This window comes from Ceratotherium simum, chromosome 7, assembly GCF_057802395.1.
Source record: "Ceratotherium simum simum isolate JZ-2026a chromosome 7, ASM5780239v1, whole genome shotgun sequence".
NCBI classification, from domain to species: domain Eukaryota; kingdom Metazoa; phylum Chordata; class Mammalia; order Perissodactyla; family Rhinocerotidae; genus Ceratotherium; species Ceratotherium simum.
Genome location: NC_141906.1, coordinates 73,930,495 through 74,002,583, shown reverse-complemented (window position 1 = coordinate 74,002,583; position 72,089 = coordinate 73,930,495). Strand labels below are relative to the sequence as shown.

At 35.9% G+C, this 72,089-nt stretch overlaps 4 protein-coding genes across 4 annotated transcripts; 3 read left to right on the top strand and 1 right to left on the bottom strand.

Annotated features, from left to right (window-relative positions):
* The first annotated feature begins 9,713 nt into the window (after positions 1-9,713).
* On the top strand, positions 9,714-10,683 carry LOC101400605 (olfactory receptor 10G9). Its single transcript, XM_004427177.2, has one exon. It carries the CDS (start codon positions 9,748-9,750, stop codon positions 10,681-10,683), a length of 936 nt encoding a protein of 311 aa, XP_004427234.2. The 5' UTR covers positions 9,714-9,747.
* Positions 10,684-29,537: 18,854 nt separating this feature from the next.
* Positions 29,538-30,485, bottom strand: LOC101400869 (olfactory receptor 10G9). The gene has a single exon (XM_004427178.2). It carries the CDS (start codon positions 30,471-30,473, stop codon positions 29,538-29,540), a length of 936 nt encoding a protein of 311 aa, XP_004427235.2. The 5' UTR covers positions 30,474-30,485.
* A 13,712-nt stretch (positions 30,486-44,197) lies between these two features.
* OR10G6 (olfactory receptor family 10 subfamily G member 6) lies at positions 44,198-45,178 on the top strand. Its single transcript, XM_004427461.1, has one exon. It carries the CDS (start codon positions 44,228-44,230, stop codon positions 45,176-45,178), a length of 951 nt encoding a protein of 316 aa, XP_004427518.1. The 5' UTR covers positions 44,198-44,227.
* A 16,037-nt stretch (positions 45,179-61,215) lies between these two features.
* On the top strand, positions 61,216-62,205 carry OR10S1 (olfactory receptor family 10 subfamily S member 1). The gene has a single exon (XM_004427179.3). The coding sequence runs from the start codon at positions 61,237-61,239 to the stop codon at positions 62,203-62,205; it is 969 nt and encodes a 322-aa protein (XP_004427236.2). The 5' UTR covers positions 61,216-61,236.
* The last annotated feature ends 9,884 nt before the right edge of the window (positions 62,206-72,089 follow it).

Sequence of the window (72,089 nt, the reverse complement as noted above, 5' to 3'; positions counted from 1 at the left end):
GAAGTATGAAAAAATGCTATAGTTCCTCTACCTTAACATTACCAATGTTAACATTTTAATATTTTCTTTCCAATCACCGTACCACATGGTTATGATTATATTTTTAACTAGTTACAATCATACTATATATGTAGTTTTGCATATTTTCCTTTTAATTTTAAATTTTTAATTAACAATTATATTTTCTAAAATAAACAAACACAGGTAGGTAAGTGGAAAGATATACATATAAATGCACTATGATGAACGTCTTAATTCATAGTTATTCATATTCTCTTTATTAAAGATAAGCTAACCTAAATAGAAATACTATAAGAATTACAAATATTACAATTTTTAAGATTATTGTCAAATTATTTACTCTGCTAGCAGGAGTGCTTATGAAGGCTGATTTTACCAGCATTATGCATTAAAATACTTAAAAGTTGAAAGGTTATTTCACAAGCAATTGACTACCAATTATGTTTCAATATGCATTTTTGGTTAATCCTAAGGCTAAATATATTTACAAATGTCTATTTATTATTTTTATAGCAATTAAAACACTGTGATGTTGATGTAGGGTTAGAGAAATAAACAAATGCAATAGAAGAGAGAGCATCAAGACACTCCCCTGAATATATGGGATAACTGATATAAATCAAAGGTGGCATGAAAATCATTTGGAAAATCCTTTCAATAAATTATGCTAGGACAACTGGATCAACAAGAAAAAATAAAATTAATATTTTACTACATATCATACACAAAGTCAATTCCAGGACTACCATAAACTCAAATCTGTAAGGCAAACAACAGGTTTTATAATTGTGGAAAGCATTTTTAACCCAGATATAGAAACTAGTAACAATAAGGGAAATATTGATAATTTTGGTTGCTATAAAATTGAGAATAACATTAAAAGAGCAAAAAAGAAAAGGAAAAAGTGAAAGTCAGAGATGTTATTTATAGTCCATATTAATAATAAGGACTCATATTCAAAATATGTAAAGGACTCCTAAAATGTGTATGAAAAAACAAGCAATCCAATATGAAAGTAGGCAAATGACTTGACCAGGCTTCACAAAAGAAGATGTACAAACGACCAATAAACAACAACAAAAAAATCTGCTCAGTCACTTTAATAATGAGGAAATCAATAAATTTTATTGCAATAAAATTTTGCCTAAAGTAAAGGTCAAAAGTCATCAATTACTAGAACTTTCACATTGCCAAAGAAGTATAAATTTATAGAACCACCTTACAAATTAGTTCATCACTTTCAAATAATTTTGGAAATACTTTCTTCATAATACAGAAATTTCTCTGTAGAAACCCCTGCACACATGTATCAAGATAATGTATGAGTATTCATGGCAGAATTTTTGTTATTGCTGAAATGGGAACACCTAAATGTCTACCAGTCAAAAGTGAAAGTCCTTGTTGAACACTAGGACATTCAATAAAGACCCCCAGAAATGTTACACCTTAGTAATATGGGTAAAGTGTCCTTTGGGTAAACGCTACTATAGTCCCACCCTAACAAAACTTAAAAACAATCCTCAAAAAGGTCAGATAGATCCACAAGGAATTTAATACCTGCCAAAATAGAGCCCAACACTCTTTAAAGAAAAAGAGCAAAACCAGATATTAACAACGTAAAATCCAGCATAAAAAAAGTACTAGAAATGCAGAGAAGCAGATAAATAAGACTTAAAACCAAAAGAAAAGATAGCAGTAAAAGACACAGGAGTAACAGATATGATGAGATTAAGAGACAATGTATTTAAAACTGCTGTTGTATGTATGTTCAAAATACTCAATGATTTAAAGGAAAAATGAATATAATGAAGAGTTAAATGGAAGATATACAAAAGAACACTTAGAACTTCTAGATGAGAAAAATGTAATACCTGATATAAAAATTGCAGGAAGGGACTGCTAGCAAATTAGGCACTGGAGAAGAAAATATCAGTGAATCTGAAATCATAACAAGAGAAACTATCCAAAGTGAAGAACATAATAAAAAGAAAGGGAAAAAAAGAAAAAAAAAACACAGAGTCTCAATGACTTGTGCGACAATGTCGAGAAGTCTATCATAAGTTACTGGCACCTAAGAAGGAAGAGAAAAGTAGGAAAAGTGTTTAAAAAAGTAATCAATTAAAATTTTCAAATTTTGATGACAAAGATAAACCAAGAGATCCAAGGAGCTGAATACACCTCAGAAAAAATAAACAAAGAAAATTGTCCAAGTTTCTATTATAATAAAATTAATGAAAACCGGTGACAGAGAAAACTATTTCAAAAGCAGCCAGATTAAAAAAAATACATACTGAATACAGAACAAAGATAATAATGAAGGCATAATTATTATCAAAACTATGCAAGACAGAAAGCAAAGGAGCAACATGTTTAAAATGTTGAAATTTAAAAATGTCAACTTAGATTTCTATATCTAGCAAAAATATGCTTCCAAAATGAGGAGAAAATAAAGATCTATTTAGGAAAACAAAAGGTTTTTTACAAAAGAAAAATTTTGTAAACAGTAGACCTGGACTACAGGAAATGTTATAGGAAGGTCCTCACGCAGAAGGAACATGAAACCAAATGGAAAATTGAATCTATAGAAATGAATAGGAGTGCCAGAAAAGGTAAATTCACTGTTTAAAGCAAAAATAATAGCAATGTATCATGGGATTTATCACATATATAAAAGTAAAGTGTATAACAACAATAACACACAGGATGGAAACTATGCTGCTTTAAGATTCAGCCATTACACCATGTCTGACCGGACAAGAGAAACAATAGAAAAAATAAACAAATGGTACTACATCAAACTAAAAAGCTTCTGCACAGCAAAGGAAACCATCAACAAAACGAAAAGACAACCTAACAATTGGGAGAAGATATTTGCAAACCTTAAATCTGATGAGAGGTTAATCTCCAAAATATATAAAGAACTCATGCATCTCAACAACAAAAAAACTAACAACCCAATTAAAAAATGGGCAAAAGACCTGAACAGACATTTCTCCAAAGAAGATACACAGATGGCCAACAGACACATAAAAAGATGTTCAAAATCATTAACTATCAGGGAAATGCAAATCAAAACTACAATAAGATATCACCTCACGCCCGTCAGAATGGCTGAAATTAACAAGACAGGAAACAACGTATGTTGGAGAGGATGTGGAGAGAAGGGAACTCTCATACACTGCTGGTGGGAGTGCAAACTGGTGCAACCACTATGGAAAACAGTATGGAGAATCCTCACATATTTAAGGATAGAACTACCATACGATCCAGGTATTCCACTGCTGGGTATTTATCCAAAGAACTTGAAAACACCAATGCGTAAAGATACATGCACCCCTGTCGTCATTGCAGCGTTATTCCCAATAGCCAAGACTTGGAAGCAACCTAAGTGCCCATCAAGGGAGGAATGAATAAAGAACATGTGGTATATATACACAATGGAATACTACTCAGCCATAAGAAACGATGAAATCCAGCCATTTGTGACAAAATGGATGGACATTGAGGGTATTATGCAAAGTGAAATAAGTCAGAGGGAGAAGGTCAAATACCATATCATCTCACTCATTAAGTAGTAGATAATAACAACAACAAACAAACACATAGAGACAGAGATTGGATTGGTGGTTACCAGAGGGGAAGGGGGGAGGGAGGAGGGCAAAAGGGATAATTAGGCACATGTGTGTGGTGATGGATTGTAATTAGTATTTGGGTGGTGAACATGAGAACATGATGTAACCTGTGCAGAAATAGAAGTATAATGATGTACACCTGAAATTTATACAATGTTATAAACCAATGTTACTGCAATAAACAAAAAATGTTTTTAAAAAAATAAATAAATACGTAAAAATTGTTCAATAAAAAAAAAAATTTCAGCCATTATTGGTAAAATTTGAATGTAAAAGGTAATCATTTAAACATGGATGTTGTGAACCCTAGAGCAACAACTTAAAAAAAATAAGGTATGGGAATAAGCAAGTAATGAAAACAAATTAAAACACCAAAACATAGATAAAGAAAGATACTTCATCAATATGAAATTAGAAAAAGACAAGGAAAAAACAAAGAAAACATTTGGAAAATAGTAGTAAACAAAATAGCCAGATAGTAAAGCTAAATCAGCTTTATTAATGATTATGTTATATGGCAATGGTTTAAATATTCCATTTAAGTGTCAGATATATTGAGGCCGGCCTGGTGGCACAGCGGTTAAGTGTGCGCGCTCCGCTTTGGCGGCCCAGGGTTCGCAGGTTCGGATCCCGGGCACGCACTGACGCACCGCTTGTCAAGCCTTGCTGTGGCGGTGTCCCATATAAAGTAGAGGAAGATGGGCATGGATGTTAGCTCAGGGCCAAACTACCTCAGCAAAAAAGAGGAGGATTGGCACCAGATGTTAGCTCAGGGCTGATCTTCCTCAAAAAAAAAAAAAGTCAGATATTGTCAAACTATATTTAAAAAAAGATACTCAATGATATGTAGCCTAAACCCACTTTACATGCTACTTTAAAATGCAGGTAGGTTTTAAGTAAAAAGGTGGTATAAGACACGCATATCCTGTGAACACAGATTATAAGAAAGTTTTAGGGACTGTATTAATATCAGATAAAGTAGACTTCAGAACAAGGAATATTACCAGTAATAAGGAGGAAAATTTCATAATCAAATGGGGTCTATTCACGAAGAGGATGTCAAAATTCTAAATGTGCACGCACACAATAATAAAATTTCAAATATATGAAGCAAAAATTGATAGAATAGAAAGGAGAAATGGACAAATTCCCAATTGTAGTTGGAGAATTTAATACTCCTCTCTCAGTAATTGATAGAACATAGAGAAAAAACCAGTAAGGATACAGAACAATACTATGAACCGAGGTGACTAAATTGACCTTTATAACATACTCCATGATCTTGCATGAACAGAATACACATTTTAATCAAGTGCATATGGAACATTCAGAAATATCAATCTTTTCCTGGGCCATAAAACAAATCTCAATTAGCTTAAAGTGATGAGTATGTTTTCTGTCACAAAGGGGCTTTGGGGAGAAAAAAGAAAAACGAAAAAAAGAGGAAGATTGGCAACAGATGTTAGCGCAGGACCAATCTTCCTCAAAAAGTAAGAGAGAGAGAGAGAGGGAGGGTGGGAGAGAGAGAGAGAGAGAGGAAGAGAGAGGGAGAGACGAAAGAAAGAAAGAAAGAGAGAAAGAGAGAGAGAGGAAGGGAGGGAGGAAGGAAGGAAGGAGGGAGGGAGGGAGGGAGGGAGAGAGAGAGAGAAAGAAAGAGAAAAGAAATCAAGCCCATAGGGCTTTACAGGTGAATTCTACCACACACTTAACAAAGAAATAATGTCAGATTTATACAAACTTTTTCAGAAAATTGAATAAGTAAGAAATGTTCCTACTCATTTTATGATTCCAGCATTACCTTGATACAAAAATTATTCAAAGACATTATCAGAAAAGAACTACCAAGTAACAGCCTTTAAAACATAGACACAAAAATTCTTAACAAAATTCTACCAGATCAAGTCCAATATATATGAAAAATGATTTTACATCATAGTAAAGTGGAGTTGATTCTAGAAATATATGTGGTTTAATATTCAAAACTCAATCAATATAATTCACCATACTAACAAACTGAAAAAAGAAAACTCCATGATCATCTCCAAGGATGCAGAAAACGCATTTGACAAATTCCAAATATCCATCCCTTGTAAAAACTCTCAGCTGACTAGGAATAGAAGGGATCATTTTCAACTTATTAAAGAGAAAAAAACAAAAAACTATGCAAACTCACGCCTAACGTCATTCCTAATGGTAAAAAACTGAATGTGCCCCCCCGCCAAAGATCATGAAAAGACAAGGATGTCTACTCTCACCACCTCTATTCAACATTATACTAGAGTTTCTAGACAGATCAATTAGGTAACAAAAAGAAATAAAAGTCAACTAGATTATAATGGAGAAGTAAACTATTTACATTTGTAGACAACATGATCATCTATGTAGAAAATCTGATGGAATATCTAAAAAAGTTATAAGAACTAATAAGTGAGCTTAGCCAAGTTGTAGGATGTAACTGACATAAAAAATCAATTGTGTTTCTATTTATTAGCAATGAATAATTAGAAATTGAAAATTTTAAAACTACCATATAAAATTGCATTGAAATGGAAAATAATGATAAATCTGACAAAAGATGGGCTAGACCTGAACACTGAAACTACACAACATTGTTGAGAGAAATGAAAGAGATACATGATGTTGATGGGTCAAACACAATATAGTTAAAATGTCAATTCTCCCAAACTGATCTGTAGATTCAATGCAATTCTAATGAAAATCCCAGCAGGTTTTTCGGTACAAAATGACAAGATGATTCTAAAATTCATACAGAAGTGCAAAAGACCTTGAATGCCAAAAACAGTTTTGAGAAAAAGATAATGTTAGAGGAATTGTTACTGGCAGAGCAGGCCCAGTGATGAACAAGGCTGGCAGATACAAGTACCTGGGGTTCTACCCCTCTCTAGCCATGTTAGAGTATCACAGAAATAACAAAAATGTGTGGGTGGACTCAGCTGTGCCTCTTTCCATGTGCAAACAACTATCAGTGCAGAATTCTTGATGTTAGAAGTTCTGACTCATTCATCACCTAAAACACCGTTGAGTTTTAGTGAAATAGAGCCTAAAAAGCTGAATCATTCCTTTTTTGTTCCAGAAGAAGGTAAAAGTCAGCAAATGTCATTATTATCTTGAAGAGCAAAGGGACTGAACAAGTTGTTCAGCAGTCTTAAAAGATTTAAGTAACCCATGAACAATAATAGTTGGGCAACAATAGTGGTTTTGGTCAATGCAGTAAGATAGGAAAGAAAATTAATGGGTATTTACTTTGGGAAAGCAAAAGACAAAGTATTTTATACAGATAATATGATTTTACACCTATGTAATCAAAGAGAATAAAATAGAAGTTAATAACATGTTATGTAAAAGAAGTTGGATAGAAGTTTAAGCTAAATTATTAGTATGTATTTTATAAAGAGATTTTGAAATATATTAACTGGAGCTAAATTGCAAATAATTCTTGAAGTAGCCTTTCAAGATAGCTTTGTGATTTTACACTGATTATATATGTCTTGAATGAAATGGATAGCCAATAAGAGAAAATGGGGTAATATGATAGATTAATTAAGAGAAATACTAATTCAAGGGCTTCAGTTCCTCAAAATCTATCCTATGGAAAGTGATATTCTCCATATACAAGTGAGAGCATTTCTATCAGCACAAAAAGCTTGTGAAGTGGCAATTTTCTTTCTCCAAAACTAACAGTGCTTTGATCTTCTACTGTGTTAGAACAGGTTTCTCCTCATTTTCATAAAGACCTTTTCCTGATAACTAAGGCATAATCTAATTCTAGAAGAAAAGCGTATTTTCCCTCTCTTTAGTTATATTAATTCAAGCTTAAAAAATCAATTTTCACAGAAAGTCAAATTATATTCCAGTTTAGAAGATAGAAGTTACAAAGGCAGAAGTCCTTGAAAAGAGAGAAAATCTCTGAATCACACAAGGTGAGGTAGCATCCATTCATGACTAGGAACTTGCACAGTCTCCAGGTCTCAGAAGGAGAAAGTCTAATGAGTAGGATGTTTGTCTGGGAGGAGTGACACTCAGACCATCCCTGGAGCAAAGAAGCTCCAGAGCTCCTTGTTGCGACTGGCCAAAAGCACCAGAGAGTAAAACATTCGTCAGAGACGGTGAACCTCCCCAGAGAATTGTCCCTTTTGGGATGAAAGCCTATATTTTCTACATTTCAATTTAAAGGAGAAATCAGAGAAAATAAAACACAACAAAACACAGCACAACTAAATCATTCCCAGCACAAGGAATTTTGAAACCCAGAATATCGTGGTTATTTACATTGGTAATTGATTTTTGGCTAAATAAAATGTCTTAAGGAATGATGGCCCATCAAATGCAAAACCAACTTAAAGGCATTTGGAAAAAATTCTGAGTATTTATCATAATGTGGAAACATTATCCTCATCCATGAGGACTCAAGGGCCAAGGTAATGTCTCCAGGGATACGAAATCAATTTTAAACTCTATTATTTAAAATGAGTTTCTTTCTATAGCTTGTTGTTCTTGTGATTTCATCTACGCAAGAAAAAAGAAGCATCCTACTCATCAAAGGCAGTTTCTTTAAACCTTGATTTTTGTTGTAAAATTGGTAAGTAGCAAAAATTGGCAAAACCTTAGCATTTTTCGTTGTTGGGAATGTGGGGGTGATTATGATGTATTTATGGTCATAGTTTTGTTCTTCTTTAGCTTTGGCTTATATTGCCTTAGTCATGGCTACAGGGTTAACTTTGCATAGTTTTATAAAATATAAAAATTGTATAAAACCACAGTCAATAAAGTACTTTCTCTATAAATCTTAGCATTGTTACTCTGAACTGAAACAATAGAAAACGACTCTTTTTATTAGATACTCCAAAATGGAAATGTATTGTTGATATTACTCTATATGGCAGAGGCACCTTAGAGTTATTGAAGAAATGCTCTTTTTCTATCAGAGACGTCTAGATGTTCAACTAGATTTATCTTCAATTCTTCATATCTTTTTATTTCTTTTCTCTTTGAATATATAAATTTGGGGAACTTGAGATGACTCAAAAAAAAAAAAAGAGAGAGAAAAAGCTTAACAGTCTGAGCCCTGGAATAGTAGAAGTCCTAGAAACAATAAAAATCACTTCAAACTACATAGTTTTTTCTTTATTTTTAAAAGCACGTTTGTGTCTGTTTTACCACAAATATAAATGTTCAGTCCTAGAACTCAAACCCCAGAGATACAGTTTAGTCCTCTTCACTATTTAAGCAGACCGAATTCCTCGCAGGCATTTAAATATATTATGATATGATTTAATCACACTCTAGAGGGAGGGTGATTTATTGCTTAAAATCCTGGAGGGAGAAATAATAAAAATTTATAAATAGAAATAAACAGAGCATAAGAGGAGTTTGATGATAAACTGATGGTACTGTGACTTATTGCATTAATTTGATGTCAAATTTCTCAGATGATCAGGGGAGTATGATCTAGGGTAGGACAGAGGAACCTGGCTCTAAGTAATCCTAGGCCATTGCTGGGGTCCCATCTTGACACATCTGCTGCTGACCAGGGTGCTTTAGGAAGGCAATTTTCTCTCAGCCTTCAAGGATGATGATTTCTTTAGAGATTTATATGTATAGTAGATATTCTCTGATGATCAGAGACTGAATCTGTATATTTGGCAGTATATGTGTGTGTGTGTATGTTTATATGTGTGTGTGTTGGAAAAAGAGAGAGAGATACCTGAATAAATGCTTATCCCCGGGAGAGTGTGCCAATTCTGGAAAGTTGATAGTTTGGGTATAACTTTTTTAATTATACAGAAACCAGAATACAAAATGTATTTGTATTTGGTGGATTTTATATGAATTTGCTCCTCTTTATTTTATTTGACTAATTCTTTTCTACTTGGCTGATTTTGGTACTGAAATATTGAAGTGATCATTCCTCTTCAAAGTCCCATATTGAAGAAAAAGTGCTATGAAAATGATTGATGACAATTTACCTCTTGTGTCCGCCATCAGTGAAAATGTAGTTGCCATATATCATATAAAATATGTTCTCAGTTGGAATCACCTTCCTATAGGGACGGAGCACCATATATGAGAAGAAATGACAAACATGAGCCTTGTGACAACGTTTGTCCTCATAGGCCTTCCTCATGCACCAGCACTGGACACATCCCTCTTTGGAATCTTCTTGGTGATTTATGTACTCACTGTGGTGGGGAACCTCCTCATCCTGCTGGTGATCACAGTGGATTCCCACCTCCACACCCCCATGTACTACTTCCTGACCAACCTGTCCTTCATTGACATGTGGTTCTCCACGGTCACTGTGCCCAAAATGCTGATGATCTTGGTCTCCCCAGGAGGCAGGGCTATCTCCTTTCACAGCTGTGTGGCCCAGCTCTACTCCTTCCACTTCCTGGGGAGCACAGAGTGTTTCCTCTACACAGTCATGTCCTATGACCGCTACCTGGCCATCAGTTACCCGCTCAGATACACCAGCATGATGAGTGTGAGAATGTGTACCGTCCTGGCCACAAGCACATGGCTCAGTGGCTCTCTGCACTCTGCTGTCCAGACCACACTGACGTTCCGTTTGCCCTTCTGTGGGCCCAACCAGATCCAGCATTACTTCTGTGATGTGCCGCCCATCCTCAAACTGGCCTGTGCAGACACCTCCGCCAATGAGATGGTCATCTTTGTCAACATCGGGGTAGTGGCCTCGGGCTGCTTTCTCCTGATAGTGCTGTCCTATGTGTCCATTGTCTGTTCCATCCTGAAGATCCACACCTCAGAGGGGAGGTGCAGAGCCTTTCAGACCTGCGCCTCTCACGGCATTGTTGTCCTTTGTTTCTTTGTTCCCTGTGTCTTCATATACCTGAGGCCAGGCTCCAGGGATGCTGTGGATGGGGTTGTGGCAGTTTTCTACACTGTGCTGACGCCCCTTCTAAACCCTGTAGTGTACACCCTGAGGAACAAGGAAGTGAGGAAAGCTCTGCTCAAGCTGAAAAGTAAGTCAATATTCACTCAGAGCAAATAATCAAGAAAGGCCAGATATGACTAGCTTCTTTTTTTATTTATAATTAAATTAAACCACCAACATTAGCATTATAGTTTTAAGGAACATTCCAACTACTCAATCATAATTTTTTAATGAAAGTTTAATGAATTTTTAATTTTTTCCCCTTTGCAATACTTGTCAGAATCCCAGATTGAGCAACTATTCAATGGTGATAATCTAAGAGGAAGGATTATGGGCTATTCATATTTTTGTGTTCTATCAAGTAAATCATCAGAGAAGTGGTTTACTTCTATCCTGTATATAAATATTTTCCAGAATTTCAATCCAGTATAATACTCTTAAATTTTATTTTGTGAAGGTTAAATCAAAGCTTTTTACAAAACTCTTTCTTTCCATTTGTAAACTTCCTATATTGAAAAAATCACTTATAATATTCAAAATCCATTGTATAATATAGTGCCTATATGATGACATTTTTACCTTAGAAAACATCAGACCAAAAATGCTTGATTTTCAAGAAGAATTGGTTTATTCACATATATGAGCTAATGAAAACTGTGTAACTCTTGAATTTTTTTCACTATTACCTCCAAGATTTTTGAAAATAAATATTTGTCTACTTATGCACTGTGTGCACTCTTTGTACTCTATTGGTCACTGATACAACTATCTAGATTTTCCTTCTGCATTTACAGAGATCCTGCCTTTATCCTAAGTGCAAAGCTTTTATTTTTAGCAATCTTAAAATTGTTTTTGTAGGTAAACAGTGGACAAATAATAAATAACTATGAAAGCATGACCTATATAAACCATGAAACAGTGACCTATATAAGAAGTTAATTATTAATCTTCACTCCAATAATCTACACTGACATGGTGCATTTTATAACCCTACTTATTTTGCAAAGGAGAAAACTGAGATCAAGTTAGACCAAAATTATTTAGCTGTTGAGTTTACTTGGATTCCTCTGTTCCTTCTAACATCATGCTATTGTATTTAACTTACAATAACGCAAAATGTTATGGGACATTTACTGAGTGTTAAGACACATGATAAACAATAGGTACACAAAAAGAACAGACAAGTTCTCTGGCTTCATGGAGGTCATAGTCTGCCAAAGGAGAAAAGCAAGCATAGCATCATCTATGGTACATTTTGATAAGTGTAATGGTGAGCAAGGAGAGACTCATTACTACTTTTAACTTAAAAATGTACTGTAAGATTCAAAATACAACACTAATATGCATTAAATAAAACCACGTAGAAAGTCATTTAGATTTTTAATTATGACGTATAAGGTAAATATCAGTGTCTTTTTTAATTGAAATTTTTATTGAATTAATTGTAGAATGACATAAAGTTGTAAGAAATAATACAGAGAGATCCCTTGTATACCTCCCCAGTGGTAACAATTTGCAAAACTATAGCGTAATATCACAACCAGGATATTGACAGTGATATAGTCCACAGATCTTATTCAGATTTCCCCAGTTTTATTTGTACGTGTGTGTGTGAGTTAAGTAGTACACAATTTTAACACCTATGTAGATTTGGATAGTCATGACCACAGTGAAGATATTGAACAGTTCCAAGACCATAAAGATCTCTTGTGTGATGATTTTCTATCAAATATGAATATTGACCACTGAATAAAACTATCCAATATTAGTATTTTAATTATTAGAGGGTTAGATAAAATAACTTTGAGTTATATTTGATTTTTTTTTGTTTAAATTGTCTTGTTCTGTTTTTTCTCTTTCCTTCCTGTATCCACCTATTTATTCATTCGTTATACAAATATGAATCAAGCAATTGTATGCTGGGCACTACGAGTATAAAGATTGAACAGACATAGACTCCTTTTCAAGGAGCTTATAGTCTCAATATAAAAGAAACATAGGATGCATAAGAAGAGCAGTCAGACAAATTAGAGGAATCATAAAGAAACTTACAACACTAGAAAGAATAATTTTTATCTAGCAAATTTTGGAGTTATTGTAATGCAGCAGATGTAACAGTAATATGATGGCATTTATATTTAGAGATATAATTAATAGGAACATGGAAGACAGATTGGAGGAAGATAAGCCTCAGGGCAGAAAGATCGACTAAAGAGCTTTTTCAACAGCATGTCAGAAAACATGAAACTCCAGCTTCAGGCTGTAGCAGTAGGACTTGACAGCTGTGAAAGGGATGGCAAATAGTAGCCAATTGTGTGAGGAGGTAAAGTGATGTAGAAGTGTAGCATGCTTTGGCAGTTGTGACATAACTCAACAAAATAGAAAAAGTAATAAGGTAAGTTCTTAGGGTAGAATGAAGAATCTAACTTTGGAAATGTTTTGGTTAAGTACCTGTGAAAGTTTCAGTACAATTATCTGGTTGACAGTGTAGCTTCAAGAAAAGGCAGGTAAAGCTAAAGTGAGGAAGAGGACTGGTCACTAGATTCTCTGGTTTGCCTGGCTGTCAAACACTCATTTACTAAGCATGGAGAAGGAAATTCTCCTAATGAGTAGCATAGAGGGGCCAGATCAGTAAAGGGTAACCACCACCCATCCTACATTTCCAAAGTAAGCCCAAGAAAGACAGTCTTTGGGAGATTTATGAAAATCCATTATCGAACCTTACAGAATTATTTCTCACAATGCATCCAAAGACTTTTACAGAGATTGTAAACTGAAAGATGCCCAGAGACAGCATTTATAAAAGCAGCTACTTCTCGATGGCACGGTCCCGGTAGACACCAAGGGATGAAAGCACCAAAACTGTTGCCCTTTCAGTTCCCTAGTGCTATTGAACCATCCCCCACAGAGATCACATACGAATAGCATCAAGGGAGTATTAGAAGAATATTAGAAGGAAATGAATGTCAAATGCACTAATTTGAATAATGAAGGGCAGCTGAAGGGTTTGTGGGGTGACGATGCACATAGGAAGCACATAGTGCACATAGCAGCCACAGAAACATACAACTTCTGTGTTTCAAGATAGTGATAAGTATTGCAATCATAGTAATTGAGAGTGTGCACAGTTGTCATAAGTATTGACATGTAGATCAACGGAGAAGAATACGGAGTCCAGACCCACACATATCACTCAGTTGATTCTTTAAAATTATTTTATTGACGTCATATTTGCTTACGACATTGTGTAAATTTCAAGTGCACATCACTATATTTCAGTTTTTGTATAGACTGCATCCTGTTCACTATGAACAATCCAGTTTTTATTAATTACCATACATATGTAACCCTTTACCCCTTTCACCCTCTCTCCACCCCCTTTTCCTCTGGTAACCGCTAATCTGTTCTCTTTATCCACATGCTTGTTTGTTTAACTTCCACATATGAGTGAAATCATATGGATTTGTTCTTCTCTATCTGACTTATTCACTTAGTATAGTGCCCTCAAGGTGCATCCATGTTGTCACAAATGGCATGATCTTGTCTTTTTTCATGGGTGAGTAGTATTCCATTGTGTATATATACCATGTCTTTTTTATCCATTCATCTGTGGGTGGGCACTTATGTTGCTTCCACATCTTGGCTATTGTGGATAATGCTGTGATGAACATAGGGATGCATAGATCTCTTTGTATTGTTGATTTCATGTTCTTTGGATAAATATCTAGTAGTGGAATAGCTGGATCCTGTGGTATTTCTATATTTAATTTTTTGAGAAAACTCCATGCTGGTTTCCATAGTGGCTGTGCCAGTTTGTATTCCCACCAGCAGTGTATGAGGGTTCTCTTTTCTCCACATTCTCTCCAACATTTGTTATTTCTTGTCTTGTTAATTATAGCCATTCTGAGGTATGTGAGATGATATCTCATTGTAGTTTTGATTTGCATTTCCCTAATAATTAGTGATGTTGAACATCTTTTCATGTGCCTGTTGGCCATTTGCATATCTTCTATGGAAAAATGTCTGCTCATATCTTCTGCCCAGTTTTTGATTGGGCTGTTCGTTATTTTGTTGTTGAGTTATATGAGTTCTTTATATATTTTAGAAATTAACTCCTTGTTGAATATATGACTTGCAAATATTTTCTCCCAGTTGGTAGATTGTCTTTTTGTTTTGTTCCTGGTTTCCTCTGCCATGCAGAATCTTTTATTGTTTGCTGAGTAAGTTTTGCCCTGAGCTAACATCTGCTTGCTAATCTTCCTCTTTTTGTATGTTAGCTGCCACACAGCATGGCCACTGAGAGACGAGTGGTGTAGGTCCACGCGCAGGAACCAAACCTGGGCCACCAAAGCAGAGCATGCCGAACTTAACCACTAGGCCACTGGGGCTGGCCTCATGCAGAAGCGTTTTAGTCTAATGTATCCCATTTGTTTATTTTTTCTTTTGTTTCTCTTGCCTGAGTAGACACGGTATTCCAAAAGATGCTTCTAAGACTGATATGAAAGAGTGTACTTCCTATATTTTGTTCTAAGAGATTTATGGTTTCAGGTCTTACATTCAAGTCTTTAATTCATTTCATGTTAAATTTTGTGTATGATGTAAGATAATGTCTGCTTTCATTCTCTTGAATGTGGCTGCCCAGTTTCCCCAACAGAATTTATTGAAGATACTTTCCTTTCTCTGTTGTACGTTCTTGGCTCCTTTGTCAAAAAATAGCTGTCCACAGATATATGGTTTTATTTCTCAGCTTCTAACTCTTTTCCATTGATCCGTGTGTCTGTTTTTGTGCTAGTACCATGCTGTTTTGATTGTTATAGCTTTGTAGTATATTTTGAATTCAGGGAGTGTGATCCTCCAAGACTGTTCTTTTTTCTCAAGATTGTTTTGGCTATTTGGGGTCTTTTAAGTTCCATGTAAGTTTGAGGATTGTTTGCTCTATTTCCATGAAGAATGTCATTGGGATTGCATTGAATCTGTAGGTCGCTTTAGATAATACAGACATTTTAACAATGTTAATTCTTCTAATCCATGAGCACACAATATGTTCCCATTTCGTTATGCCTTCTTCAATTTCTTTTAATAATGTCTTATAGTTTTCAGTGTATAGGTCTTTCACCTCATGGGTTGAGGTTATTCCTAGATAGTTTATTATTTTTATTGTGATTGTAAATGGGATTGTATTCTTGATTTCTCTTTCTGCTATTTCAATGTTACCATATAAAAATGCAACTGATTTTTAGACCTTGCAACTTAACTGTATTCTTTGATTATTTCTAATAGTTTTTTGGTGGATTCTTTTGGATTCTGGATATATAGAATCACGTCATCCACAAGCAGTGACAGTTCTACTTCTTTCTTTGCAATTTGGGTCCCTTTTATTTCTTTTTCTTGTCTAATTGCTCTGGCCAAAACTTCCAGTACTATGTTGAATCAGAATGGCAAGAGTAGAAATCCTTGTCTTGTTCCTGTTCTCAGAAGAATAGTTTTTCATCATTGAGTATGACATCGGCTGTGGGTTTGTCATATATGGCCTTTATTATGTTGAGGTACTTTCTTTCTATACCCTTTTTATTGAGAGTTTTTATCATAAATGGATGTTGGATCTTGTCAAATGCTTTCTCTGCATCTATTGAGGTGATCGTGTGATTTTGTTCTTCATTTTTTTAATGTGATGTATCACATTGATTGATTTTGCGGATGTTGTACTATCCCTGCATCCTTGGAATAGATCACACCCAATCATGGAGTAGGATACTTTTAATGTATTTTTGTATTTGATTTGGTAAAATTTTGTTGAGGATTTTTGCATCTATGTTCATCAGCAATATTAGCCTGTACTTTTCCTGTTTTGTGTGTTCTTTTCTGGTTTTGGTATCAAGGTAATTTTGGCCTTGTAAAATGAGTAATGAAACATCCTGTCCTCTTCAATTTTTTGAAAGAGTGTGAGAAGGATAGGTATTTAATCTTCATTGAATGTTTGGCAGAATTCACCAGAGAAGCCATCTGGTCCTGGACTTCTGTTTTCTTGGCGTTTTTTGATTACTATTTCAATATCTTTACTTGTGATTTTTCTATTCAGATTGTCTATTTCTTCTTGATTCAGTTTTGGGAGATTGTATGATTCTAAGAATTTATCCATTTCTTCTAGATTATCCAATTTGTTTGTGTATAGCCTTTCATAGTATTCTCTTATAATACTTTGTGTTTCTGTGTTGTCCATTGTAATTTCTTCTCTTTCATTTCTGATTTTATTTATTTGAGTATTCTCTCTCTTTTTCTTAGTGAGTCTGGCTAGGGGTTTCTCAATTGTGTTTAACCTGTCAAAGGAGCAGCTCTTAGTTTCACTGATCCTTCCTATTGTTTTTTTAGTCTCTATTTCATTTATTTCTGCTCTGATTTTTATTATTTCCTTCCTTCTACTGACTTTGGGATTTGTTCTTCTTTTTCTAGTTCTTTAAGGGAGAGTGTAAGATTGTTTGAGTTTTTTTTGTTTGTTGTGGCAGGCCTGTATTGCTATAAATTTCTCTCTTAGTATTGCTTTTGCTGCATCCTATAAGTTTTGGTATATTGTGTTTTCATTTTCATTTGTCTCCCGGTGTTTTTTGATTTCTCCTTTGATTTCTTCATTGATCCAATCATTGTTCGATAGCATGCTGTTTAGTCTCTACAGATTTGTGACTTTCCCAGCTTTTTATTTGCAGATGATATCCAGTTTCATAGCATTGTGGTTGGAAAAGATGCTTCATATGATTTCTATCTTCTTAAATTTATTGAGGCTTTCTTTGTTTCCCAACATATTCTCCATCTTTGAGAATGTTCCATGTGCACTTGAGAAGAATGTGTAAGCTGCTGATTTTGGATGGAGTATTCTATATATATCTATTAAGTCCATCTGGTCTACTGTTTCTTAAGACCATGGTTTCCTTGTTGACTTTCTATCTGGATGATCTATCTAAGGGGGCTGCTAAACTCCCCTATTTTATTGTGTTGCTGTCAATTTCTACCTTTTGTTCTGTTAATAGTTGCTTTATATACTTTGATGCTCCTGTGTTAGGTGCATACATATTATTAAGTGTTATGTCTCCTCTGTGGAATGTCCCTTTTATCATTATATAATGTGCATCTTTATCTCTTGTTATCTTTTTTATCTTGAAGTCTGTTTTTTCTGATGTAACTATGGCTACACATGCTTTCTCTTGCTTGCCATTTACTTGGAGTATCATCTGCCATCTCTTTACTCTGAGCCTGTGTTTGTCTTTAGAGCTGAGATGTGTTTCCTGGAGGCAGCATATTGTTGGGTCTTGTTTTTTAATCCATCCAGCCACTCTGTGTCTTTTGGTGAATTCAATCCATTTACATTTAGAATAATTATTGATATATGTGAGCTTAATACTGCCATTTTATCTTTTGTTTTCTGGTTGTTCAATACTTCCATTGTTTCTTTTTCCTTGTATTTCTGTCTGCCATTTTAGTTTGGTGGTTTTCTGTGAAAAGATCTCATGGATGAGATAGTCCTTCTTTGGCTTATAACATCTTATTTCCATTAACCTATGCAAGTCCCATCCCATTCCTCTTCCCCTTCTATGTTTCTGTTGTCACAAATAATTCTTTTTTGTGCTGTGAGTTTGTGACTAAATTGAAGTGGCTATACTTAATTGTTTTATTATTTATTTTTTATTTTTTTGGTAAGGATGATTTACTCTGAGCTAACATCTGTTGCCTATCTTCCTCCTTGTTTTTTTGTTTTTTGTTTTTGCTTGAGGAAGATTAGCCCTGAGCTAACATTTGCGCCAATCTCCCTCTATTTTGTATGTGCATCACCACTTCAGCATGGCTGAAGAGTGGTCTAGGTTCGCACCCAGGATCCCAACCAAACAAAGCAGAGCACACTGAACTCAGACACTACACCATGGGGCCGGCCCCATGAAGTGGTTATACTAATTTTTGATGCTTTCTTTCCCTTTATCCTTTATGTTATAATTGTTTACTAACCTATTGTGATGTAGAGCTTCTATTTTCTGATTCTGGCTGTCTATTTATCTCCTTGCTCAAAGCTTTGTAAACCTTTGCTTTTTTGTTTCAGGTAGGCACAATCCTTTCAACATTTTTTGTAAGGCAGGTCTAGTTGTGATGAATTCCCTCAGCTTTTGTTTGTCTGGGAAAGCTTTTATTTCTCCATCATATCTGAAGGATAATTTCACTGGATACAGTATTTTTGGTTGATGGTTTTTGTCCTTCAATATTTTGACTATATCATTCCACTTTCTCCTATCCTGTAGGGTTTCTGCTGAGAAATCTACTGAAACCTTGATGGGAATTCCTTTGTAGGTTATTTTCTCCTCTCTTGCTGCCCTTAATATTTTTTCTTTGTCAATGACGTTTGCCAGTTTTAATATTATATGCCTTGGAGAGGTCTTTTTGAATTGAGGTAATTAGGAATTCTATTATATTCATGAACTCATGTGTCCAGTTCCTTCCCTAGGTTTGAGAAGTTCTCTGCTGTTATTTCTTTGAATAAGCTCTCTGCTCCTTTCTTCCACTCTTCTCTTTCTGAGATACCTATAACCCTTATGTTACTTTTCCTAAGTGAGTGAGATATTTCTCAAAGAATTTCTTCATTTTATTTTTAATCTTAATTCTCTATTCTCCTCCACCTGAATCATTTCTAGGTTTCTATCCACAGTCTGACTAGTTCTCTCCTTCACATGGTCTGCTCTACTTTTAATAATTTCTATGTTATTTTTCACCTAATTAATTGTGTTCTTCATCTCCAGAATTTCTATTTGGTTTTTTTAGAATTTCAAACTCTTTGGTGAAGTACTATTTCTGTTCATTTATTCCTGAGCTCATTGCACTGTCTATCTGAGTTTTCTTGTAACTTGTTGAGTTTCTTTATGATAGCTATTTTGAATTCTCTGTCAGTTAGATTTTAATCTTCTGTGACTTCAGGGTTGGTTTATGGAAAGTTATCATTCTTCTTCTGTTTGCTGTGTTACTATAGTTCTTCATGGTGTTTGATGAGTTAATCCTCTGACAGCACATCTGAGAGAATAACCACCTTTCTTTTTTTTGGGTACAGCTTTGGTTACTTTGGTTCTGAGCTGCTTCTGATTGTACTTGAGAACCTGCACTTTCCACTCTCCACTGCCTCTGCCAGAGGCACCATCAATGCCCTCCTTGTGCCATTCGTGCCTCTGAGGTTACTCGTGCCTTGCTGCTTATGATGTTGCTGCAGTCTCAGGTGTTGTTACCAAGGTCACCAGGTTGCAAGCACTTCTACTGCTTCCAGGGTTGCTTGGGTCTCGTGTTGCTACACTGGCTCTCTCTAGGCTCTCCAGGGGCTTGGATGCTGCTGCCCCATGCACCACCTGCACTACTGATCATGGGTTGCCTTGGGGTGCTGCTTGCACCACTGCCAAGGCCGCTGGGTTCATGGGTGTCTCTGTCATTGCCAGGGGTCAAGGGACCTGGAGACTTTTATGCAGGCCCCACTGCTGGTGATACTGGTGGTGGGGCTGCCATGACTGGGATCTGGGTCACTGATTCTGCTGTGGTTCCTGAAACCTCTAGTCACAGGTTCCACCTGCTACCACTAAGGGGGAGCAGGGGCTAAGCAGGGAAAAGTTTTTATTGCCGCTTACTGTGCAGCCTCTGGTCTCAAGTGCTAGCTGGTGTGTTTTGAAAACTCACATCAGGGCACTCCACCCCAGCCTGGAAAATCCAATTTTTGTATACTATCCCTATTGTTGGAAAGACGTGGCCACTGCCAGTAGGGGCCAAGTGAGCAGGATCTGGTGGGAGGCAGGCAGGGAGAAAGCCATGTCTATTTTTTTCTGCCCACACCATGACCACTCACAGGCATGCAGGCTAGATCCACTGGAAGATGGGCAAGGAGCAAGCAGCTCCTATTTTTTTTTCTTTTTGCCCCCACAGCAACTGCTTGCAGGCATGTGGGTCAGTGTGAGGATCCACATCTTGGATTGCTGCTGTAGGGGGAGGCAGAGGCTGCTGCCCCCCTAGTACCACTGCCTCCAGAGGGTCCAGTCCACCCACTTTCAGATGTATAGATGCATGGATTTCTTAGGCATCCTGTTGTTCTGTTTAGGGAATCTTCTCTTGGTCAATGGATGTCTCACTGGTTGTAACTTAGAAGGGAGAGACAAAGGGAACAACTCACTCCACCATGACACTGATGTCACTGTCTCCTCAGTTGATTTTTAATTAAATGCCAAAGGAGAAAGTATAGTGCTTTCAAAAAATGATGCTATAAAAGCTGGTTATCCATCAAAAAAACTGAACTTGACTATTACCTCACTCTATATGAGAAAATTATCTTAAATTGGATTATTGACCTAATGTAGAAGCTAAAACTATTAACTTTCTAGAGAAAAAAGTGGTGGAAAATTTTCATAAACATGGAAAAAGATTTCTTAGAAGTCTTAGAAATGACAGAAAAGCATGTCATAAAAATGAGCTAAAAATTGGATTTTATTAAAATTAAAAATTCTGTTCTTCAAATGATATTAATAAGGACATGAGTAGGCAAAACACACACTGGATGCAAATATTTATTATCCATATATCCAATAAAAAATATGAATCTAAGATATGTAAAGATATCCCACAAGCCAATAATCAAAAGCAAACAACCCAATGAGATACGGGCAAAAGATTTGGCCACACACTTCACAAAGGAAACATGTCAACAGCCAATAAAAAGATGAAAAAGTACTCAACATTATTAATCAGCAGTGAAATGTTAATTAAACAGTAATAAGATATTACCACACATAATCAAATGGCTAAAATAAAGGAACTGACAACATCAAACATTAGTGAGGATGCAGAGCAATTGGAACTCATATATTGCTAGTGGACATACAAAGTGTTATAATCAGCGTGCAGAACAATCAGACAGTTTCTTAGAATATTAAACATACACTTGTAATTTGACTTATCATTTGACATAGCAATTCTACTTTTTGATGTTTACCCAAGATAATTGAAAACATATGTCCACACAAATATTTGCAAATAAATCTGCATAGCATCTTTATTTGTAATATACCAAAACTGGAAGCAACGCAAATGTTAAGCAATAGGTGATAAATTGTGACATATTTACAATAGACTACCATTCAGTGAGAAATGAATTATTGATATGCACAAATACATAGATGAATGAAGAAAAGAAAGATGAACAAAAGAAATCAGTCTAGGTGTTAGGGTGGAGGAGGAATGACTGAAAAGAGATACAAGAGATTCTATAGTGGAAATGTAAAGGTATTTTTATCTTGATTGTGGTGGTGGATAACATTTGTCAATACACATTAAACTGCACCTAAAATGGATGCATTTTAGTGTATGCAAATTATACCTCTATAAAGTTGACTTTTAAAAGTAAGGAAAGAGAAAAGTCAAATTAAAAATTAAAAAATAAAGAAAAACTGTTATTTCTACACAGCCGTGACAAAGTAGCTGGTAACAGACTTAACCACCTCTGTAAACAGGTATCAATTGCATAAAACATAGTCCACAGTATAAATATTACTAAAGGTAATTCCAAAATTGAATGAAAAGGTTCCAGATGGAAGTGCAAGAAGGAATAAATAGTACCGGAAAGGATAAATATACAGGTAAATATAAAAGACTGTTGACTATTTGAAGCACCAACAATAACATCTTTTGAGGTTCATAACATACATAGATGTAAAATATAGGACAACAATATAAAACATACGGGAAGCTGTTGCATGGAGGTAAATGACTGTAAGGGTCTTGGATTATTTAGGATATGTTAAAAGTACTAATGTAAGTAAATTATAATATTAAAATGTTATTGAATATCACAAAAATATAAAATAATGAAAATAGTTAAAATAACAAAAAAGTAAATTAAATAAAGAAAAAACTTAATAAGTAAAAACTTTGATTAAACAAAAAAAGACAGAAAAAGTTCAGAGATAAAGAAAAAATAATTTAAAGATATGGATTGAAAACAAATAGCAAAATGTTAAATTTAAACCTAACTATATCAATAATAACAGGTAGAGTAACTACCAAAAAAAACAATAAAAATGTTACCAGGCAATCTAAAAAATATTTAATTATATATGGTTTATAAGAAACTACATTAAATACAAATACATACACAAAGAAATAGAAAGTAAAAGAGTGGAAAATTTATGCCACAAAAATACTAGGAAATAAAACCTGACATGTCTAAATTAATATCAGATAAAGTGGACTTTAAGGTATGAAGTAAAAGATATAAGGGGCATTTCGTAAAAAAAAGGTCAATTTACAGGCAGATATTAATATCTCAAATTTGTATGAACTTAGCAAAATAGCTTTAAAATATATGACTTGTGAAAATTGCTATTAGTAAGTCATTCTTCAGGGAAATAATATTTTAACAGTTATTTGATCTTCAGCAATGATGGAAATCAATAAATATTGAATTAAAGTGCAAAAAATGTGAGAAAATGACTGTAAATCAAGAATTGTATGCTAAGCAACTATCAAGAATGAGTGTGAAATAATATTTGGAGACATTAAAAAACTGAAAGTATTTACCACTAATAGGCTCTTGTCAAGAATTTTAAAAAATATAATACAATAATAAAATTTATCCTGGGTGAAATATTTGAGATACAAGAAAAAATAGAAAGTTAAAAAAATCAAACATATAAGTAAACCTGAATAAATGTTGTATCATTAAAACAATATTCAACCGTCAAGCTTAAAAAGTCATGATTTGTGACTTCTGGTTTCAGTCCCAACATGTAAAGACCTTGGAAGTTTTCACTTGTGTTCTTACAACAAGAAAAATCTGGACAAACGGAAAATCAAGACTTTTCTTGGACCCATCAGAAAACTGAGGTCACAGAGCAAATTGCCACCGCAAAATCTGAAAAGAAAGGGTCCACCAGAGATATAGCTGAGGTTTGCTTATGTAGTCCAGAAGCTATTGGAGCCATAAAATAATAGGAACTCTTAAATGATGATTTTGACAGTGAATGGAGGCTAAATGTGGACTAACATGACAATGAGAAACTCCAGAGGGCTGCCATCTTTAGTGGGGCACTAATACTTTCATGGACTTTACCTCTAGGAAGCCCACCAGTTTCTTATAGTGAAGAGCCAAGAAAATTCTCTTCTTGACCCTGGTTGAGTCAGGATAAAAGTAACCATTATAAAATATACCCAGAGACTTCTCCATAACAAAGGCCTGTTCTGTCTAGGAGAAAAGACTCTGCCAGAGCCTTATCCCAACCGGGAGAAGAGCACTTCTCCCACTACAGGGTGTGACTCATCTAGCCTTCCTGTCTTACCTAAATGGGGAAAAGTATGGTTAACAGAGGTCAGAGCTACAAGAAATTAAATTGGGAATGCTATAGCTGAGGAAGGTAGTAGAGAAAATGGAACATGGGCTGGAGAAGTAATTGTGAAGATCACAGCTCCAAACACATAGGACCACTAAAAAACAATAGCATTGAATCAGAATATTGTAGAATAATCTCCTTCTCTCCACCTTTACCACTACACCAACAGAGCTCCATTATGGTAATAGTGGGTTATAGCTGAAAGAGTTGAAAGACACAGACTCTCTTTGAGGAGGAATACTTAAGGATGCTTAAACAGGCAGACAAAAACAGGACATTAGAGGAATTCGAAGCCTCTGGCACCTACAGCTACTACAAGCAGTAAACACAATCCAACTGCTAGCCAGATTATAAATCCTCACACTAAAAGCCTATTTATCTCAGTTTCTATTACCCAATACAACATGCCCAGCTTTCAACAAAAAGTTACAAGGCACACTAAAAAGCAAGAAAAAACAGTCTGAAGAGATAAAGTACTCATCAGAACCATTCCCAGTTATGACATAGATGTTGGAATAATCAGACAGAATTTAAAACAACTATGATTAATATGTTAAGAGCTGTTAATGGAAAAAGAGGACGAGATGAAAGAACAAACAGATAATGTAAGCAGAGAGATGGAAACTCTAATATAGAATCAAAAGGAAATGATAAAAATAAAAAATAATGTAATGGAAACGAATGTCTTTATGGGTTCAAGATTTGTCACACTTGTCAACAAGTCTTGGGTAAGTTTAAATTCATGCTAGATGGATAGAAGTGGACTTGGAATGGCAAATAATTCTTGTACACTACTGCTACCACCTTTGAACATATGGGAACGTAAATCAGTAATCCTTGTGTTGCACTCCTCGTGCTGAGTAGAACTTAGTATGGCCTCTGACAGTGATGTTTAATGAATATACAGCAGGCTGCCTATTATGGTATTGCTCTCTGTGTTGATTTTTAGAGTTTTCCCACAAGTAAATGGCTTGGCCCACTTCATTAATGATTTCAAATACTATAATACCACATCATCAAATATGTGGAAATATAGCCAGTGGGCAGCCTTTAGAGGAGTGGCAAAAAGTCTCACATGTCTTATCCATTCATAGTTTACTCCAGGAGAGTCCTTCTCTTCTATTTATATCTAATGATCTTAATTGCTATCATCAGGGCATTTGACAACTTCAGAATTGCTGCTGGATGAATTTCAATTATAATTTCAAAATTGTATTATGATTTTCTACTACCCCTGCTAACCATGGGTAAATTAGATGGATAGAGTGATATTGAATCTTTACAATTTCACAAATGTCCCTTTTGATTTAATATGCATGCCTTCTAGTCACTTTTGGTAGTATGAGTATCCAAAATATGTCATGGGCCACAAAATGACATTTCAGTCAACAACAAACTGCATATATGACAGTGGTCCCATAAGATTAGATCTATATAGCCTAGGTATATAGCAGGCTATACCATCTAGATTTGTGTAAGTACACTCTATGATGTTCACACAATAACAAAATCGCCTAATGATACATTTCTCAGAACATATCCCTGTCATTAAGCGATGCATGACTGTATGAAAATAAAGTCCCTTGGAAATATTTTGCTCATGATAACTTTGAATAAGGATAGGACAATACCCATTTTGAAAAAATCCTCCCATTCTACCAAGGAGGAGGAGATATGCTTGGTCTTAATTTTGCCCACAGTGAGAAAAATAGAGTCACACTCTAAACATTTGAGTCAACACTCAGTGCAGTCCACCTAATACTTCCTCATCTCCGCCAGAGGGACATGGTAGCATTGCACCTTCTGGCCTGCTTGTGGTTGGGGAGTCCTGGCCCATATGTATGCATGGTCTGGACATTGAGATTATCAGGGAATAAAAGAAATGTGGAATGCTTTGGATTTAGTCTCTTGTGTCCAAATTATCTTCTCATTAGAACTAAAAGACTCAAAATGCTTTGTGATTTGGCCTGGAAAACAGAGGTTCTGTGAATTTTGTGCAGACTCCAAAACACATAAACTTAATCTTGGTATTATTCCTACTCTACATGTTAATTATTTTGAGTTATGTGGTTGGAGCAAGGCTTTGTTATCTGTATATGTAATTTTCTTTATTTTCGCATGGTGATTCACTCCACTACCTAATCTGTGTCAGATGCCATGTGGTTTACCATGGCACCTCATATAAACTTTATGACCCTCTAAAATTAGTTTGTTTACTTATGTGTTTCCCATTGGACTCTGAAGTTCTGGAACACAAATGCTGTCTTGATGTTCTGTATCTCTTGTGCCTTAAATAAAGTAGTCCCTTAACTAAAATTGTTGAGGGAATTATTGCATTGACTAATTAATTGAGAAAGCAGCACTGAACTGATGAACAACTATCAGCATTGGGATCACTATAAAAGTTCTCTGTTTATTCTAGATTTGAGCCATATTCTTTCTATGTTAGCATTATGCTTCTTATAACTTAGCTATTTACTTCTATAATTTAAGACCCTTTTCAACTACTAGTTAACTCAGAAAATATAGCTTCAAGGAATCAGTCAGACACACCATGCAATTACCGAACAATATTTTAAAAATTCAGGTTATTAGAGGAATGACAGCACTAATAATGAGCCTCAGTGGACAAGTTTAGTACTCCAGAGCTGCTGTTTCAAAGAGAAATCCAAAAGAATACATCAAAATGTGGCAGAATGTGACGAAAGATTTACTCAGATTTCATCGTTCTCTATGTGGAATGCAAACACCAATGTTGAATTACTTTATTCTTTTTTTATTTTCCCCTTTTGAAAATAGTACTGATAACTCTTAGCGCATAATAAGGGCACAATAAAGTGTTGCAAAATAAGGTTGTCCCCATTATTATTTGATAATATAAAGGATTCACTATTGAAGTATTAAAGTTATCCATCATTTTTCTTTATCATCCAGAGCTTTTAAATGCCATCCTACCTCCATCATCTTTCTCTATATCTCTTCTCTTACCCTTTTTCAATTCCCTGAAGAAGAAATGTATGGGGAAGGATTACGGGCAGACCTTCTGAGTTTTGGGGTACTTTTATTGGGCCAATCATAGCACACAAGAGACAAATGTTGAAGAAGAGGAAAAAAAGTTTAGTTTTAGATGTACTATGTTTAATGTAATAGCTTTATCTTGAAATGGAAATGTTTAACAAACTAAAGTTATTAAGGACTTGAACAAAGAAGGTAGGAACTGCACAGATAGGGAAAGAAGGCATCTTTTTAAGAATGAGATCTAATATTATGAGTATGGATCAGAAACTGAACCCTCAAAAAAAAGGAAACATATTTGGAAATGGAAAGGATCTGTAGCAGGAAGAATATTCTAAAGAAATCAGACCAAGATTTATATAGGTGGATTACTACAGGGTTAAGACAGTATTTTTCCTTGAGGAATCCACTGTGTAATGTGGAGCATACAAGTAAACAGATGGGGTGACACAGAGTGATGAAGCATTTAGAATCTAAATCAGGCAGAGGGAGAGTAGATAAGGTGTTTTTCATAGTCTATGTATAAAAAAATGTAGTTTTAAAAAATATCCTACTTTGGTATATAAAATACACATAATTATACAAAATCTGTGCTTTGTTATTTCAAAGATTATTGATGTTAATTGATATTGTCCTGCTCTACAAAGACATAGCAAGTTCCTGAAATTCAGCGATAGCAATGTAGGGTAGAATTTAACACCATGGCTTTGGTACCAGATGCTCTGGGATTAAACCTTGACCATATTCCTCACTAACCGTGTGAATTTAAGTAACCTAATCTTCCTTGGTTTTCTCATCTTATATAATAAACATTATCCATCTCATAGGATTCTTACAATGATTAACTTATAAAGTGTCTAACACACCCTAAGCTCAGTAATGTCTACTGTTTTGCCTCTGAATTATTCTAGAATAATTTAATTTGATAAATTTAATGTTACAAGTATTGTATTATAGTTAAACTCCTTGAAAACTAGTAAAATAGTTAATTAATCAGAATGATTACATTGTCAATAATGGTGTTAATCATGAAAGTAATTTATGATCAGTGATTTAAAGAAAGCTACATCATGCATCTTCAAATATACTATGTCAGTGGCTAGTAAATCATTGAATTAATTTGTAAAGAGAATCATTCTGAGAATCAGGCTATCTGGCTGGTGGCCCCAGGTTTGAATTTTAAAACTCTGATTAATAATTTAGTATAAATCAGTATCACTCAAACGTTTTTACTTCTATTAACTCATTTAACCCTCGTAACAGTATTTTGAGAGCGGATCTTCTACAGATGAGAACTTGAGGAACAGGGCATAAAATTATTTCTAAACTTATTTGAGCCAATATTTGTTTTTGTTTAATGCAGTTACAGCACTTCATCCATTCCATGTGGATGGCCACAAGTACGGGCTATGTAGCTATGCGTTAGGTATTTTAGGGGGTCTTGTCTTTACCAGGTCTTATTTTTCTAATTTGTAAAAGAAATATGTTGAAATCCTATGATAACTAGTTATTTAATTATATTTTCATTTTTCTACCCTCTAAATAGGAAACACTATTGGCCCCAGCCTGCAATGTGGGGCGTCCTGTCCCAGAGCAGGTTGTCATTTGGTGTAGCTGAATTTCCAAGACTCTAAGATGGAGGGAGAAGGAGCTATCTGGGCAGCATGACTAATCACTTCCATCTGTAGTAAAAGGAACCAGCACAGAACAGTTCTGTGCTAAATATGGGCCACTGGTCAGGTAGCACAGGAATTCAAGGTCAGAGTATGTGCTGGGACTAGTGGTATCTGCTGATAGCTTTGTCCTGATTTGACTCACCAAACCCGGGAAACTATAGGGCTCTTGCAAGGTAGGGATCGTCTTCAGTTACTGAAAGGAGCATGTCAGAGCCACAGCTGGTCCTGGCAGAACTTCCTAGAGAGATAGCAAGCTGTTCAGAAGAAGTTTAGAACTCTTTCAATGTGGGAGCAATTAGCAGGGTCAAGATTGCTAAGGAAGAGGGTAGTCAACTTGGGACCCACAAATAAACACACACACATACACACAAACACTCACAAAGGCACTAAGTGAATTGAGAGGGCAGTTGCACAGATGCAACCACAAGTAAATGACCTCTGATATTTGTTGCTCTCTTTGAACAATATCCCCAGGACCGTAAATTCCCATGTGTGTGTCCATAAGACATAAGCAGAAAAACCATATTATCAACGTAGTTATATGAAAAGTTCAATGCTCTGTATCTGAGAGCCAATCAAAATATCTATTTTTTTAAAAAGATAAAACAATGTTATATGTCAACTGTAGGTAAATAAAATTGTAAAAATAAAAAAAAGGTAAAATAAACCTATTATAGAGAAATGAGTTGAGGGATCAAAATTTAAGCATGGTCATTGTAAATAAAATATTAATTGTGATTTTTTTCAATTCCTCAGAAAAATATGTGAAACGAATATTCCTGATAGGGGGTTTTGGATAATGTTTAATACTGAGAACCATACATGTAATAAATTATATGTTGATGACTAAATTATATTACTATTTTTCTTAAATGAGCATATCTACATTGAGCGTTTATTTGCTCTCCGAATATGCTACTTTGTCCTTAAGCTGCACCAGAGCTTTCTTTACGTCCTTGTTCCTCAGGGTGTACACCACGGGGTTTAGAAGGGGCGTCAGCACAGTGTAGAAAACTGCCACAACCCCATCCACAGCATCCCTGGAGCCTGGCCTCAGGTAAATGAAGACACACGGAAGGAAGAAACAAAGGACCACAATGCCATGAGAGGCACAGGTCTGAAAGGCTCTGCACCTCCCCTCTGAGGTGCGGATCTTCAGGATGGAACAGACAATGGACACATAGGACAGCACTATCAGGAGAAAGCAGCCCGAGGCCACTATCCCGATGTTGACAAAGATGACCATCTCAATGGCAGAGGTGTCTGCACAGGCCAGTTTGAGGATGGGCGGCACATCACAGAAGTAATGCTGGATCTGGTTGGGCCCACAGAAGGGCAAACAGAACGTCAGTGTGGTCTGGACAGCAGAGTGCAGAGAGCCACTGAGCCATGTGCTTGTGGCCAGGAGGGTACACGTTCTCACACTCATCATGCTGGTGTACCTGAGCGGGTAACTGATGGCCAGGTAGCGGTCATAGGACATGACTGTGTAGAGGAAACACTCTGTGCTCCCCAGGAAGTGGAAGGAGTAGAGCTGGGCCACACAGCTGTGAAAGGAGATAGCCCTGCCTCCTGGGGAGACCAAGGTCATCAGCATTTTGGGCACAGTGACTGTGGAGAACCACATGTCAATGAAGGACAGGTTGGTCAGGAAGTAGTACATGGGGGTGTGGAGGTGGGAATCCACCGTGATCACCAGCAGGATGAGGAGGTTCCCCACCACAGTGAGTACATAAATCACCAAGAAGATTCCAAAGAGGGGGGTGTCCAGTGCTGGTGCATGGGGAAGGCCCATGAGGATGAATGTTGTCATGAGGCTCACATTTGTCATTTTTCCACACCTTTGGTCCCTCTCCCTGTGAGAATATAAAAAACATCCAGCATTTAATTGGGAACTGAGAACCCATTCTTTATGTAGCAAATACATCATCCATGGTAGATAACTCTAGAGTTATACTCAATTTTGCTTGTTACAAAGCTTTTTGGTAAAGGTGATGGAAAGATTTCATCATCTGTTTCTCTGTCTCACAAACACACGCACAAGTAGAGGCACACACAGATATATGCAAAACGAAGTAGAATAAATCCATGGCACTAATTTCTATTTGTGTATTTTAAATTACCACACATATAGCAGCATGAAACAATTTAAATTTACTATCTTACAATTTTCAGACTCAGGTCAGCTGAGTCCTCTGCTCAAGTCTTACCAAGTTGAAATCAAGGTGTCACTGGGTCTGTAATCTCATCTGAGACTATAATCTCATCCGAGGCTCAGGATCCTCCTCCAAAACTTATTGAGGTTGTTGGCAGAATTCATTTCCTTGCAGCTTGGAGACTGAGGCCCCTGTTTTCTTGCTGGCTGTTGCCAGAGACCATTGCTAGCCATTTCTGGAAGCCACCCTTAAGTCCTAACCACCTGACTCTCTGATAACATGGCAGCTTATTTCTTCAAAGCCAGCAGGAGACTCTCTCCAGTTTGCTGTGACAAAGTGTAATGTAACATAATGTAGCGAAGAGAGTGATATTCCACCATATTGACAGGTCCCACCCACACTCAAGGGGAGGTGATTTAACAGGGAGTGTACACTTGGAGGCAAGAATGTTGGGGGATATTTGCAACTCTATTTTCTCTCCAGAGTTCATGAGGAAACTTAAAGAACCAAGAATTTGTGTGGTGATGGATTGTAATTAGTATTTGGGTGGTGACCCTGATATAATCTATGCAGAAATAGAAGTATAATGATGTACACCTGAAATGTATACAATGTTATAAACCAATGTGACCACAATAAAATTAAAAAACAATTTTAAAAAAGCACTTAAACCATAGAAATCAATAAAAAGAAATGAATCAAAAAGTAAAAAAAAAAAAAGAATCAGGAATTCAATTGTTGATAACAACGAGCATTTCAAAAGTCTACAGTGCACCTAAATAATTCTCTTGTGTCGTCCTACATAACTTGGCAGTAATCACATCACCTACCTCACTGAGAAGTTATAAGTATTAAGTAAGATACTGCATGCAAAGTACTTAATACAGTGTCTGGCACATAACTGCTCAATAAACGATAGTGAATCCTATAACATTGTGCTTTGTATTACAGAATTGCCATATACATATATATAAAGAGAGAGAGAAAGAGAGAGATGGATAATAAATAAAATCTCTTTGTTTTATAGAGACTTCTCAATTTCAAATTTATATCTTTGAGGAAGATTTCATCTCTGGTACTAGTATTGATGTCTCTCTACCATCACCTGCTTATAAAGGGACTTTTCTCACTTCAACCAGAGCAGATTAGAAATCTCAACTCCATAGTAGGATCCCTGCAATCTCCCATATGATCCAGAAGATACCAAACCTCATACACTGCCAGCCTCACACTTCTCTTACACTAGACCATCCTTTATGAGGCTCTGAGAACATAAAGACCATATGCATTCCCCCAACCAGAATCCATTTGGTAGAGGCCAATTTTCTAACATACATCCTTCTATCCTAGATGTCTAAATATTTCCTAATATTGGCTTTGCTAGAGAAAATATCCCTCCTCCATCTTCTATTCCTCATACTCATAAATCCAGGCAATGCGCTCATAAGAGAAAATAATTCCATCAAGTATATCCTTCTTATTTAAACAGGAAATTTTTCCTGAGACAGAAAAAATGGAACAAATGCAAGAGGAACGGACCTATGTCAGCTTGATGTCAAGAAGAGTTGGGATTCTGTAAAATGAAAAGTGAGGCAGAAATGATGTTATTGACTTAATCCAAAGTACTATCAAGTTCAGGATTGTTATTAAGTTTTCCTTGAGAGAAGACTATGAAACTGGCTCACCACTATGAGAGAAACAAGGATCTCTGCTTTTAGCAAAGCTCAGGCAAAATGTATCCTATCTCCAGGCAATGTGGCTTAAGCTATATTAAAGTTATATTTTTCAACTAAGAAAATGAGTAACAGAGACAGAATTATCCTAATCACCTACATGGATATCAGAACTCGAGAAATAGAACAAATGTATCTCTGAAATTTCTTTTGTACCAGTGGGATCCTATCACCAGGATAATCTCACATTCAAATTAAATGTTATATGAAAATTTTCATCAGATGAATTACAAGGTAGCCTGAGACTTAGACAGGAGTAACAACCAGAGGTGTCAACGTTTGACTCATTTGTCCATGCTGCAGCAACTTAGTCCCTATTTGTAGGCCCTCAATTATGAACTGCATTGTACATACACAGAGAGAATTGTATATGTATATACATAGAGAGAGAGAGACTAGATAACCAAATTTAGAAGGAAGTCTAACAATCCCCAAGTATCTTAACTGTGAATGGAAGTTTAAGAAAGCAGAGGAAAATAAAAAAAATCTGCCTTTCTAAGAACTTACCTTACAGTATGTGATTCATTTCAGCATAAAACTCGTCTGTGGTGTTTTTTCCCCCAATTTCTCACTCTCTACATGTTATGACAAGGCACTAGTTTTCAAGTTATTACTCAAGGAACAGATATATCTGTGATTCCTTGGTGAGAAAGAGTAGTTCATGTCTACTCAAGGACCTAACTAGTTAAAGTTCAGTGAATGGAAACTAACATGGCTGGGTACATAGGAGCTTAACTTGATTTTGTGTCTCAGGGGATAGGATTACTCTTGGGTCTTGAGGTTCCTTGATAAGCAGAAAAACTACAGGAAGAGACTAATGAAAGGTTTTTAATAATCATGCACGTATTTCCCTATGTGTTTGTTGTTTGAATCCTCCTGAGAAGATTTCATGTCTTTCTGGAGCTAATAGTTACACCTAAGAGGAAAGGAGGACTCAGTTACCCTTTTCCCTTCCCAGATAGTGATACAGATAGACTCACAACTGCTTGGTCTCAAGTTACAGTTGTCCAGAATCCATAAATAGTCTTCGCTTGTGTGCACTCTCCATCTCAATATCAGTCTCTCCTTCACCATCTTTTTATTGTGGTTTACAATACCTAAGTTCCCAAACTTTTTTTGATGCTTAGAGTTTTGGAGTGACTTTTCATAAAGAACTCCTTAAAGATACATAATTATTTCCTAGTTGTATAAGTAATAATTAGAATCTATTGCTGTCATACTTTCATTGCTTTTACAAGCATGAGTAATCACATGATCTTTCATCAGTATATCTTATTTTATAAATTAGACTTACATGAACTTTATTAATTTCTTTCTTTTAAGGTAATAGTGTTTTATTGATTTGTCTGAACTATTACAAATTAAGATAACTATTCAAGTTACTAATATCAACATCTATTGCTGGCTTCAATGAAGGGAAAAGCTTCATCTTCCATATTGTTGGTATAAATGTGTATAGTTACACTACCTTCTTTGGGAACACAATACTACAATAGTTATTGAATTTAAAGAATAAATATTCTCTGAAATCCAGTTATTTCACTCCAGGAATCTATCTCATAAAAATAAAAGCATGAGTACATAAGTATATTTATTCAAGCATGTGTGTTGATACATGGTTTATACTGGCAAAACTGAAAGCCAAGTGAATATTCCTACAGAAGAATGGTTGAATAAATCATGGTATTGCTACATCATGAAATATTAACCAGCTATGAAAATGATTGAATTATAACCACATCAGCAAACTTGGAAGGGTTTTCATAAGATATTTTCAGTGGATGGTGGCGGGGGAAACATGATGCACAGAAGTGTGGTTAGCATTGTGCCATTTTTGTAAAGCAAACAGCAACAAGTTTTATATTATAGGAGCAGAGGGAAAGAGCAGAAGGAAATAAATGAGGTTGTTAATCTGGGCTTGAGGGGTGGTGGTAATGAGAAGAAACAAAATAATTTTAAAGACAAAAATAATAATATAGTATATATGCTATAATCTAATTACCTTTAAATTATTGTATGCATAAAGAAACCAGAAAATAAAAGAATTGTATATTGATCTACTGACCTGTAGGGATGTCCACAATCTGTATTTTAAGTGACAAAAGTAAACTAAACAAAAATATATATTTCAGTTAAAACACAACCCCCCTCACACCCACGTATACCCATGTAACAAACAGTAAAGTCTAATACAGTAAAGTCAAAAAATCAAACTGGCAAAAGGAACAGGAAACATGAAAGCTAGGCATAATTATTGTAAAATCACGCCTGATAAATACCTGGTGAGGGTTCCACTGCTCTTTCCAAGAACTGCTGAGCTCCACTGAGTGCTCATGATCACCACAGACATAAACCCCTTAAAGCACTGCTGGCATGTTGTCAACCCTGCCTTTTGAAACTGTGTGGGTAATGTGGTCATAGTCACCATCTGAACTCATTTTCTCTTGTATGTACCTTTTATTGCTGCTTGCTTCCAATCCAAAGTCTAGGTTGACATATCTTATTGGCCAAGCCTAGATCTCATACCCATGTTCCATATTTGCTAGAATGAATGGGAAAGAATCTGATATTTCTAAATCAGAAGGCAATCCCACTTACAGGAAGAGAGTTTAAAAGAAATGCAGCCAAACTATCTGAAAATAAGTACACCAATAAAGATCCACGACAGTCCACCACACTGACTGCACACTATTTGTATACACCCTTCCCCTCATATTCACACACACAACATCAGCACCTAATAAAGTGCATCTTTATTCCTCATGTCACTCCCTTCACAGAGGGAGCCACTCCAACATATCACCATTCATTTCATCCAGATCCAAATCTGGAATCTCTGAGTGATGTCAATTGCATCTCTGGTTTTGAGATAATCCTAACTCAATATTTGGTGATCTACAGACAAAATAATAAAGTTACCATGAACATATCACGTATATAATAATGGAGTGAATGGAGGGAAGAAAACTAAAACATGTTAGTATACACATGTCAAAGCCATGTAGAAAATACAAGCAGGAGGTACAATACTTATTTTGCAAATGGTTATGAGGTAATAGCTCACATTAATGAATTCTGCTTTTTTTAACACTTTTTATTATCGGGAAACTCAGCATGTTGGTGTCACCGAATAGGGTGAATCAAGCCATTATTTCTGCAAGACACAAATACATTTTGATATTGCCGATTTAGGTTGCAAACATTTGCTGTTACTTTTTACCTCTGGATATAGTTAAATGCAGAGGCATCCCATGGAATTACCTAGATTTACTGTCTGCATAAGGAAGAGGGTAAAGTAGCAAAATTATTGCCTTAAGTGTAGTACAAATATTTTGTTCAGTAGAGGGATAAAAGCCAGTAATTCTACAATTTTGTGTTCATACGACCAGCCAGATATTTCTCATCATGCAGTGTGCCAAGAAAATGAAACCTTGGAGAGCCCCTTCATGCGAAAATAAGAATGTCATGGGAAGTCATGCCCTTCCTTCTTTATCAGTACCTCATATAGATCCTTTGAACTACTTTAAAGCTGCTTCAGGAGTAAAATGAAATACAAGAACCTTCAGCACAGTACAAGCTGACATTCTTGAAGGTTATCAAAACTCGACCAGATTTTGTGGACTAGTGTAACTCACCCCAAGGCAACTAGACTACCAGGAATGTCACTGAGGTTTATTTGTTTCTCTAGGTTTTTCTCCCACAATATAGTATACATATGAATTTGCAAGGATATCCTCTATTTCCACCAGGTCCTATTAGCATAGTATTACCCATGTAGTCAACCAATGTAATATCTTGTTGATGAGTGGACAAATCACTACATATTATACTATTACACAAAAAAAACATGATCTGAAAGAGTACCTGTCACATAGGTGATAAAAAGTTAGCTTTGAATAAATAAATGCAAAGTGTAGTAAGGATTTCTCTTTAAAAGACACAAAAAGAATAAATAGAAATTCTTAATTTTAATATGGTTGAATTATCAAAAGACATCATAAGGGTGAGAAAATGTAAGTTATGCAATGAGAGAAGATATTAGCCACACGTAAACTAAAGAGAAAATAAAAGTATTAGTAGTTGTAATATGGAAGTCTATATAAATCAAGAAGTAAAATAAAAATAAATAAAAATAATAGACAAAGTCTCATACAGACTTTTGAGAGAGTGAAAAACAAGAATGGTTTAAAACCAAAGAAAGCATGTTCAACTTCATTAGTAATCAAGGAAATGCACACTAAAATTACAATAAGATATAATTTCATACTTTCAAGATCAGGAAAAAAAATTGTAAAATCTGAATATACCAAGTACTAGCAAGAATGTGGACCAAAAGAGCTCTCTTATGCTCCCAGTTAATGTGAAAATTGGTATAAACACTAGATCTTCAATATAGCTACAGATATGTGAGTATATCCAGCAGTCCTCTTGCAGGAATCCATATAAAATTTGTACATATGTATTTCCTACCACATACAAAAATATACTTAGCAGCTCTGCTTATGTACATCAAAAAAATGTGAACAACTCAACTGTTTGGAAAAGGAGAGAACAATGTGAAAAAAGAGAGAAGAAAAAAATGTGTTTTATTCATAACATAGATATCACAGAGGTAAAAAAACAAAAGTGAGTAAACTACAGCCATCAAAATCAATGAGTTTCAAGAACATAATTTTTAGGTAAGAATACTGCCATATGATTCCATTGATATTAATTAGTTCAAAACAGAAATGAACACATGGTTGGTAAACTTATAAGAGAAAATCAAGGGAAGGGTTAACAGAAATTTCAGGATAGTTATTATTTCTCATAAGGAGACAAGACGATGTCATGGGAGAAAAGCACAGAGGACATTGCAGTGGTTCTTATAACATTTTATTCTTAAATTGGATCATGATTACATGTGTTTAGTTTTTTATTATTATGTATGTGTACGTATGTATTTTGTATGTGGAATTTTTTTATGTATGACAGTTTGTACTTGGAAATTTTTACAAATTAAAAACATTTATCACTTGGGGATCGCCATGCTAATGGTTCTTCTGATATATTTTAATAAGACCACATCTAGATCAAGAGCTATGATATTAGTCACCACTTCATTAAACTTACAATTCTCTGTCATTCTGCAGAGTTAAATGGAGACGTGATAGAAATTTCCATTCTGAATCTTTCAAATCTTTGACAGTGGTATTAATCTCCGTGAGCCTCCCCAAAGACACCATATCTTTATGACTCTTTTATTGAAAATGGTGAGACCCAGGGCTTCGACATGACCATCTCTATCAAAACAGTTCCTACTTACTCCTGGGTCAGGAAGCCAATGTGTAGATTCTCTTGGTTGCTGAGAACATCAATTCCAACTCCACACTCATGAACTAGAAAATAATTGCAGGATACTGTGACATTTTGCTAAGGTGGGCTTGGTTCAGAGCTCCATTTATCAGCAAACAAAGCCAGAGTTCCAGACATTAAAAATGGTTTGGGTCTTTTCCTTGACTAGTTACTGAATGGAAGAAATATGGGTCCATTTGGGGAAATCTAGGAAGAACATGCACAGTATCTGCTTATGATGCTATTGTAAGGCATACCTGGCCTTTCCTTCTCTAAAATGGCACTGAACCAGTGAACTGACTCAACCAGAGCATTGGGTAAGGGCAATGACACTCATGGTGGCTCAATTTTGGCCTCTATTTATGGCCTGGTAGAATTTTGTTATATTAATCAAGAGGGAAGGACTTTCTGGCTTGGCAAAATTCTTTGCTGGTTGGTCCATTTAGACTACCACATTGCTGACTACTCGCTCTGATAACTTCCCCATCTCTTGTCTGATAGTTAAGGCTCACTACTGATGATCCTTAAAACATTGTAAAAATTAAAAGCTCATTTCAACCACATCAATTCCAACCAGTACCCTTGGCTCCTGATAGTATCATTTCTCAATATAATTCTTAGAGGCTTGGTAAAGGGAATAACTTCTTGGCCCTCTCAGGCCAGGGTTTGTGCATAAGTGGACAGGTTGCACATGATAAATCCACTTCCACACTTCCCGTTTCTCGTCATTAGATTCCTTTCTCTATATCTTTATTTAGCACAAACCACTGTTGAGTCCAAGTGTTAGTCAACCAATCAGTAAATAAACAGTGTAAGGCTACTGTCATCTAACCAAGCTAGTACACTGAGTGCTGAGCTTCTGGATAGCTCATATTGATAATTTATCCAAATCTTTAAGGACATTCTTATTTCCTTGGTCAAACTCTTTCGGAAATTATGTTCATGTGACCAAAACTAATGTGGGGAGGGTGGTGGACTGGGGAGGGAGGAAGGACACTTGAGGTGTTTGACTAAAGAAAGCTATCTTTCTGTTTGGAGGGGCCTTTTGGATCTCCAAGCAAAGCAAGAACATCCTCGTCAGACAGAGCTGAAGGGGCTGATTTTTCTGGGCAGGGAGATTCAGTGGGGAGTTAGACATTCAGGCACCACATCATCCAAATCCTGCCACTAGTTCCCAGTCCATTTCTTAGAACCCTGTTTTTTCTAATCATTCTCCAATTTTACATGAGAGCCCTGGCAAAATAAGAAGTTCATCTAATGCTGTAATGAATAATCCACATTCAAAATATGTGGTTTGTTTTTTGCTATTTCAGCCCAGTCACCACAACAAAATAAGATATTTTATAACAATCATGGAAAATCCCTGGGCTTCAGTATGTCCTTTATGTGAAAATGTGCAGATTTGAGATTCTCAGACCCTCTCTGTAAGTTGTTACCAGTACTAGAAATTGCCATCCCCTCCCAGAGACCTTCCATGGCCCCATCCACATAGAAAATCAAATGGAAAGCAAAGGGAGGTCTAGAGTAAAAAAAAACAACCATTGATGTTTCCTCATATGGATACAAGGTCTTTCCTAACTTTCCAAGGCCAAGGATCCACATTGGAATTTGGAACCAAAGCCCCAGTTTGTAATCAAGTATTCCTTTGCCTTGTATTATTCTATGTAAATATAAATTCCCATTAGGGATATCACAGAACTTGAAAGCCCCCTGTTACAGGGAAGATTAGGAGTTTGGAGTCTTAAATTCCTTCCGTCTCCCTTTCTATAAGTAAAATTATTTCTGAGCAAGCAGAACCCTAAATCTGACTTAAACTTAGTATCACGAGGAAACATAGGAAAACTAGGAAATCATGTCCTTGTAATAGGAAAATGTGCTAATAAATACAAACTGAAATACTTGACACTAACTTTATTTGATTCCTTAAGTGGAGAATGCCTCCTTCAAAAAATAGACCAAGTGCAATGTTGTGTTTCACAATATGTTACTTATAAATTGCACCCCAACAATGGTTCAAAGTAAATAATTAGAACATATTAAGAGACAAAAGCTTTTTTAACAAATATTTATTGATCTATGCTTTTCCGACCACTATTTCAGAACTACAAGTTCCTCTATTCTTATAGTTGAGTGATTCCATATCATACATCTGCATACACTTGTATGAGATTTTATTCACTAAATAAACTGTATGATCTTTCACCTTTAGAAAAGTCCTTATTCTCTTCAGACCTCAGTTTTTCAAGCGTAAAATGGGGTGTGCTCTAGATCATTTCTCTAAAGGCCTTCCAGCTCTAATCTAAGTGTGTTTGACTTCTAAGGGATTGTCAAGTTTTTCATAGTCCATTTAGCTTAGTCTCCTATTTGCATATTGGATGATCTAGACAGTTCTGCCCGAAATACTGTTTCCTATCCTAGTGCAATGTCCTAGTAATTTACTCTTTCAAGTTAAAGCCAAAGGGTACTTTTAAAGTAATTAGCATATGGCATTTATATAGCATCTTTGGCTTTAAAGTTCTTTCAAATTCTATTCCCATTTCTTTATGGGATAAGTAGATAAGGCAGCATTATCTAAAGTTCTTTCAAATTCTATCCCCATTTCTTTGTGGGATAAGTAGATAAGGCAACATTATCTCCAATTTATAGATGAGAAAACTAAATCCCAGAGAAATGGAAAGAATGATCCTTCCTGACTCCTGATCAGTGTATGCTCTTAGCAGGATCCCATGCCACAGGGACATTACTAGCAACTAAGTAAACTTAGCCACAGTTCATGTTTCAATGTTAACAAAGCCCACTGCAATTTATTCCATGCAAGTTAATTATCCCTGAAGAGTAAAACAGAAGTGATGTCAGCCCCCCGCCCCCACCCCACGAGGACTATAAGAAGGAAGAGCTGCTTGCTCTTTGAAAGCAAGACTTCAGAGGTCAAAGCCCAGGGACATTGCTGCCAACACTTTCAAAAACGCTAAAAAGAGGTGAGGCCAGAGAAGGGTACAGAAAGAGCACAATGACAAAATCAAGAAGGTGCAGGTCAGAAGGGGACACCAGGGAACCTGTTGAGCTCAAAAAGGGGCCTCCACAAGACACAGCAGAGAGCAAGAAGTTGAGGCAAGCAGCAGGCCATGGCCTCATGGCAGATTCACATCCCGGTAGTGACCATCAGCAGGCAAGACTCCAGAAGGGACGTGGAGGTGTAGTAATGGAAATTGTTCTGAGATATATATTTATTAAAAGTATGTTAGAGATGTCGGGATCCGAGAAGACAGCCCAGATCTCCGAATAGCATTATGCTTTACAAATAAGTGATGTGAGCGGGGAGGACCTTTGTCATCTGCCCACCAAAGGCCAATTTACCTCTCAGAGTTTTCCGACCCAGATGAGTTTCAGGATCTACTTTAAGCCTAGTCTAGTTCATATTGGGTTCGAAATGACCAGACAAAGCTAACATGTAGATACTAATGTCCTTTTCCCCAAAACTGCTTGTGGAACTGGCTTCTTTTCCCTTACATGGATGAATATATCATATGTTGGTGATAATATACGGCACTGACTAAATTGCACACAGCATGTAACTGGAGCAGTTTTACTTGTGGATGGGTAAACCAGGGGGATTTTTCTGTCTTCCCAGACGAAAAAACAATTATTTCTGTGCATAGAGAACAATAAATTATAAAAATGAATGAGGACTGAGATGTCAAGGCAGCAGGGAGACAAGAGAAAAAAATTATAGTACAGAAGAGAATTGGGGCTAGGAGGAAAATTGATTTTCTGTGTGTAAAAACAAAATTTAAAATGTGAATTGATATGGGTGCAGAAGAGATTGCTAGATTGCTGTTTCCTTTTTCGTAGGAATCTGTACCAACTCCTCCTCCCTCTCTCTTCTTTTTTTAAAAATGAGAAACTGAAACTAGGAACATTAAGAGATTTGTTCAAAATAATATAGCTAGTGTAGTGACAGTCTCAGTTTCGGAATTCTTGTCATTTCGGCAGCTAGATTATAAGAACTGATATTATTCTGGATTCAGTGTCTAGATAATAGGGACATCCAGACAGAACAGAATGTATTTACTCAATAAGATTTAAGGATCTTTCTGTGCCAGGTATGCTACAAACTTGGGATGAAAAGAAAAAGGAGACAAAGTCCCTGTAGGAGCTCACAGTTGAATGGGGGGAATCAGACACAGAAAGGGATAAATTGCAATATGCTTAGTCAGCTTATCATAGAAATATGAATGAAGCACTTTGGAGGCCACGAAGAATGAGTGACCATTTGGCAGAAAGGGAAGAAAGGCTTTGCTTAGTAGATCACACATGAATGGGATCTTGACAGATCAGTAGAAAATTTTCAGGCATCAGAGGAACAAGGCCATTCCACATTAAAGGGACTAATGTATAAGGAAATAGGAAAGCATGTTTGGCCACAGCACAAATTTGTGGGATGGAGCACAGAGAGAGGAGGCTAGAGAAGTAGGTCAACATCAGATTATGAGGCTCTCCTTTCCTATAGGCCATGCCAGTAAGTTTAGACTTTCCCCTTGGGCACTGTGGTGCTAAAAAAGGTTGGTAATCAAGGAATTGTCTGGGAAGTCTCTAAGAATTTCTTCTGAAATTGTTTTATAATAAATTCTGTAGATACATGTTGAGAGACTGTTTAGCTTTTATGTGGTTTAGACCCTTACTTAGGGTGACCACCTGTCTCAGTTTGTACTGGACCCTCCTAGGTTTAACGAGGAAAGTCTCATGACCCAGGAAATTGCTCAAACCCTAGAAAGCCTGTTTTCACTGTTAAGATTAGTCTCTGTGGCACTGAAGAAGATTGAGAGGGATAATATTATGGATACTTGGTGATTCACAGAGTAGAAGGAAGAGAAGAAGTAGCCAGATGGCAGCCACAGCTGCAACCTTGGTTCTTTTGCCCACTAGGACTCCAGCTGGAAACCAAATTTCATTCTACACCCTTTGAAGCCCTCTGAATGATTCTGGGTGACCCCTGGTCCTCAGGAAGGTGACACATGATTTTGGATGTTTGCCTCCAGTTGGTAAACAGATGATTAGAGCAAAGATTGATGAGAGGAAGGTGACACTAGGAAGGATACAGCTCACATGACCCCTCAGTGTCTGAAAGAGCTCTAGCATGCCCTTAGCCGCTTCCCTGATTTCTTCCTTTCACTGTGGCTGATGACAGTCACCAGCAATCCTGGGAGAAATGGCTGTTTGTGATGCTGCTTCAAAGTTGGAGGACTCAGATCTCCTATTGGACAACTCACTGGAAGCTACAGGTTCGGTTCAGACCTGAGGCACAAGTGCAACGACTGAATTTGCCTAATAATACAGGACAACAGCACATAGTTGCTGCAAAATTACAGCCAATATTTATAAAGCACTGCGGTGAATTATGTGAATTTATTTAATCCTTATAACAATTCCATGAAGTAGGCACTATGATTGTCCCCACTTATAGAAATAGGCAAAGAAAGATGAAACGGCTTTTCCAAGATTACCAATGAGATTGGTAATAAGATTACTTATACAGTGGCAGAGCTGGGATTTTTAAACCTGGTCTGACTTCAGAGGCCATGCTTTTAAGATACAATATTTGCTACTTTACTGAATAAACAGATTGATGGATGGATGGATGGACAGATGGACTGCATTTATGCAGAAGCAGAGAGAAGAGATGACAACAGGTGTCCTGGGGCTGAGATTTCGTATTGTTTCATTATCCTGAAAGATTTAAAATGGCAGGAGTGTTTTTCAAATAGAATTTATGAAAATAGGTATTTCTAGCTACAACTTCAAAGATTCTGAATATTTTATGTTCAGTGTGTAGCCCAGGGAGTGCAATTTTTAAAATCTACACAGATTTTTAATGGGCACACTTACATTAGAAAATATAATTCCAACCCTCATATACTTAAAAAATAAATAAGCTATAACCTAACTCTCTGGTACACACAGCAGAGATCAGACTGAAGGAAAACAACAGAACAGCCATTTCTTCAATAGATTGATTTAGGTTTTATATGATTGTATTTCTTCTTCCCGACATGAAAAGCCCTGTGCATGGTCTTTCCTTCACTCTCCTGAATTATACACACACCATCTATTACCTGGCTTTTAATCTTGAAGAAAAAAATTGCTCCCTGAAACCAAGTGGAATCTCAGAATCAGCAGGTGAGGGTGGGGAGAAAGAATGATTAAGAACAAGAGCCAAGCAAGAGCAAGATCCCTCTTTCTGAGATCCTTTTCTGTCCATGTTTGGGAATGACACAGAATATATGTACCATGCCTAGAGAATTTAAAGGGCATTAAGCTTTCCCTTTCTGCTACTTCTTTTGGCAGATGTGAACAGCAAGGAAATGCAAAGTGGAAACCAGACTTCTGTGTCTCACTTCATTTTGGTGGGCCTGCACCACCCACCACAGCTGGGGATACCGCTCTTCCTAGCTTTCCTTGTCGTCTATGCCATCACTGTCTCTGGAAATGGCCTCATCTTCTTCACTGTCTTTGTGGACACCCGGCTCCACCGCCCCATGTACTGGTTCCTATGTCACCTCTCCTTTTTGGACATGACCATTTCCTCTGTCATTGTCCCCAAGATGCTAGCTGGCTTTCTCTTGGATAGTAGAGTTATCTCCTTTGGGGGCTGTGTAATCCAACTTTTTTTTTTCCATTTCTTGGGCTGCACAGAATGCTTCCTTTACACGCTAATGGCTTATGATCGTTTCCTGGCCATTTGTAAGCCTTTACATTATGCCACCATCATGACCTGTAGTGTCTGTAACTACCTGGCTTTTGGCACTTGGCTGGGAGGTACTCTCCATTCACTTTTCCAGACAAGCTTCATATTCCGGCTGCCCTTCTGTGCTCCAAACCAGGTGGACTACTTCTTCTGTGACATTCCTGCCATGCTGCGTCTAGCCTGTGCTGACACCACCATCAATGAGCTGGTCACCTTTGTGGGCATTGGATTCCTGGCCCTCACCTGCTTTGTGTTTATCCTTACTTCCTATGGTTGCATAGTGGCTGCTATCCTGCAAATCCGGTCCGTTGATGGGCGCAGCAACGCCTTCTCCACCTGTGCTGCCCACCTCACTGTTGTCATTGTTTACTATGCGCCCTGCACCTTCATTTACCTTCGTCCTGGCTCACAGGAACCCCTGGATGCAGTGGTAGCTGTCTTCTACACTGTCGTCACTCCCTTGCTTAACCCCATCATCTACACACTCCGCAATAAAGAGGTGAAGGCAGCGTTATGGAGGCTGGGAGGTCCCAAGGATGTGCAGCCTCATGGACTCCATGCATCATAGACATGCAGTAGACACTAAAATTTAGGGCACCAAATGGGACACCAGATAATTGAGGAGATTTAAGACAGAAAGAGAAAGAAGGATTCATACAGAGAGTAGAGGACTCCTAGGTACAGAAGTGGGAAGCCTGGAATGTTCCACATTATAACCTGCTTTCAAACGTAATTTTCCATATTTCTTCCTTCAGTGCCGATGGAAATCAATCAAAGCAACTTACCAAGGATGGCACCTTGCAGAAAAGATCCAGGATAAATAACATATCTATATTAAAACTCTGTTTCTCTGTGGCATCCATCTACACATATATTATTGCTTCTAATGCCTGAGTTGAGTACCCTTATAGCTTTTCACAGGTTACAAATAACCTTCATGCAAACCATGTGATTTGACCTTGACAACAATTATGTGAGGTGGGTATTATTATTCCCATGTAACTGTGAGGAAACTGAAGTTCAAGGAAGTAAGTGGCTTCTCTACTGCCTACTCTCTGCCTTTTAGTTTGACAAAAATGGTAGATGAATTTGAACTTGAACTAGAGGGGGCAATTTCACTACAATGTGAGAGAGCCATTACATGTGCACTGCATCAAGACCTGAGCATTTCTAGCCTTCTGATATTGCATAAGACTTCACTTTGGTAAAATTGAGGTAGGCGTATCAAGGATAAGCTTCCTTGCTTCAAAAACATAGACTGGGTCTTCCTGATGTTCCCATGGATATTTATGAAACAGTTCATGTGAGATTGTAGAAGAATGTATGTGCTACAAAAATGCATTCTTGCATTTTTCATAACTGTTGAGTATGAATGTGGAGCAGGATGGGATGGGAAATGTACCTGGTTGCTAGAAGATGACCTGAAGCCCATCCTATTGGTCTTTCTTGAGAGAATGTCACCAGTGTCTAAATGGAAGCCCTTCACTCCCAGGTATGGGATATAGAGTGCTAGAGATGCTTTTGTTAACGTTTCAAATGTACATGAGCAAGCATAGCCCAAGAAGTATCACTATAGTCTCCAAACTCAATTCCAACTGTTATAAATCTCAGACAATAAAGAAGAACTGATTTTTATGAAGCAGAAACTCTCTGAGATGAAATGTATATGGTCTGTGATTTTTCTTGCTATCTGCTATAATAGCAGAGATGCAAGGTTAAACATCAAAATATGCACGAGTAGTCAGTCCAGTTCAACTCGACAAAAATTTGTCAGTATAACTCCAAAACATGACATTTTATTCTAAATGAGTTCATACTCTTATGAGAAGAAAATGCATTTATATATGAGGTAGAGAGATAAAATATGTAACCAGAAAATGAATAGGAAACAACTGGTATAATTCAGTGTACAATATGTATTATAGCAGTTCAGACAAAGGAGAAAGAGATCATTAGGCTTGGAATTTGTACAACTGGCATCTTGGAAAGTATAGTATAATCTATGGTTTGAAGGTCTTATAAAATCTAGTCAGTCAGAGAAAAGGAGTAGAAAGAATTTTTTATGTGACAGGAACAACGCAAACCCCTAGAGATGATCCTCGGAGAACACTCTAGAGAACTCTAAGTAACTTTCTCGAGAGGAGCAGCCTTGGGGTTGGGCAATAGAGTTTGTACTCTATTTGGCAAACAAGCAAAACCATAGTATTATGGGCACCTAAACATTCCATGGCACAAAAGGAAGCAGGACTGAGTTAATAAGGCTTCTGGATCACAGTAGAGTCTAACTGGAAGTCACATTAAAGTAAACATAAGGACCTTCTTTCTCATCAAGGTCAATGACACCTCATGCATAAAAATGAAGGGTCACATAAAAAACTTAATCTGTTGTTTTACTTTTAATAAATATAAAATGTATATCATCATTCTAAATTAAGAAAAATACCCCATAAAACAGCAAGCAATTAATTTTACTTTATTCTTTATACACAGTTAAAACAGCAGCACAGCTGATAACTGAACTTAAGCTTATGAGTCCAGAATTTGAACTGTCCACTAGAAAGAGCTACACAAAGTAAAAAATTTTATGCAACTTCACCACTTAAAAGGGTACTTTGTTTTCAAGGTTGTTTTGAGATTATCTCACCTTAAGAATTAGAAAAAATTAAGCAAAAGAGAAAAAGTAGTTAGCCTGAATATTTCTCTACTCTTGAAAACAGTAACTAAGAACATATCACTGTTTAAAGTATGACTATTAAGTATCTTTTGGCTTCTTTCTACCCCTTGGCTTCATATTTTAAAATTCAAATAGCTCTCTGGCTTCATAATTTAAAACTTAAATCATTGATCCAACTAGAATTTTGTATTAGTGCAAGAAGCAAATTGGAGAATTATATTAACTTTTATTCACCAAATGGCTAGCCAATTGTCATATTACACTTCTCAAGTATTTGGCGCGCACACACACACACACGCGCTTGATATGCTACCTTTTAAATATACTAAATTCTTATATATACTTGATCTCATTTAAAAATTCCCTTCATAGATAATATACAAATTCCATTAATATTTGTTTCTCAGTCCCAAACTTTTTAAACAGCTGCAGCTTTAAAATACTTTTAAATACACAATAGGGCTACTCTCCCACTCTTTTCTATTCATGCTCAGATTATTTCTGGCTATTTTGTTATATGTGTTTATTTGGGTTAATTTCAGAATATTTTGTCAAGTAGTAAACAATCAACAAACATTTTTGGCATCTTTATTGAACTCATATTGAATTTAGAAATTATTTTTAAAATGATTACTATCCACATTATATTGAGTTTTTCTGTCTTAGAACAAGGTATACCTATTCCTTTGTTCAAGTCTCCTTGCACGTGCCTCACTAAAGTGTCCTACTTTCAGTTAATATATTCTTTGCTGTCATGACCTAATAGCCATTCTATCTAACTTAAGTTTGTATATATCTGCTCAGATCACTTGTGTTGTAATTTTAAAATTTTAATACTCAGCAGGAAATCTGATTATCCTTACTTCTAAATTCCTAGAGAACATTTCAATTTACCCCTCTTTCACTTAATCTCTCCAGGACTCATTTTCTTTATCTGTAAAATAAAGTTAAGCAAGATGATCTCTAAGTTACCCTATATGTTTTGATATTCAAAAGTTCTATAATTGTTCCATTCTCACTGCTCCCATATTCTTTAAAATTAGTGTATGGAGGAAAATGTTCTTAAGAGAGAGATAGGAAAAGAGGAGTCACAACAAAATCTCAAAGTTTGACAATCACTAGCCAGATTTTCTCATATACCATTTAGCTATTATAGGTGGTAAAATATAGAAAGCACAATTTATTCAAAAATATATTTCTATTTGCATTTATTGGGTAGTTTGGATTTATTTTATTGGTTCAAAGGGCCAGGCTAGAACTAACCAATGGAACTTTAGGTATCTTGACTTAAATTGTGTGTAAAGAATATTCTAACATATACTAACTGGCCAGTAGTGAAATAAGCTTTTCTGTGAGGTAGTGATATTCTCATACTGAAAGCGTCATTGAGAAATCAGGAGATTGGGTAAGTGTTTCAGAAAATTTAAGATTTTGTGCTATGTCACATGTCATCCAGGGTTAATGACTACTATTAATAGAGCCCTCCTCATATATTATTATTTTCATTTTAAAGATGTGGGATTGAGCATGAGATGAGAAATTGAGCAATCTTCCAATTATGCTTCAACCAATAGGTGTGGTAATAGGACGTAAATTCAAGTCCATCTAACTCCAAAGTTCATTCTCTTTTTTTGTACTCTTTCAAAAATGCTTATGGAAAATACTAAAAATTACATAGCCTTGTCCTTCTTCTTAGGGAGCTGTGATACATGCACATAGAAGAGTGAAGTGGTACACTAAGACAGTTTATGAATAGGATATACATCAGAATACACTAAAAATGCCACTTGAGTTCACAGAGCTAGACCACTCAGACACAGTAGAAAGACTTCATGGAGGAGATAAACATGCTCTTAATCTCAAATAGTGGCTTAGATTCTTGCTCCTCAAAATGCCATCCATGGAATAGCAGCATAGGCATCCCATGGGAGCTTGTTAGAAAGTCATAATCTCAGGCCCTACTCCAGACCTGTTGAATTAGGACTTGCATCTTAACAGAATTACCAGGCAACTCATATGCACACTAAAGTCTGAGAAGCTTTGGAGATTTGGAGATTATCAGGTAAGATGAAGGTTGATTTCTTCAAGGTGGAATAGACCAGAGTAAGGAGACAGGAGGATATTATGGTAAATTTAGAAGAGGGGGAGACAATCTACTTGAATAAAGAAATGTACTTGAATAGAGAAAGGTCTTAGGAAAGAAGACTAAATGGATAACAATCAATCAGATTTTGGATAGTCCTGAACTATAAACTGAGAATTCTATGTTGCATAGTAAAGAAGTGTGTGAGGTTGGGGTGATTGGCATTTCTAGGAGGAAGAAGTGAAACATACTCACTTAGGATTTAATCAGTCAATGATGTGCAGGATGAAGTAATTCATTAAGGGGGAGAGGTGAGAATTGAGAAAATGCTGTAGGAGACTATTTTTCTAATCATCCAGCTGTGATAAAATAAGATACTCTGAGCAAAGGTTGTAAGAATTAAAATGCAGATACAGATAGGAGATATATTTCAAGATTAAATGCTAGTTTAGATTTAAAGGAAAAGATAGAAAACATTCAAATAGAACTCTGGTATTGAGCTTGATGCATTGAAGAGACTAGAAAGGGTGTGTGGGGAAATAATTCCTGAAAATTTAAAGAGACAAAATCCAAAGAAGACCATACTATAAACCACAGAAATTGCCTTTCTGATTATTCAGTGAACACACAATCCCGAGCTTTGGAGGAATTTGCAGAGCTCAGACTCCAAAAAATTCACTCTGGGTGTGTGGTGGATGGGGCTATTGAATTCCTACTATGTATAAAATGCAAACTCTAAGCAAGAGTTCATAGGAGTTTGATAAAATTCTCCATGCCTCTTAGAAATAAGGCCTTGGCCATCTCCATCTGCAGCTCTGCAAAACCTAAAAAAAAAAGGCAGGAATGGTAGAAGTCTAGAAGAAATCAAGTTTTGCAAGACCTTCAATAGGAGTTGGACTTTCCAGGCTCTCTTGGAGGTAATGTGTTTATTCGGATAGGCCATTAGTACTTACACCACCTGGCTACACCTTGTGTGTGCTTAATGCACTTAGCAATTTCTCTACTGAGAGACTCATACAGAAAAAAACAGGCAATAATAAAACTCTAAGGACCTTTAAGGACCTGCAGAGTAATCTTACATGTCTTCATATGTTACATGGGGCAAACGCACGTGGAGGTGACCTCTTAGAAAAGGGAAATGTTAAAGTGCAAATAATGGACTCAGTTAAGTAAAAAGGGGACAACTAACCAGCTACTAAAAGTGAAAAGATGGTCATAGGTACAAATGGCCCAACCACAGCCAGCTAAATCACTTCGTCCTGAGTACTGTGTCCAGTATCACTGTGACTGAGAATCTCGCATCCTAATGACTAGAGGCTCTAAAGCTCACCCTTTTCCCCTGAATCTCTTCCTGTATCACTGTCGTATGGGTAGCATTTGTTAGCCTTTATTAACCTCTATTTTTATTGAGTATCTAAAATATAAAAGACATTTCTAGGCCCTTCAGGAGATGCAAATATAACTTAATGAAGGATGAAACACTAATAAAAAGGAATTGGCTATTTACATGGAAGGAAAATCCTATGTTCAGATAACAGAGAGAAAACTAACTTGCCTTGAAAAGTTTAGATTATGCTTTGGATGGTGGAATCTCCATTTTTTAAGTGGAGCATAAAGAATGGTCAATGTGAAAGCATTGTATGGGAAAAATGTAGAGAAATAGGGTGACAGATATTAGTATGACCAATTAATAGAAATTAAAATAGGTCAAATAGAGTTTAAGTTATTAACGATAGTAATTGTAGAAAAGAGTAGAAAAATGGATTAGAGCTATTGCAAAGATGGACATGAACTCATAGAATATTAGACATAGAATTATTTTTTGAAAAATGACCAATTAGTGAGCAAATTATTTGGCAATTACTATAGTATATATAGAATCCTTGTAAAAAAAACTTTCGACTTGAGTATTTTTTAATCATTTACATATGAGGAAACTAAATCTCAGAAATGTCAAGGGACTCTACCAAGCTGCTCAGCTTGTATGGAGCCTAGATTTGAACACAGATCTACTTCTTTCCAGAACCCATATATACGTATAATTTCTTGTATGTATATATGTGTGTAACTTTTACTATATATGTATAACTTTTTGAGGAAACATCAAACTGCTTTCCACAGTGGCTACATCATTTTACATTTCCACCAGCAATGTATGAGGGCTCCAGTTTCTCTACAATCCTTGCCAATATTTGTGATTTTTTTTATTATAACCATCCTAGAGGGTCTGAAGTGGCATCTCATTATGGTTTTGATTTGCATTTGTCTAGTGACTAATGATGTTGAATATCTTTTCACGTACTTATTTGGCCATTCACATTTCTTATTTGATGCAATGTCTATTGAAATCTTTGCTCATTTTTAAATTGAGTTGACTTCTTATTACTGAGTTGTAATAGTTCTTTATAAATCCTGGGCATAACTCCTTTACTGGACATAAGATTTGAAAATATTTTCTCCCAAACTGTAGGTTTGCTTTTAAATGCAATCAGGATTACCACAGTTTGGGTATACCCTTATCTGAATATTGCACTCAACACCAGGTTGGTGATGCTTGACTTTAAGGGAAAACCTAGAAAATAAGAGAAAAATAGAGTTAGAAGACAAGGCAGTGTGAAGTAACATAGGAAAGACAGAACTAGAGCTTTTAGTGCAATCTATCACATTTATTTTTTGGTATTTCAAGGATTATTAATATTGCTTTAGGGAGGCCACTTTTAAAGAAGTTTTATTTATAGGAATTGGTAGAGTGCTCTGTAAGTGTCAATTAGCTCAAGTTAGTTGATAGTATTGTTCCAGTTTTCTATATTCTACTGATTTTTTGGTCTACATTTTCTATTAATTACTGAGAGAAGAGTATTGAATTCTCCAAATATAATTGTGACCTAATGGCAGTGAAATTTTTATGCTTTTGATGCTCTGAAAAAGTCTTTATTTACTTTCATTATATAAAATATTTTAGCTGAATATGGAATTTTAGGTTGACAGTAGTTTTTTTTTCTTTTATTGCTTTAAAGATGTCCCCTTGTCTTCTGTCTTGCCAGGTTTCTGATAAGAAGTCTCATGTCATTTTTGTCTTTGTTCCTTTAAAATAGTGAGGCTTTTTCTTTCTGTCTGCTTTTAAGATTTTCTCTTTTTCAACAAATTCAATATTATTATTGTGGTGTGCCTTTGTGTGGTTTTATTTATGTTTATGCTACTTGGTGTTCATTGAATTTCTCTTATCTGTGGGTCTATGGTTTTCACAAAATTTAGATATTTTCAATCATTGTTTCTTCAAGTAATACGTCTACTTACTTCTCTCCTCTCCTTCTGGGACTCCAATTACACGCACATTAGATTGCTTAAAATTGTCCCACTGGTGATTGAGGCTGTTCTTCTTTTTAGTCTTTGTTTTTCTATATTATTCAGTTTTGATCATTTCTAACACTATGTCTTCAGATTCACTAATCTTTTCTTCCACAATATCTAAACTACTGTAAATCCTGTCAATTCATTTCAGTTATTATATATTTCACCTCTAAAATTTTTATTTGGGTTTTTTTACAGCAAATATTCAGAAGCTTTTACTCTTGGCCTATTCAGTGCTGCTATTAAGACATTAGCCTTTGAGGATTTTAAATAATGCTGTGTGTATTATAGATTTCTGCAAACTGGAGACTGTCTGCATGCATTAAATTCTGGGAATCTTAGAATTTACCTCATTCGTTTCCCTTCTTTCATGAATCATAGTCCTATGCTGCTTTTTGCCCAATGCCTGAAAAGAAATAATTCATAGATTTTTGTCTGGTTTTCTAGACTTTTACAGTGAGAAGGCATTTCTTGTAGCAGTTAATTTTTTATTGGTAGAGCAGAAGTCTACTCTTCATTTTTGAATATTGGTTTCATATTCTAAATAGTTGCTGAACTATCTTATTTGCCATAATTATTTGTCTATGAATTTTCTTTTTTTTTCTTTTTAAGCCTTGTATCTGGAACAAAAAGGAGAAAATGTGCAATACATATTTATAAATCTCCATTTGCCCAGGACTTATTTAAAAGGAACAATAATTATTCTGTATGAAGAAACAACTGTTTCACTGAGTTTTGAATATTTGGTTCATTCAGATATAGTGCTATGAGATGTAGTTATAAAGAAATTGAAATTAAGAAGAGTTTTGCTTATCAGATTAAACAGCTCAAAGCAGGATTCTTTTGAGACTAAATTTAACTGTTGCCTGTCTTATAACTTAAATACCATATTTCCTCCTTTGGACTTTTCTTTCATTCACTCTAAAGTGATATGTGTTTACCAAGTGGACCTATAACGTATAGGCCTAAGCACCTATAATATATCTTTAACTTCTAACTTGATGTAATTCTTGGATCCTATAGTAAGTTTCTCTTTTTCACGGTAAACAATGTTAATTCATTATATCTTTGTTTATTATCCTTTATGTGCATTATAAATACATACCAATGTATTTATATTTACCATTTGCTTCCCTTTTTTGTTATTCAACAAATAAATGGAATATTTACATTTCTGTAAAAAATGTTCTAATTATAGAAAGAAGCTTCTTGAAATTTCTCAAAGCAGCTGCTGACTTTTAAATCAAAATACAACTCTGGTTTCTTCCTGATTTAAAAACAAAGCTTGTTTCTTCTACATGAGCATTTTCTCTTTCTTCTATCTTATTACATTGATTAGGATACTCAGAAAATGATAAATAGTAAAAGATTAAAGAAGCATTCTTGATTTTACCTCACTTTAAAGGGAGTACAGCTAAATTTTCACCATTGAATGTGATATCCCTAAAACAGTTGTTCTAGTTTTCCTTTATCTTGTTTTTAAAGTCATTTTAAATTATTATTTTACTGAGATATTCTTCCCAGAGTGACTGTTGAATTTTAGTTCTTTTCTAAATTTATTGGGTAATATTTTCTCCTCCTATTAATTTCTTAATGTGGTGAATTATGATGAATGGTTTTCTAATATTAAAATATTCTTATATCCTATGAAAATATAATTTTATGTTATGACATATATTTGCTTCTATTTTATTACTTACATCTCTATTCATAAGTGATATTACTCTATAATATCTTTTGTTTACTGTCTTTATTTGGAATTGATATCAAGGTTAATTTCATAAATAGATGGATAATTTTTATATCTAGTCTATGAAATACCTTATAAAGTCAACTCTGAGACATATTCTAGTAAAACTACTAGATTTCAAATATGAAGTTAAAATCATCAAGATCTCCAACCAAAAGAGTAAATAATGTATGTAAGAAAAAAATTAGATGAGTCATTAGACATTTTAAAACCAATATACAAAGAAAAGAAGTAATGCAGCAAAATGTTTTTAAGAACTCAGTGAAAGAAAGTGTAAACCAATGATTTTATGTTAAGCTACAGTATCCTTCAAAGATCAAGGCAATGAGAAGATAACGTTCAATACCTAAGAACATAAGAAATGCTTCATTCATCGACCTTTCCTGAGGAATCTGCTAACAAATGAGCATCAACCAACCAAGAGATGGTCAGCAAAAAGACAGATGGTGAACATTTTAAGTTATATAAATGTACACATAAAACTAAAAAAAAGGTGGGATGGAGGTGGAAGACTAATGCATAAATGTTATGTATTGTGATAAAGTTGAAATAATGCAACTGAAAATTGCAACTGAGAAAGAAGGGAAAGGAAAGGAGGAAAATGAAACATCTTGTTGTTGTGTAGGCAATAGATGGACATTAAAAGATACTGAAAATAACTGATAAACCTGACAGTAAAGAAGGAAATAATAAAACAGAAGGCTAACCCAGTGAAAAACAGTATAAAGAAAGAAAATTACAGAGAAATATAACTCATAAACATCAATTCAAAAATCACTAAATAAAGTATTTGCAAACAGAATCCAACACCACATTAAGAAAATAATACACCCTGATCAAGTGAAATGTATTGTAGGAATACGAGGCAGTTTTAATGTTAATCCATTAATATCATATGCCATATTAATAAACGTGAGAAAAAAGTCATATGGCTATCTTTACAGATACTTAAAAAGTCTCTGACAAAATTCAACACCCATTCTGATCAAAATATTCGGGAAAACAGGACATGAGGAAGTGAGAAATACTTAACATGATAACATGATAGTCTATTATACATATATATATATATATATATATATATATATATATATATATATATACACACACACATACACATAACACAGGCATACTTTGAAGATATTTCAGGTTTGGTTCCAGACCACTGCAATAAAGTGAATATGCAATAAAGTGAGTCACACAAATTTGTTGGTTTCCCAGTGCATATAAAAGTTATGTTTAGGGCCGGCCCTGTGGCTTGGTGGTTAAGTGCGCGCGCTGCAATGCTGGTGGCCCGGGTTCGGATCCCGGGTGCGCATCGAGGCACCACTTCTCCGTCCATCCTGAGGCCGAGTCCCACATACAGCAACTGGAAGGATGTGCAGCTATGACATACGGCTGTCTACTGGGGCTTTGGGGGGAAAAAATAAAATAAATAAAATCTTTAAAAAAAAAAAAAAAAAGTTATGTTTACACTACACTGTACATACCTTAATTAAAAAATACTTTATTGCTGGGGCCGGCCCAGTGGTGTAGTGGTTGGGTTTGCGCACTCCACTACAGTAGCCTGGGGTTTGCAGGTTCCAATCCCGGGTGCAGACCTACTCACTGCTTATCAGGCCATGCTGTGGTAGGCGTCCCACATAAAATAGAGGGAGATTGGCACGGATGTTAGCTTAGGGCCAATCTTGCTCAGCAATAAAAGAGGAGGATCGGCAACAGATGTTAGCTCAGAGCTAATCTTCCTCAAATAATACTTTATTGCTAAAAATTGCCAGCCATCACCTGGGCCTTCAGTGGGTCATAATCTTTTTGCTGGTGGATGGTCTTTCCTGATGGCTGCTGACTGGTCAGGGTTGTGGTTGCTGAAGGTTGAAGTGGCTGTAGCAATTTCTTAAAACAAGACAATGAAGTTTGCCACATCCTTTCACTCTTCCTTTGTGAAAGTTGTTTGACTCTTCCCTTCACGATCTCTGTAGTATGTGATGCTGTTTGATAGCATTCTACCCACAGTAAAACTTCTTTCTACTGAAGTCAATTCTCTCAACCTCTACCATTGCTTTATCAACTAAGTTTATGTAATATTCTAAAGCCTTTGTTGTCACTTCAACAGTCCTTACAGCATCTTCACCAAGAGTAGATTCCATCTCAAGAAACCATTTCTTTACTCATCCAGAAGAAGCAACTCCTCATCAGTTAAAGCTTTATCATGAGATTATAGCAATTCAGTCACATCTTAAGGCTCCACTTCTAGTTCTAGTTCTCTTGTTATTTCCACCACATCTTCAGTTTCTTACTCCACTGAAGTCTTGAACTCCTCAAAGTCATCCATGAGGGTTGGAATCAACTTCTTCCAAACTCCTGTTAATGTTGATGCTTTGATCTCTTGCTACGAATCACAAATGTTCTTAATGGCATCTAGAATGGTGAATCCTTTTCAGAAAGTTTTCAATTTACTTTGCACAGATCCATCGGAGGAATCACTATCTATGGCAGCTATAGCCTTATGAAATGTATTTCTTAAATAATAAGCCTTGAAAGTCAAAATTACTCCTTGATTCCTGGGCTGCAGAATGGAAGCTGTGTTAGCAGGCATGAAAATAACATTAATCTCATTGCCCACCCCCATCAGAGCTCTTGGGTGACCAGGTGCCTTATCAATGAGCAGTAGTATTTTGAAAGGAATCTTTTTTTCTGAGCAGTAGGTCTCAACAGTGGGCTTAAGATGTTCAGCAAACCATGTTGTAAACATATGTGCTATCATCCAGACTTTGTTGTTCAATTTGCAGAGCACAGGCAGAGTAGAGATAGCATAATTCTTAAGGGCCCCAGGATTTTCAGAATGGTAAATGAGCATGGGCTGCAACTTAAGGTCATCAGCAGCATTAGCCCCTAGCAAGAGAGTCAGCCTGTCCTTTGAAGCTTTGAAGCCAGGAATTGACTTCTCCTCTCTAGCTATGTCCTAGACCGCATCTACTTCTGGTATGATGCTGTTTCATCTACAGTGAAAATCTGTTGTTTAGTGTAACCACATTCATTAACTATCTTAGCTAGATCTCCTGAATAACTTGCCGTACCTCCTACATCAGCGCTTACAGCCTCAGCTTGCACTTTTATGTTATGGAGATGGCTTCTTTCCTTCCACCTCAAGAACAAACCTCCGCTACCTTCAAATTTTCTTCTGCAGCTTCCTCACCTCTCTCAGCCTTCAAAGAATTGAAGAGAGTTAGGGCCTTGCTCTGGATTAGGCTTTGGCTTAAAGGAATGTTGTGGCTGGTTTGATCTTCTATCCAGACCACTAAAACTTTCTTGTATCAGCAATAGACTGTTTCACTTTCTTATCATTCATGTGTTCACTGAAGTAGCATTTTTAATTTGATTCAAGAACTTTTCCTTTGCATTCACAACTTGGCTAACTGGCAAAAGAGGCTTAGCTTTCAGCCTAACTCAGCTTTCAACAAGCTTTCCTCACTAAGCTTAATCATTTCTAGCTTTTGATTTAAAGTGAAAGGATGTGCAACACTTCCTTTCACTTGAACACTTAGAGGCAATTGTAGGGTTATTAATTGGCCTAATTTCAATATTGTGGTGTCTCAGGGAATAGGGGGGCCTGAGGAGAGAGAAAGAGATAGAGGAACGGCCAGTCAGTGGAGCAGTCAGAACACACTTAACATTTATCAAGTTTGCCGTCGTATATGGGTGCAGCTCATGGTGCCCCAAAGAATTACAATAGTAACATCAAAGATCACTGATTACAGATCATCATAACAAATATAATAATAATGAAAAAGTTTGAAACATTGCAGGAATTACCAAAACGTGACACAGAGACACAAAGTGAGCAAACGTTATTAGAAAAATGGCACCAATAGACTTGCTCAACCCAGGGCTGCCACAAACCTTCAACTTGTAAAAAATACAATATCTGCAAAGCACAGCAAAGTGAAGTACAATAAAGCAAAGCATAATAAAATGAAATACGCCTGTACTTTATATATATATATATATATATATATATATATATATATATATATATATATATTACAGCTGGCCCCCTGTATTTGCGGGGATTTAGCTTTTATTATACTCATCCTTGAGCAAGCGATATCTTTCCATTTCTTTAAATCATATTTTGTGTCACTTGGAAGACTTTCCTTTTTTTTATTTATTTCTTTTTTAATAGTTTATTGAGGTATACTTTGCATACCATAAAATTCACCTGTTTAAATATACGATTCAATGATTGTTAGTAAATTTACAACTATATGTGCAACTATAACCACAATCTAATTTGAGAACATTTCTATTACTTCAGAAAGATCCCTCATGACCATTTATACTCATTCTCTATTCTCACCCCAGTCTCAGCATCCACTAATCTACCTTCTCCTTTTATAAATTTGTTTTTACAGAACATTTCATAAAAGTAGAAGCATACAATATGTGACCTTTTGTGTTCGGCTTCTTTCACTTAACATAATGTTTTTGAGATCTATTCATTTTATAAACTACATTAGTTTTTGTTTTTGTTTTTGTTTTTTTGCTGAATGACGTTTCATTGTATGGATATACTGTCTTTTTTTTTCAATCCATTCACCGGTTGATGAACAACAAACATGATTGTTGCCAGGCTTTGGCTAATATGAATAATTCTGCTATAAACATTTATGTTTATGGGCATAAGTTTTCATTTCTCTTATGTAGATTGCTAGGAATGGAAGCACTAGATCATATGGTAAATTCAGATTTAACTTTTTAAGAAACTGCCAAACTGCTTCCCAAAGTCACTAGCAATGTGTAGAGGTTTCAGTTTCTCCACATCCAATAACACTCATTACTGTTTGTCTTTTTTTTTTTAACATATCCATTCCAGTGGGTGTGAAAGATGGCAAATCTAAACTTAACTGTTTGAAATATCAAGGATACATATATACAATTGATGGAAAGGACATTATAATATATCGATCTACCCGACATTGGAATGAGCTTTCTTGTGAAATATGAATATGACTAAATTTGTTCAAGTAGAAACAACATAATTTTTTTCTCAGGAGCATCATAAGAAATATCACTGCATTGAATAAATTAATGAATATGAAGAAATGTAAGGTCATTTATTATGTATCTCACTCTATTCTAAATAAAATAATAGCTATCACAAATCACATTATCCTTCTTTTAAACTTAATGACTGGAGGAAGAGAAATTAAGCGCCATGACCTCTCTCAGCTAATAAGTGATTGACCAGGAATTTAAACTTAAGCTTGCAAGAATCCAAATAAACTTACCTCCTTGCTATTTCTACTTCTCTACCCCAAAAATGTTAATGGGAAACTAGAGAAAGCACAATGTATTTTCCCTGTTTCTCTTAGGAAGATATGACATATGCACATGGAACACTAAAGGCAGTACATGCTGAGGTATTTATTAATAATAATCATAAATACCATAGGTTTCAGAAATGAATAAATCAGTCTAAGATAAAATATTTATAAAGATCTTGTCGAGGAATTAATGTTTACGCTTAGCCACAGAAAGTAGATTTGTGAAGGTAGAGATTAAAGGAATTCTTTTCATGTTCAGAAATACAATGCTGTGACGAGATCAGGGAGAGATTACAGCAAATTGAGGAGAAGATGAGGCAAACAGCGTCTCTAGATAAGAGGAATTTCTTCAGGGGATTGCCAAAGATACATAATGGAAATCGTTTAGAGATAATTTTGAATATCAGACAGAGATACAATTTATGCCTTAGGCAGTGGGGGACGGTAAAGGAGAGAGATAAATTAAACATGTTGTCTTAAGAAGACTGACAAAGAAGCTGAATACAGAATCATTTGAAATATAAGAGAAGCAAATGAGAGATGGGACATAAAACATCAACTAGAAAAATCTAGTTACAAAATATGTAGAGGCAAAGTTAGGTAAAATCCATGGAAATTGAAGATACAACGGAAATAAGCAGTTTACAGAAAATTTTCACATAATGCAACATCTAATTAGGCTTAGAAGGTAAAGGATGGAAAGAATTGAAGAAAACTCTTAAATTTCAATTCAGGCTCAACAATAAAGGCCTAGGAAAACATTTCCCAAAAGACTGAAACAAAGCCTTACAGGAAGAGCGTGAAATGTACTGCACAATTTGTCCTGATAATTATTCAATCAGTTCTCTAAGGCTTCATTGTCATACACTTGAGAGTTGACTGTGGGTAGCTGAAATTCCAAAGAATTCCCTCTGGGTGAGGAACAGATGGAACTACTGTGTTCCTGGCTGATGCAATAACACCCAAACTCTGGGCAAGTCTCCCCAAAAGATGGGTTGCAACTCCCTGATGACACATGGGAATAAGAATCTGCTTACCCACATCTGCAGCATGGCAGAGTAAATCAGGAGAGCAGAGGCAACATAATTCTGAAATATTTGCAAAAACTATATGCTCCATGAGAGTAAGATGTATAATCCATATTTATATTGCCATTATTTAGGGAGTACATTTCTGCAAATAATTTTTACCATCATTTTTATACCTCAAAAAGACTGTAGATCCCATATGGAAAGATTCATTTTGAAAGCGCAGCAAGAAAACATTAAAACAGGCCAAAAGAGTGAATTGAACCTGTGTATCTTTTTCTCATTTATGGGGCAAGACCAAGAAGGCACAGCCCAACGGCTAATGACATTTCAGGAAAGGAGAACAGCTATTTATTATGTCTGTTGATGTCAGTTATGTTGCAAAGGGGATAACTAACCACTCTGTGTGTGAGAAGATGGCCATGGAGACAGAAGACCCCAACCAGACTGTGCTGAGCCACTTCTTCCTGGAGAGTCTGATGTACACAGCTGAACATCCTAGCCTCTTCTTCCTCCTCTTCTTCCTCATCTATAGTATCACCTTGACTGGGAATCTCCTCATTCTCATAACTGTAGGCTCTGACCCTCACCTCTGCTCCCCTATGTACCACTTCCTGGGGCACCTCTCCTTTCTGGATGCATGTTTGTCTACAGTGACAGTGCCTAAGGTCATGGCAGGCCTCCTGACTGTGGATGGGAAGGTGATTTCCTTCGAGGGCTGTGCTGTCCAACTTGACTGCTTCCACTTCCTGGCCAGCGCCGAGTGCTTCCTGTACACTGTCATGGCCTATGACCGCTACCTAGCCATCTGTCAACCCCTACGCTACCCAGTGGCCATGAACAGGCAGATGTGTGCAGGGCTGGCTGGGATCCCTTGGGCCATAGGTGCCGTGCACTCTGCAATCCATACCTCCCTCACCTTCCGCCTGCTCTACTGTGGGCCTCACCACATTGCCTACTTCTTCTGTGACATGCCCCCTGTGCTGAAGCTGGCCTGTGCAGACACTACCATTAATGAGCTTGTCATGCTTGCCAACATTGGCATTGTGGCTGCAGGTTGCCTGATTCTCATCGTCATATCCTATGTCTTCATCGTGGCGGCGGTGTTGCGGATCCGCACAGCCGAGGGCAGGCAGCGTGCCTTCTCCACTTGTACCTCCCACCTCACGGTGGTGCTCCTGTACTACACGCCACCTGTCTGTATCTACCTGCAGCCTCGCTCCAGTGGGGCAGGAGCCGGGGCCCCTGCTGTCTTCTACACAATAGTCACTCCCATGCTCAACCCTTTCATTTACACTCTGCGGAACAAGGAGGTAAAGCGGGCTCTACGAAGACTTCTGTGCCAAGGCCCGCGAGAGTCTCCAGAAGGCAGCCCACCCCCCTAACCTGCGCTGTGACTCTCTTCATTTGCCCGCCAGGAAAGCCCCTATTTTAATATTAAAATGGAAAGGGAAAATCATTCAAGTGGAAATCGGAATAACTGAGTTTCAGCTCAACAGCAAACTTTTTTCCCTCTGTTTGGCCAAGTGATCTGTCCAAATGTCTCAGTCACCAAGTCTTCATCGATAAAATAAAAGGACTGGATTAGGTGATGTCTAGAGAATATCCAAGATCTAAGTTCTGTGGCTCAGAGGTATGTGAAATGCTATTCATATCCTCATTTATTTTAGTAAATGATTCTTTGTTTACTCTCTATGAAATAATTTTATTAAATATATAATACATATTATAGAATACTGATAAAAATATAATGTACAAACAATAAATGAAACTTTGCATCACCTAGCCTAAGAGAACAAACCACATTTTTAGGATGATAAAATACAACTATAAGGAGAAAAGTGACTTGCCCAGGTTCACTTGGAAAGTATCAGTATCTTTATTCTCCCACCCAAGATGGTGGTAGAAATAATGTGATTTTGAAGTCAGTTGGACATACCAGTATTTTAATTCTGATTCCACCAGTCACTAGATGTAGAATCTTGTGCAAATTTTATAATGCTTTGTGTTTCAGTGTCCTCTTTTAATAGTAAGGTTAAAAATAACTACTTCACAGGGTTTTATGAGGGCAAAATGATATAATTATGTCAGGTGCCTGGTGCAAAATAGATGTTCCCGTTTCTTATCAAGCAGGCTAAAGAAGTCAAAAAGAAATTATTATACAAGCCAAGATTCAAACTGCCTCTGAAGAATTGGCAGGGTTTTGATATTTTCATTGAACACAGAGAAAGCAACTACCAAAAAAAAAAGGCATTTCTAGACTCCCAGGTGACAAAAGATAACTCAAGGTTCTAGTTAAAGCAACTTGCCATACAAGTGGGGGGAGTTGCACTGTGTTCAAAAACGTGAGTGAATGACCCTAAGCTACTCTATGGACTGACAAGGGCCTTGGAGGCCAGACTAAAGAGTTTAGATTATGCACTAGGCATTGCACCTCTTTATTTCTCCTCTTCTTCATCTATAGGAAGAAGCAGCAGCCACATTCTCTAAGTGCTAGATCATGGGATAAATGAGAAGAGAAAGAGGAAAAAAGGGACAAGTGGTAGGATGACCAATTAACAGATTATTATAATATCCTAGACATGAGAGAAAACATTGTTTAACTTGAGAGATAACATTGGAGGTGGAGAGGAATTATGTTAGAGGTGTTTTAAAGGGAAAAAATGAAAGAGAAAAAGGGAAAATTTGAAAGACTGTTAGAATTTTAATAGTCACCGTAATCATTTTTGATGTACCTATATGCAAGACACTGTGACAGTTACTTTATCTATATTATTCCTCTTTAGAACTATATTTTAAGACGATGTTATTATTTACATTATACAGATAAGGGAACTGAGACTGAGGGAGGTGAAGTAACTTTTCCAAGGTCATGCAACCAGTAACAGTTGAAGCCAGGATTTCAACTCAAAGCTGTATGGCTTCAGAAACCACACATTTCGATTATACCATAATACCTTAGAGAGAATCAAATCTAGCACCCACTGTTTATGAACTCCCAATTACGTTAGAGGTCTTAAAGTCATTTTAGGTCTTTAACCAAAGGCAATTCTCTTTGAGATAAGGATTCCCTGACCTTTAAATAGTACCTAGACCTCTATAAATGCAGGTCTGAAGCTAGCATTCCTGGAAGGGAAAAATACATCGAAAAAAGAGAAGGAAATGCAGTGAAGGTGCAGCATTCATCCAAAATTCAGAGATAATCTCTCTTGTTCCAGTATCTCAGAGTTATTGATATATATGTAGGAAGGCCAGAAGTAACCCAGGCACACTGATTATTTGCTTCAGCATAGGCTTTGGCCAGGGCAGACTATATGGAGAACCAAATATAGAATGGCAGGTAGTGCTAAAACCAGCTACGGTCCTGTCCTAAAGCATTCCTCTGTCTTGTCAAATGGCTGCTTTCTCGACATGATGGGATAAATTATGCAAGAAGACTGTGGCCATGCAATTCCAGTCTTATATTATTCCCTTCTTCTCAACTTTGGCCTTAAAACTTTTATATCTGTCTACCCAGTAAGAATTCTTTACTGTCTCAAGCTCTGCTCCTTCATCTTCATATCTGACTCTGACAGCATGGATTCCTCATCGCATTAGTTTTTTATAGGCCCTCATAAAGGCACTAAAGATATCCTACCTTATATTGTTATTGAATGTTTCATGTGCATAGCTAGATTATAAGAACTTTAAGAGCAGAGACCCCTTATACCTCTTATGTTCTAAACAAAGGTTAATGTAGTAATATATTTGTTCAACCTAGTATTCAAGATCTGGAGATAAGACACACATTCTTCACAATAAAATTATCAAGAAGAAAATTTTATCCAGTAGGGGAAGAAGACAAGTTGTTAATCCCAATTGTTTTCCCCTTTTAGATGTTTCTATCTTTGGGTTTGATTTTTAAATTTAGGAGATTCGCTGTAGTTACACTATCACTTGAAATTTAAAGGGAAAGAGACTATAAAATTAATTAGTAATAATTAAAATGAAAAAAATACTTGACAAAAAGGGGACAACTACATTAGACTATCATTTTCCTAGCCTCCCTACAATGCAAATATGACACAAACTGATATTTTCTTTGTGATGAATATGTCAAATAAATAGACAGGAAACAAAAGCATTATTTGGACAAGATAATTTGCAGGGAAGGACATGCTACAAGAGTGACTAACTAAGCATTCTTACTATTGGTCATCCTATGGCATGCGGCTTCTGAGGGAGGGGTTCACCAGTACTCGTGAAGGTAGGGTATACAAAGGAAACTATGATGCATGTAATCAGGTGGACTAAATATCCTCATAGAATGAACAACTTCCACAGTAGCAATGGTATTTGAATAATGAATATGCAGGTGATTTATGATTTCAGGCTATTGTTTAAATAATGTGAAGATCTGTAAAACATATAGTTGTGTCCCCCATCACGGGAGATGCTAGAATTTAATATAATAGCATTCTTTAAAAAGATTCTGTTACTTGAAGTTTTTATTGGCAAGTTTATATCTACTTCTTATTTTAATTATTACTGACAATTTTGCTATGTAAATGAGGAAAAATGTCTGAAAACATTAAAACCCAGAGAGCATGGGAAATGGGAACAGCATTTCCCCAGGGTGTTTGCCAAAATCAGTGGCAATTGTTCAACACTGCATCTGCCTGAAGTGGTAGTAAGAGTTGGGGCAAACAAGAAGCTGGCCAAAATATTAAAAGGAAAGGTTGTGGCATGAGAGGTACATACAGCGCTTTGAAAATCTCTGATATATTCCTGAGAATCTAGAAGGCCACACACATATGAAGGGTTGTGTGCATGCCCAAGAAGGACCTGAGAAAGCCCTAATTTCTCACTCCGGCTGACCTTGAGGTTACATGCACATAGGAAGTGAAAGCTAGAAGAGTTTTAAACTGCCTGCTGGGACACTGAAAACATACCCAACACAAACACAGCTCCTTATGAAAACTTGGAGACTTTGTGGTTCAAGGTATTTAAGGCCATCTCTGTCCAGTCACTAGCTAACTAATTTAAAGTTTCACATGTACGTTTATGATCCATTTTAAGTTAAGTTTTGTATATCATGCATGGTATAAATCAAACTTTCACTTTTTATGTCTTTTGTATAGGAATATCTAATTGTTTCAGAAACATTTGTTGCAAAGACCATCCTTTCTCTATTGAATTACCTTTGCACATTTGCAAAAATTAATTGACCATTTATGCATGGATTTATTTCTGTGCATTATATTTTATTATTTCTTAATGCCAATATCACATTGTCTTGATTATTGCAGCTCTATAAGTCTTAAAGTCAGGTGTAAGTACTCCATCTTTATCTTCCTATTTAAAGTTATTTAGGGTATTCTAAGTACTCTGCATTTCCATATGAATTCTAAAACCATTCTGTCAATTTATACAATAATGTCTACTGGGATTTTGATTGGGATTGTGTTGAATGTATAGATTAATATGGAAAGAACTGACAACTTGACAAGATGAGTCTTCTAATTCCAAATACAGTATATATCTTGGTTTATTGGGTTTTCTTTAATTTGTCTCAGTAAAGTTATGTAGATTTTAGTGTGCAGAACTTGAACATATTTTGTCATATTTATCTCCAAATATTTTATATTTTTGAAGTTATATAAATAATATTTTTATTGCAATCTGTGATTATTTGTTGCTAGTATATAAAAATGAATTTTGTATACTGACTTTGTATAATAAAAATTTAAGTTCATTTATTTGTTCTAGTAGCTTTTGGATATACTATATGATTTTCTGTGTGGACAATGACCATCTGCAAATAAAGACAGTTTTACTATTTCCTTTCCTGTCTTGATGTCTTTTGTTTCCCTTTATTGCCTTATTGCACTGGCTAAAACCTCCAGTAAAATGTTAAATATAAGTGGTGCAAGCTAACATCTTTGCCTTATTCTTGATCTTAGGGGAAAGCATTTAGGCTTTCATGACAGTACGATGTTAGCTGTGGGATTTTTATAGATGTCCTTTATCAGGTTGAGGAAATCCCCTTCTGTTCCTAGTTTGAAAGTTTTAATCAGGAATGGATGTTGGATATTGTTCAAGGCTTTTGTTGTGTCTACTGAGATGATCATATTTTTTTTTGAGTCTCTTAAAATGGTGAATTATAATATTTCATTTTCAATGTTAAATCAATCTGCATTCCTGGAACACATACCAAAAGGTCATTATGTATTATCCTTTTAGAGATTGTTAGATCTGATATGCTAAAACTTTTTCAGGGTTGTGGAATATACGTTCTTGAGGGATATTGGTTTGTAGATTTCAATTGTTAAAATATTTTTTGTCTACTTTTGATATGAGAATAATACTGGTCTCAAAAACTGAGCTGGTAAGTATTCTAAACCCTTCAATTTTCTAGAATTGGCATCATTTCTTCCCTTAAATATTTGATAAAAATCACTATTGTGATTGCTGTTATACACTTTACTTCTACTTCTACATCTGTTATAAACTCCAAAATACATTATTATTATTTTTTGGTCTGAATACGTCATTGTTTTTAAAAGATAAAATAATACAAAAATGGCTTTATGTTTGCCTATCTAGTTACCATTTCTGGTACCCTTTATTCTTTTGGTAGATCCAGATTTCCATATAGTATTATTTTCCAAAGTCTTGAAGGACTTCCTGTAACACTTGTACTGAAAGTCTGCTGCTGATGATTTTTTTTTAACTTTTTTATGCCTGAAAAAGTTCTAGTTTTAAATTCTTTTTTTTTAATTTTTTGATAAATGTAGATTCATATGCAGCTGTAGGAAATAAGACAAAGAGATGCTGCTATGGACTGAATTTTTGTGTACCGCCAAATTGATATATTGAGACCCTAACCACCAGTGTGATAGTGGTTAAGTTTGCACGCTCCACTTCGGAGGCCCAGGGTTGCCAGTTCGGATCCTGGACCCGGACCTACGTACCACTCATCAAGCCATGCTGAGGCGGCGTCCCACATACAGCAACTAGAAGGATGTACAACTATGCCATACAACTATCTACTGGGGCTTTGGGGAGAGAAAGGGGGAAAAAAGGAGGAAGATTGGGAACAGATGTTAGCTCAGGGCCACTCTTCCTCAAAAAAAAAAAAAAGAGTTCTCAATGGCCAAAACTGGAACAATTTGAGCAAAAAAATAAATGAAGTAGCATTGGATTATAATGTAAAGTATAAAATAAATTCCATGAGTCCATAATGATATAAATAAATGATTGAATAAATAAATAAGGAAAATGGACAAATCCCGCTTGCAGAGCCCAAAGAAAACAGAAGAGAAGAAATAAAGATAAGAGCAAAAATCGATAAAGCTAACAACAGAAAGACAATGAAACATAGATCTAGCTATTTGAAAAGATCAATAAAATTGACAAACTGCTAGCAATAATGACAAAGGGAAAAGAGAGTTGACACGAATTACCAACATTAGGGTGAAAAAACAGAGAATATCACTACAAACATCAAAACAATAACAATAAGCTAAGAAAAAATTTCACACATAAACTTAACAACTTAGATGAAATGAATCAATGCCTTAAAAAACACAAACTACCACAACTCACACAAATGAAATAGAAAAGTTGAATAGTCCTATAAATATTAAGGAAATTAAATTTATAACTTAAAAAGGCCCCGAAAAGAAATCTCCAGGTATGGAAGCTCTCCCTGAGGAACTCTACCAAACATTTAAAAATTAACACCAATTCTGTATAATCTCTTCCAGGAAACACAAGTAAAGAGAACAATTTCCAATTCATTTTATGTTGTCAGTATTACTCTGACGCAAAAATCAGGCAAAGACAGTACAAAAAGAAAATTACATATTAATATCCCTCTTGAAAAATCCTTAACAACATATTAGCAGACAAAATTCAGCAATATATAAACAGAATTATTCACTACAACCAAGGGGGTTTATTCCAAGGATGCAAGGAGGGTTCTATATTGGAAAAATCGAGAAATGTAATCCACCACATGAACAAGCTAAAGAAGAAAAAACATAATCATATCAGTTGAGACAAAACAAAAACAAACATTTGACTAAATTCAACAACAATTCATGATTAAAAAGAAAAAAAAAACTCTCAGAAACTAGGAGTAGATGAAAGCTTCCTTAACTTGAAAAAGAACACCTACAAAAAATCTTCAGCTAACATTACACTTGATGGTGAAAGACTGAGTACTTTCCCCCTATGATTGGAAATAAGACACAGATGTCCACTACCATCACTTTTATTCAGCACTGTACAGAAGGTATAGGTCGGTGCAATAAGGCAAGAAAAGGAAATGAATGGATACAGATCAGAAAAAAAGAAATAACAGTGTCCCTAATTGCAGATAACATAATTTTCTACATAGAAAATTCCAAGGAATCTACTTAAAAACTCCTAGAACACATAGATGAGTTTAATAAGGTCACAGGATCAAAATCAATTATAATTCTACATATTACCAATCAACACACAAACACTGAAATTAAAGTGATATCATTTAGAATTGCTAAAAAATTAAACACTTAGATGTAAACCTAACAAAGCATGTGCAGGGTTTGTATGCTGAAAACTACACAATGCTGATGAAAGAAATACAAGAAAATAAATGGAGAGACCTATCATGTTTGTGGATTGGAAGACTCAACATAGTAAAGCCATTAATTCTCTCCAAATTAATATATAGGCTAAAAGCAATTCCCATCAAAATCTTAACAACATTTTTTGTAGATATAAACAAGTTTGTTCTACACTTTATATAGAAAGGCAATGAAACTAGAATAGCAAAAAATTTTGAAAAGTAAGAATAAAATAGAAAACTATCACTCTAGTTGATTTAAAACTTATATAGCTGCAGCTGCAGTAATCAAGACTGTGTGGTATTGGTGAAGGGATAGACACATTGCTCAATGAAAGACAATAAAGAACTCTAAAATAGACCCACACAAATAGACCCAAACGAGTTTTGGAAAAGTACAAAAGCTGTTCAACAGAGGAAAGACAACCTTTCCAACAAATGGTGCTGGAGAAATTGGACATCCATAGCCAATAAAAATAACCTCAAGCTGAGTCTTATATCTTATTAAAAAATTGACTCAAAATGGATCACAGACATAGATTAAAGCACAACCTATAAAACTTTTAGAAAAAAATATGGGAGAAAAGTCATTAAGATATAGGGTTAGGCTAAGAGTTCTTAAGCTTGACACCAAAAGCGTGATCCATAAAAGGAAAAAGTGATAAATTGGACTTCATTGAAATTAAAAACCTCAGCTCTATGAAAACTCTGTTAAAGGATGAAAAGACAAGCTACAGACAATATTTGTAATCAACGTATCCAACAAAGGGCTTCCTGGAATGTATCTAGAATGTATTAAAAAAAAGAGAAAGAAAAAAACTCTTGGGCCCACCCGGTGGCATAGCAGTTAAGTGAGCACGCTGCAGCGGCCCAGGGTTCACCAGTTCGGATCCTGGAGGCGCACCCACGCACTGCTTGTCAAGCCATGCTGTGGCGGCATCCCATATAAAGTAGAGGGAGATGGGCACGGATGTTAGCCCAGGGTCAATCTTCCTCAGCAAGAAAGAGGAGGATGGGCATCAGATGTTAGCTCAGGGCTGGTCTTCCAGACAAAAATAATAAATAAATAACTCTCAAAACTCAATGATTTAAAAAAAATCGTCCTGTTACAAAATGGGCAAAAGATATGAAGAGACAGGTCATTGAAGAGTATATATACCTGGCAAATAAGCACATGAAAATATGTTCAATATCATCAGGAATTAGGGTAATAAAAACTAAAACCACAATGAGATATCATTTCACATTTGTCAGAATGGCTAAAATAAAATATAGTGACAATACTAAATGACAGCATAGATGTGGAGAAACTGGATCACTCGCATATTACTGGAGGGAATGTAAAATGATACCATAGCCAGGCTGGAAAGCATTTTCGCAGTTTGTCTCTCTTTCATTTTTTCTCAATCCAAATTCATTTTCTTTTTTTTTTTTTTTTTGAGATATAATTGACATATAACATTGTGAAAGTTTAAGGTGTACAATGTGTTAATTTGATATATTTATATATCACAATATGATTACCACCATAGCATTAGCTAACACTTCTATCTTGTCACATAATTATTATTTTTGTTTGCGTTTGGTGAGAACAATTAAAATCTAGTCTCTTAACAACTTTGAAGTTTATAATACCGTGTTGCTGACTATAATCACTATGCTGTGCGTTAGATCTCCAGATTTATTTATCTACTAGTTGCAATTTTGTACCCTTAAACAACATCTCCCCACTTCCTCCACCCCCAGCCTCTGGTAACCACAATTCTACTCGGTTTTTATGAGTTTGGCTTCTTTAGATTCCACATATAAGTGATATCACATGGTATTTGTCTTTCGCTGTCTGACATCTCATGTAGCATAATGTCCTCAGAGTCCATCGGTGTTATCCAAAAAGGCAGAATTTTCCTCTTTCTTAAAACACTAAACATGCAGCTGCCACTCAGCCCAGCAATTACAGTCCTGGGCATTTATCCCAGAAAAATGAAGACTTATGCTCACACAAAAACCTAGACACAAATGTTAGAGCAGTTTTATCCATAACAGCCAAGAACTGGAAATAACTGTTTTCCTCCCAAGTGTGAATGGTTAAACAAACTATTGTACTTCCATATCATGGTATACTATTCATCAATAAAAAGGAACAAACTATTGACCCATACAACAATTTGGATGAATATTCATAGAATTATATGGAGTGACCAAAAAATGTCAAAATGTTGTACACTGTATGATTCCATTTATAGAACATTATTGAAATGACAAAATTGTAGAAATGGTGAACAAATTAGTGGTTGCTAGGAGTGAAGGAGGAGGTGGATTTGAGAGACAAATGGGTTTGGCTATAAAAGGATAACGTTAAAATTTTGGTTGTGATATTGACTACTATTTTGCAAGATGTTCCCATGGGGAGTAAACTGGGTAGAGGGTACACAGGGTGTCTCTTTATTACTTTTTACAGTTGCATACAGTTGAATCTATAATTATATCAAAATAAAAACTTTAATCAAAAAAAGGCTCAGCAAAAAATAAAGGGCTACATAATTTTAGCAATGTACCAATATCATAGTTAAAACAGTTGATTAAATATGTTAACCTAATAAACTTTAGCTGGTGTCACTAATATTTTGAATATACATCTGATACATCTAAGTTTCTCTTTAAAAACAAATTAAATTT

Coding starts and splice junctions, on each gene's coding strand:
- LOC101400605 (XM_004427177.2), top strand. CDS start 9,748: ATGACAAACATGAGCCTTGTGACAACGTTTGTCCTCATAGGCCTTCCT.
- LOC101400869 (XM_004427178.2), bottom strand. CDS start 30,473: ATGACAAATGTGAGCCTCATGACAACATTCATCCTCATGGGCCTTCCC.
- OR10G6 (XM_004427461.1), top strand. CDS start 44,228: ATGCAAAGTGGAAACCAGACTTCTGTGTCTCACTTCATTTTGGTGGGC.
- OR10S1 (XM_004427179.3), top strand. CDS start 61,237: ATGGCCATGGAGACAGAAGACCCCAACCAGACTGTGCTGAGCCACTTC.